General features: G+C 44.6%; 2 protein-coding genes across 4 annotated transcripts; one reads left to right on the forward strand and one right to left on the reverse strand.

The window, feature by feature from the left end:
- The first annotated feature begins 7,517 nt into the window (after positions 1-7,517).
- ezh2 (enhancer of zeste 2 polycomb repressive complex 2 subunit) lies at positions 7,518-21,571 on the forward strand. 3 transcript variants are annotated; one of them, XM_045702051.2, is made up of 20 exons: positions 7,518-7,539; positions 11,433-11,556; positions 11,646-11,774; positions 11,934-12,053; positions 15,646-15,766; positions 15,870-16,055; positions 16,277-16,382; positions 16,898-17,067; positions 17,194-17,291; positions 17,371-17,614; positions 17,701-17,867; positions 17,992-18,086; positions 18,212-18,252; positions 18,406-18,531; positions 18,671-18,849; positions 18,935-19,030; positions 19,152-19,233; positions 19,322-19,402; positions 19,648-19,732; positions 19,912-21,571. In XM_045702051.2, the coding sequence occupies exons 2-20, from the start codon at positions 11,440-11,442 to the stop codon at positions 19,970-19,972; spliced, it is 2,304 nt and encodes a 767-aa protein (XP_045558007.1). In that variant the 5' UTR covers positions 7,518-7,539; positions 11,433-11,439; the 3' UTR covers positions 19,973-21,571. The 3 variants fall into 3 exon arrangements, with proteins under 3 accessions (XP_045558007.1, XP_014012608.1, XP_014012609.1); XM_014157133.3 differs by lacking the exon at positions 7,518-7,539 and adding an exon at positions 8,232-8,601; XM_014157134.3 differs by lacking the exon at positions 7,518-7,539 and adding an exon at positions 8,232-8,601 and having other exon boundaries at positions 16,898-17,061.
- Positions 21,572-21,941: 370 nt separating this feature from the next.
- cul1b (cullin 1b) lies at positions 21,942-39,311 on the reverse strand. Its single transcript, XM_014157135.3, has 22 exons — positions 39,004-39,311; positions 34,648-34,975; positions 34,159-34,333; positions 33,783-33,950; positions 33,608-33,658; positions 33,312-33,402; positions 33,009-33,172; positions 32,740-32,902; positions 32,415-32,545; positions 30,019-30,126; positions 29,808-29,914; positions 29,679-29,727; positions 29,430-29,561; positions 27,568-27,685; positions 27,393-27,469; positions 24,983-25,101; positions 24,796-24,901; positions 24,620-24,667; positions 24,053-24,135; positions 23,840-23,945; positions 23,635-23,748; positions 21,942-23,485 (listed from the first exon to the last, which is right to left on the reverse strand). The coding sequence occupies exons 2-22, from the start codon at positions 34,785-34,787 to the stop codon at positions 23,405-23,407; spliced, it is 2,331 nt and encodes a 776-aa protein (XP_014012610.1). The 5' UTR covers positions 34,788-34,975; positions 39,004-39,311; the 3' UTR covers positions 21,942-23,404.
- Positions 39,312-72,089: the final 32,778 nt, after the last annotated feature.

Here is a 72,089-nt window from a genome sequence, read left to right on the forward strand (position 1 = left end):
GGAAGGCCGGTTAGGTTCATGGTTCGGGCTAGGCCCCTTAGTTCCAGTGAAGGGAAATCTTAATGCTACAGCATACAATGACATTCTAGACGATTCTGTGATTCCAACTTTGTGGCAACAGTTTGGGAAAAGCCCTTTCCTGTTTCAGCATGACAATGCCCCCATACAGAAATGGTTTGTCGAGATTCGTGTGGAAGAACTTGGCTGGCCTGCACATGACCTCCACCCCATCGAACACCTTTGGGATGAATTGGAACTCCAACTGTGAGCCAGGCCTAATCGCCCAACATCAGTGCCTGACCTCCCTAATGCTCTTGTGGCTGAATGGAAGCAAGTCCCCACAGCAATGTTTCAACATCTTGTGGAACACATTCCCAGAAGAGTGGAGGCTGTTATAGCAGCAAAGGGGGAACCGTCTTCATATTAATGCCCATGATTTTGGAATGAGTGTATGATCCCTTATTAATGTTAAATCCACTTCAATCAGTTTAGATGAAGGGGAGGAGACAGTTTAGACATGGATTGTGTATGTGTGCCATTCAGAGGGTGAATGGGCAAGACAAAATATTGAAGTGCCTTTGAATGGCGCATGGTAGTAGGTGCCATGTGTAGTTTTGAGTGTGCCAAGAACTGCAACGCTGCTGGGTTTTTCACGCTTAACAGTTTCCTGTGTGTATCAAGAATGGTCTACCAGCCAATGGATTTCCAGCCAATTTGACACAACTGTGGGAAGCATTCGGGTCAACATGGGCCAGCATCCCTGTGGAACACTTTCTGAGGGCAAATTGGGGGTGCAACTCAATATTAGGAAGGAGTTCCTAATATTTTGTGCACTTAGTGTATAACAATGCTTTAGTCCACAATTCTTTATGCTAGAAACAAGCTGTAAAATGCAGGGGAAAGACGTGACTCCGATGCATATAGAATATATTTGGTTTGTCTCTATGACATGCAGAGGCTGCGTTACAACCTATAGCTGAGGAGACAAACAATTTACTTTGCTTGGGATGTAAAGTGTGAAAATGTCACTATTAATTGACGCTCAACACTTCAGCAGGCTATTAAACAACATACTAACTCTAAATCAGTCAGGATAAAGCCATATAGCCTACCAAGGCACAAACATGTATTATTTAGGCTATATTTTAATTATTTCAAGGCTATAGACTACCATTTATTAAATAAATTGTGAAGCATTTGTTACACGCTAGAGACCTCAAACTCAACTCTGGACCTCGAAGCCAGTTCCACTGCATTTTTTAAATTGTTCCCCTCTAACCAGGGACTAATTTAGACACCAGGTGCTTGCAATTAAATATCAGGTAGAACAGAAAACCAGCAGGCTCCCGACTTCGTAAAGTAAGAGTTGAATAGCCCTGCGCTAGAGCCTGGCAGCAGCGCTCAGCATTGCAACAACGTGCCTATACATTTCGCATTTAGGATCATGAGATGAGCTATGCATTCTAATTTAGCCTAGAACATACTCTTATATTCCCATGCCCTAATCACAGTCAACACAAATCTATTTTGTAACAACAATATCATGGAATAAAATATAATACATTTGAAAATGATATATAATGCTTTTTCTTGAATTCATTGATGATCAGATACTTCAGTTGTAATTGGTTCTGTTGTGCTCAATTTTTACAGTTGATAGACAACTTTAGCACTGTCCCAAACTTAGACAATCCTATTTTTTTAACAATAGCTTGTATAGAAATCAAAACATATCTGGTGCTGCTCATTAGTTGTCATGCTCTGTTGTGGTATTATAACAGATTCTGCTAGTTATGTAAAAGGATGTAGAATTGCATGAAATGCGTTTATAAAAGGCAATTTTTTCTCAAACTGCAAATAAGATGAAAGGTTAATGCAGTGATTTTATTATAATAAAGATTTTTCACCCCTATCATTGTTTGCGTGGTCTGCGAAACCACAACCACAACCACAACCACAACCATGTAATGCTTACAAAACGAAGATCCATTTCTAAAACGGCATACAGCAGGCTCTGGTCTATCCTAGGAGTGAGGGTAAACAGTATGCATGTTCTCTGCTATCCACTTCATATATATATATATATTTTACTGAAGGGAGGGCCATCCATTTTCATTTCAGAGAGGTCCAATTTTCTCCGGGTATGCCTCATTATAAATAATGTACAGTCACTTAACTTGTCCAGTGATTTATTGTCGACATTTAAAAAGTTTGCATTGAAAATAGATGCGACAATTTCCTGCAAGGGTGCATTTCCATTTAACTATCATGTGTCGATAAAAACTGGTAGACATAATGAAGTCACACCAAAATGTTTCCATTACCATTTAGGCAAATGAATAAATTGGCGACAGCCTGTATGCCCTCCTAAATAACTGTTTCATGTCTCAGGTAGCCCGCGAAAGCCGGCATGGATAGAATGCAGTAATTGACTCATATACAGTGCATTCGGAAAGTATTCAGACCCCTTCCCCTTTTCCACATTTTGTTACGTTACAGCGTTATTCTAAAATGGATAAATAAAATGTTTTCCTCATCAATTTACACACAATACCCCATAATGACAAAGTGAAAACAGGTTTTTAGACATTTTTGCACATTAATAAAAAACAGAAATAACTTCTTTACATAAGTATTCAGACCCTTTGCTATGAGACTCGAACTTGAGCTCAGGTGCATCCTGTTTCCATTGATCATCCTTGAGATGTTTCTACAACTTGATTGGAGTCCACCTGTGTTAAAAGGCACACACCTGTCTATATAAGGTCCCACGGTTGACAGTGCATGTCAGAGCCATAACCAAGCCATTAGGTCGAAGGAATTGTCCATAGAGCTCCAAGACAGGATTGTGTAGAGGCACAGATCTGGGGAAGGGTACCAAAACAATTCTGCGGGATTGAAGGTCCCCAAGAATACAGTGGACTCCATTTTTCTTAAAAGGAAGAAGTTCGGAACTACCAAGACTCTTCCTACAGCTGGCTGCCTGGCCAAACTGAGCAATCGGGGGAGAAGGGCGTTTCTCAGGGAGGTGACCAAGAACCCGATGGTCACTCTGACAGAGCTCTAGAGTTCCTCTGTGGAGATGGGAGAACCTTCAAGAAGGACAACCATCTCTGCAGCACTCCACCAATCAGGCCTTTATGGTAGAGTGGCCAGATGCAAGCCACTTCTCAGTAAAAGGCACATGATGGCCCGCTTGGAGTTTGGCACCTAAAGAATTCTCAGCCCATGAGAAACAAGATTCTCTGGACTGATGAAACCAAGATTGAACTCTTGGCCTGAATGCCATGCGTCACATCTTGAGGAAACCTGGCATCATCCCTACGGTGAAGCATGGTGGTGGCAGCATCATGTTGTGGGGATGTTTTTTAGCAGCAGGGACTGGGAGATTAGTCAGGATCGAGGGAAAGATGAACGGAGCAAAGTACAGAGATTCTTGATGAAAACCTGCTCCAGAAAACTCGGGACCTCAGACTGGGGCGAAGGTTCATCTTCCAACAGGACAACGACCCTAAGTACACAGCCAAGACAACGCAGTGGCTTCAGGATAAGTCTCGAAATGTCCACGAGTGGCCCAGCCAGAGCCCGGACTTGAACCCAATCTAACATCTCTGGAGAGACCTGAAAATAGCTGTGCAGCGACGCTCCCCATCCAACCTGACATAGCTTGAGAGGATCTGCAGAGAAGATTGGGAGAAACTCCCCAAATACAGGTGTGCCAAGCTTGTAGTGTCATACCCAAGAAGACCCGAGGCAGTAATCGCTGCAAAAGGTGATTCAACAAAGTCCAGAGTAAAGGGTCTGAATAGTTATTTAAATGTCATATTTCCATTTTTAATACATTTGCAAAAATGCCTGTTTTTGCTTTGTCATTATGGGGTATTGTGTGTAGATTGATGAGAAAAAACAATTTAATACATTTTAGAATAAGGCTGTAACTTAAATTTCCACAGGCAGTGCCATGGTGAAACTTGCAATCCTGTAGATTTGAAATAGTTGGATGGTGAAACTTAATAGCCAATCAGAAAGGCAAGGCAAAGCAATTCGGGCATTCTTGAAAGTCAGGATAATCCTTGTCCTGCAAAGAAACATTATTTTTATAGTAATTCTTTTTAATTTTGCAAGCAGTAGGCATTTCGAATTAAATGTGGAGTGGAGCTTATAGCTACGTATTCGGCAATCATAATTTATCCGAAAAACACAGTCTGCAACATTTGTTGCAATAAAGAAATAAAAAAATCCACCTATCGAACTCATAAAAATGTTGTCTGTCTTTAGAAAATGTCTCCTATATCTGGCGTTTCCATTACACAAGTCGCAATGTTTTTTGTTGTTGCGAAATTGCTTTTGTAGAAGTGTGTGCCTGTGTCAATGGAAACCTGCCTAATGCCATGTTGATCTGAGCCTTGCTTTTGGAAAACCACTCCTTGACCATCGTCTACAGTCGGTTGCTTTAGCCTTACTACTCAAACGCTCCCAGTATCTGGGTGCTGCTTATGGTAACATCATCTAGCTGAGTCTACCTTTCAATTATAAAGTCAATCTTAAAAAACCTCTTAAGGATCGGACCCTTTTTTCAATTTACGCCTAAAATGACGTACCCAAATCTAACTGCCTGTAGCTCAGGCCCTGAAGCAAGGATATGCATATTCTTGATACCATTTGAAAGGAAACACTTGTGGAAATGTGAAAGGAATGTAGGAAAATATAACACATTAGATCTGGTCAAAGATAATACAAAGAAAAAACAACCTTTTTTGTGTGTACCATCATCTTTGAAATGTAAGAGAAAGACCATAATGTATTATTCCAACCCTGGTGCAATTTAGATTTTGGCCACTAGATGGCAGCAGGGTATGCACAACGTTTTAGACTGATCCAATGAACCATTGCATTTCTGTTCAAAATTTTGTATCACGACTGCCCAAATGTGCCTAATTTGTTTATTAAAAACTTTTCAAGTTCAAAACTGTGCACTCTCCTCAAACAATAGCATGGCATTCTTTCACTGTAATAGCTACTGTTAATTGGACAGTGCAGGTAGATTAACAAGAATTTAAGCTTTCTGCCAATATCAGATATGTCTATGTTCTGGGAAATGTTCTTGTTATTTACAACCTCATGCTAATCATTCGTCATTAGTTTTAGTTTCAGTTCTAGTTTACTTTACTTTAATAACCTTGAGGGGAACAATGAAAAAAAGCAGTGGAACTGGCTTTGAGGTTCAGAGTTGAATTTGAGGGCTATAGAACACATGAGATGTGGTTTGTAAAATGAAAATATTGAATGTTTTGTGCATACTGTAGACACTACTACCACAGATAGAACAATGAGACAGATATATCTGTCATTGAAAATATTTCACTGGATGTATAAATGTGAAGCATCCGCTTGGCGTTTCCAAAGCCAAGTGTCTGGCAGTGGGAAGAGGTGTCATACTTGAGTAAAAGTAAAGATACCTTAATATAAAATGACTCAAGTAAAAGTAACCCAGTAAAATACTACTTGAGTAAAAGTATAAAAGTATAAGATTTTAAATGTACTTAAGTACAGTGGTGGAAAAAGTACTCAATTGTCATACTTGTACAAAGTAAAAGTAAATGCTATCCATCAAATTCCTTATATTTAGCAAACCAGATGGCACAATTTCCTTTTTTATAACTTTTTTTGACAGCTAGTGGCAACTCCAACATTCAGACATAATTTACAAAGGAAGCATTTATGTTAAGTGAGTCTCTTGATAAGTGTGTGAATTTGATATTTTTCCTGCACTGCTTAGCATGTAAATTGTAACTAGTACTTTTTGGTGTCAGGGAAAATGTATGGAGTAAAAAGCCCATCATTTTCTTTAGGAATGTAGTGAAGTAATTGTAATTGCCAAAATTGTTGCAACCCCTATTACTAGCCTGTTCAACCTCTCTTTCGTATCGTCTGAGATTCCCAAAGATTGGAAAGCTGCAGCGGTCATCCCCCTCTTCAAAGGGGGTGACACTCTAGACCCAAACTGCTACAGACCTATATCTATCCTACCCTGTCTTTCTAAGGTCTTCGAAAGCCAAGTTAACAGAACACCGACCATTTCGAATCCCACTGTACCTTTTCCGCTATGCAATCTGGTTTCAGAGCTGGTCATGGGTGCACCTCAGCCACGCTCAAGGTCCTAAACGACATCATAACCACCATCGATAAGAGACATTACTGTGCAGCCGTATTCATCGACCTGGCCAAGGCTTTCGACTCTGTCAATCACCACATTCTTATTGGCAGACTCAACAGCCTTGGTTTCTAAAATGATTGCCTCGCCTGGTTTACAAACTACTTCTCTGATAGAGTTCAGTGTGTCAAATCGGAGGGCGTGTTGTCCGGACCTCTGGCAGTCTCTATGTGTGTGCCACAGGGATCAATTCTTGGGCCAACTCTCTTCTCTGTATACATCAATGATGTTGCTCTTGCTGCTGGTGATTCTCTGATCCACCTCTACGCAGACGACACCATTCTGTATACTTCTGGCCCCTCTTTGGACACTGTGTTAACTAACCTTAACTTACCTCATTTGCACTCACTGTATATAGACTTTTTGTTTTCTTTTGTTCTACTGTATTATTGACTGTATGTTTTGTTTATTCCATGTGTAACTCTGTGTTGTTGTATGTGTCGAATTGCTATGCTTTATCTTGGCCAGGTCGCAGTTGCAAATGAGAACTAGCCTACCTGGTTAAATAAAGGTGAAATAAATAAAATAAAATGTAAAAGCAGAGACAAATATAAATAGTAAAGTACAGACACCCCAAAAACTACTTAAGTGGTACTTTAAACAATTTTTTACTTAAGAACTTTACACGGCTGGCAGTGGGAGAAGATGGAATGAGATGGATTTTGGCAGATTTTCTACTTATTTTCTTATCGATGAAACAATTGATCTCAATAAAAATGCAATACAGTTCTGTTCCCAAAACTAAAATATGCTATGAACAGAGTGGACAAAATTGTGTAGACTTTACCCTTTGCTAAAGTTTTTTAAAAAGTGCATTGTTTAGGAGTGCAAAGGCGAATTTAGTTAATGCACAGGCGCACTTCACAGTTGAATAAAGGTTAAATAAATAAAAAATGCACACATGCACTTCACAAACTAGGCGTTCCCTAACGGAAATATGCAAATATGTGCTAGAACGCGCCAATAGAATCTCGCTAGCTCGTGCTTGGCTCTGCCCACCTCCTTGCTAGTTCTGCCCACTATGACTCATTCGTTCCCATTTCAAACGACGGGTTTTGGTCAATCTTGTTTTAGTTATAAAAATCTTTGCTATTACTGTATGAGCGAGGCCGATTCGTCTCCCGTGCCATCTACCAATGAGCGTATGAGAAGGGCGGGACTTAGTAAACTGGATAACCCTAGCCGAGAGTATGACTCCCTCTCAATAATCTAAAGTGGCTCCCTCTCCTTGTCGACCTCCGTACATGATTACAAGTCAGTAAACTCAGCCTAGCTGTAAAGTATGTACAAGAGGATGAACCAAGAATTAGATTTTACTGTCATGGGTAAGATGTCAATTGAATACTCAGCAAAGAGCTAGGGAGAATAATTGCTTACTCCTCGCGTCCTCTCTCCTTCCCAAAACCCATTAGATGAGAGCCACCATCTCCTTCAATGAGTTTTGAGAAAGAGGAGAGCTAACGCAATGAGTAAGCAATTATTCAGTGCATATAGAGAAAAGGTGATGAGAGGAAGCGACTTTAGACTGTTGAGACTATATCCGACCATAACAAGGTTTACATGCCATGACCAGAATACAAATAAAGCAGATATTTACATTATACACTGCTTTCTACAATATAAAACACATCCACCGTTTAGTACATTGCTTTATGATTTGTATATAACGGTTTTGTTACCAATATTTACTCATATCTACTGAAATTGTACATGACACATTTGCTCATGGATTATTTAATATGGTATTACCATGACGAGGAGTCGTAATTGTAAATAGTTGCACATACATGTGGCACCAGCTAATAGAGTAAACACCTCGCATCTACATCTTTGCTAGGCATTTGTGTCGTTGATAACCAAGAGAACAAAGGAAACTTCTCCACATGTCCCCCATTCCAGGGCCCCGTTGTAGCGCGGCCTATCATTGGCCAGCTCCCTGATACAATCCGACCCATCGCAATGCACAGTAGTGAGAATCTTGAATATCGGCCGCGGTGATTGGCCCATATGTTTGGCGCTCGTTGAAGCTGCAGTGGCCCGAGTGGGCGGCGAATGTGAGTGAAAGAGACGGAGAGAGACGTTTGAATAGTTGCTGAGGCGGAAATATAGAAATTTAGAAACTGTTCAGTAAAACAGTATATTTTACAAGACGTTATTTCCATTGGGAAATACATATCAGAAAGAAGCGTAGCGAGCCGGTGTTGTTCGCTAGCTAGCTAGAGGACGCGCGAGGTGAATTGACTCCCCCTTTCTCTCGCTGCTAACGAGCTAGCCAACAAAACATAGTAACGTTAGTAATCCAATCCCGATCAACGAAAGATTCTCGCTTGGCGTGTCGGATAGATCCCGAGTCACTTCATTGAATGAGGACTGACCCCCCTCTGCAGGTAGGAAATGCTGTCAAAATGTACAATTCTTTCCTCTGAAAAAATAAATAAATAGCTACATATGTAACGTTAGCTAGCCATCTCTGTCTTGGTCGCTGGTTAGCTTGCTAGCTAACAGGTTAGCTAGGTATGGAAGGTTAATGTTAGAGTTGACACATTTATTCACTTGTTTGATCTGGCAGTTATCTATGTAAATTATGCCAATAAGTTAGCCAGCCAATGAATGTGGCAAGATGACAGTTGTGTAGCGTTACTTCACTTTGCAAATTAACTGGAGTGTTTGTCTGCGGTGGAGGCGCGGAAGGGTTTTCCTTTCACTTCAAATCGTACCAAGTTTACACGTTGACTCCCAATATTGAACTTTATTGAACTGTGTAGCGGTGTCATTAATCCTTTTAGCATTAGTTAGCTAGCTAAATCGAATTATTTGGCAGGATGATTTGAAATTGACATTTTAGCTAGCTAACATCTGAATTGGGGAATGTGCATGATACTAGCTACCTCGAGAACCGCTAGCGAGTGTTCGCAACAATTATATCAAAAAAATTGTCACATTTGACATGACAACAATCGATTTGGCGACGGCAATGACATCAAAGTGGAGTGATCAGAATTAGGTTCCAATGTGTGTCACTCGAGGCAGTTGAGAGCGAAAGGTGAAAGCCTTCCCGACTCTGATATACTTGTTCTTCACATTTCCAATAGGGGCGCTATTCAGCCACTTGCCACTACATACCAGTAATATGGCACTAGTCTAGTACAGAATAGAACTCGCCAGCTTGTAGTCCTAAAAACCGGAAATGATTTACCTCTGGTTCGTTTAGACATTTCTATGGGGAATGAATAGGGTTTTTTGAATAAACGCCGATAATAAGGTCTGACGTTAACACAGGCTTATGAGATCTAATACGTTTTGTTATATAATGGTAATATCAATCAGTTACCTTTATGAAGTCTGTATTTGCGTTATATTTTTTAAGTATTACATAAATGCTTCAAAATTCGCAAAGTGATGTTAGCTGATGAAGATTGTCTCATAGAACAAAACGTATAAGATCTCCTAACCTGTGTTTACCACAGACACAGGCCTTATTTTGGGCGTTTATCCAAAAACCTTGTTTAAAAAAAAATAGCTGAAAGACTTTGGTCAACGAACCATGGAGGAGTTAGTGCCTACAAAAAGAGATGCCATTACTATTGCTCTCTATTACCGTTTAATTATAAGATTGTTAATTGTCCCCTCCATCTTTGAGTATTGAGCCCTTCAGTCTACCATATGAACATGTTTGTATTGAACTGTTGAACACAAAGATTTGACAAATAATTTTCAGTGATGTGTAATTCTACAGTAAGTCATCCTCCTTTCCTCTATGCGTGGTGAAGCCCTAAACATGAGCATCCAGTGTGGTGACTGGTGTGATAAGATAACATATATTTATGGCAGCACTGGATACTGTATTTCCTCAAGGAAGGGGTTCCATTGAGTTAGACCCACCCAAGCAGGACAGATTAAGAAAATAATACATTCTAGTTCCTCTAGCCAGAGCTATAGGCAGTGTTCTTTCTAGCAGTATGTGATCAGTAAGTTGTTTTGACCAATCACAGACAATGCAATGTATTTATTATGTTTAGTCTTCAGGGTTTTCCTGGGTGAAAAAGGGGCTTTGGGGGTGGGGCCATGGGCTTGGCCAATGATGCAGTCACTGACCTAAAATGTTAGAGGCCCTCCTGTTGGCTGCAGTGACAAAATGTAGCTCTTTTAAAGCTCATGTCCTGCAATTCTACACATTTTGCCATGAGGCTAAGAGAAAAATGTGCAGTTTAAAGCTAATTTTGTGCCATGGGGCTGAGATAACATGTTGCCGTTTTAAAGCTGATGTCCTTCATTTCACCATGGCTTATGCTATCTGAGTGACTCAATCATTGTAACAAATCAATGGGTGCCCCATGCCATGACAAATACTCCTGAATGCAGAATTTTTGGAATTTGACTGACTAGTGTTTATTTTGGTGATTTGTTAGTTCTCAAAGATTATCTTCTAAAAAATATATTAGCCCATTATCTTTTCTATGTACTTTATATCTGGTTTTAGTCATTTTAATTTTACACAGAATTTTTTTCCCATCCCCCAAATTATAAAATAGATAATTGTACTGTTTGGACATAAGAGGCTGGAAAAAACACTATGCAGAAAAAAACCAGAGTGTGTAATGTACAGTGTCTATTTTGTATACAGCAGTACTGTGTTGGTAAGACAATTTCCCCTTTGGGACATTAAAGTTCATCCTATTCTAGACAGCAGTCACGTAGCAGACGCACAACTCTAATTTGATTTCTGTTGCCAATGACTTCGAACTAGGGCCCTCTCCAGCATCCGTTTCTCCAGGCCTTATCGAGCAGAGAGACGCGGATGTTATTATGGAGGCTTCAATACTGTGTTTAGTTGGGACTGAGCATGTGTAATGGAAGCCAGCAAAGACTGATTTGTGATTTATGTTTTACCCCAAGTAAATGGACAATGAGTTTGAAACATGCAACCAGAAATGAGTTTGGGGGGGGTTTCCCCTTATTTGCATGACTATGAACTGGCCTGGCATGACTGTCTCAGTGCAGCTGTAGAAAGGGAGTAGAGGTGGGAATAGAAACTGAAACAGCCGTTGACTCTGAAAAGACTGTGGGCGCGCCCTTATCAACATGTTCAATGACCAGCTATGGGGTCCAAAGCTCAGTTGTGTGTTTTCATGTCAACTCTTAGCCGTTAGTCCAGAACCATAGCTCTTTGCCTTTTACTCTTGTACTGTGCTTGGTTCCAAAGCTGTGTGTGTTCCAGGTTGATCATGGTGCTGACAGGGAAGCGGTCTGAGAAGGGACCAGTATGTTGGAGGAGAAGGGTGAAGTCTGAGTACATGAGGCTACGCCAACTCAAACGCTTCAGACGGGCTGATGAGGTCAAGGTACATATACGCAAACAAACATTATATCTCACTCTCTCTCTCTGATACACACACACACACAGGTTTCTGACAGTGTCTCTCTCTCCCAGAGTATGTTTAACTCTAACCGTCAGAGGATCTTGGAGCGGACAGACATCCTGAACGCTGAGTGGAAGACAAGAAGGATCCAGCCCGTTCACATCATGACATCTGTTAGCTCCTTACGAGGGACCAGAGAGGTCAGCGCGTGTTTCACACACACAACACACACCTATCCAGAGATATTGAATATCTATGTTACCAGTTTACTGTTCTTCACCATTTAGGACTTTTTACACTTCTCTTTCCAGTGAAGGCTTGTCTGAGTCTTCTAGTGTGTGTGGTCTTGTCTCCTACAGTGTACGGTGGACAGTGGTTTCTCTGAGTTCTCCAAACAGGTGATACCTCTGAAGACGCTCAACGCTGTAGCCTCTGTCCCTGTCATGTACTCCTGGTCCCCGCTACAGCAGAACTTCATGGTAAACACACACACACACACACACCACACACACACACACACACACACACACACACACACACTGCTACAGCAGAACTTCATGGTACACACACACACTGCTACAGCTGAACTTCATGGTAAACGCGCACACACACTGCTACAGCTGAACTTCATGGTAAACACACACACACTGCTACAGCTGAACTTCATGGTAAACACACACACACTGCTACAGCTGAACTTCATGGTAAACACACACACACTGCTACAGCTGAACTTCATGGTAAACACACACACACACACTGCTACAGCTGAACTTCATGGTAAACACGCACACACACACTGCTACAGCTGAACTTCATGGTAAACACACACACACACTGCTACAGCTGAACTTCATGGTAAACACACACACACACACACACACTGCTACAGCTGAACTTCATGGTAAACACACACACACACTGCTACAGCTGAACTTCATGGTAAACACACACACACACACACACACTGCTACAGCTGAACTTCATGGTAAACGCGCACACACACACACACTGCTACAGCTGAACTTCATGGTAAACACACACACACTGCTACAGCTGAACTTCATGGTAAACACACACACACTGCTACAGCTGAACTTCATGGTAAACACACACACACTGCTACAGCTGAACTTCATGGTAAACACACACACACACTGCTACAGCTGAACTTCATGGTAAACACACACACTGCTACAGCTGAACTTCATGGTAAACACACACACACACACACTGCTACAGCTGAACTTCATGGTAAACACACACACACTGCTACAGCTGAACTTCATGGTACACACACACACACACACTGCTACAGCTGAACTTCATGGTACACACACACACACACACTGCTACAGCTGAACTTCATGGTAAACACACACACACACACTGCTACAGCTGAACTTCATGGTACACACACACACACACACTGCTACAGCTGAACTTCATGGTAAACACACACACACACACTGCTACAGCTGAACTTCATGGTACACACACACACACACACACACACACACACACACACACACACACACACACACACACACACACACACTGCTACAGCTGAACTTCATGGTAAACACACACACACACACACACTGCTACAGCTGAACTTCATGGTAAACACACACACACACACACACTGCTACAGCTGAACTTCATGGTACACACACACACACACACACACACTGCTACAGCTGAACTTCATGGTAAACACACACACACACACACACTGCTACAGCTGAACTTCATGGTAAACACACACACACACACACACACACACACACACACACACACACACACACACACACTGCTACAGCTGAACTTCATGGTAAACACACACACACACACTGCTACAGCTGAACTTCATGGTAAACACACACACACACACACACTGCTACAGCTGAACTTCATGGTAAACACACACACACACACTGCTACAGCTGAACTTCATGGTAAACACACACACACACTGCTACAGCTGAACTTCATGGTAAACACACACACACTGCTACAGCTGAACTTCATGGTAAACACACACACACTGCTACAGCTGAACTTCATGGTAAACACACACACACTGCTACAGCTGAACTTCATGGTAAACACACACACACTGCTACAGCTGAACTTCATGGTAAACACACACACTGCTACAGCTGAACTTCATGGTAAACACACACACACACACTGCTACAGCTGAACTTCATGGTAAACACACACACACTGCTACAGCTGAACTTCATGGTAAACACACACACACTGCTACAGCTGAACTTCATGGTAACACACACACACACTGCTACAGCTGAACTTCATGGTAAACACACACACACACACACACACTGCTACAGCTGAACTTCATGGTAAACACACACACACTGCTACAGCTGAACTTCATGGTAAACACACACACACACACTGCTACAGCTGAACTTCATGGTAAACACACACACACTGCTACAGCTGAACTTCATGGTAAACACACACACACTGCTACAGCTGAACTTCATGGTAAACACACACACACTGCTACAGCTGAACTTCATGGTAAACACACACACACACTGCTACAGCTGAACTTCATGGTAAACACACACACACACACACACACTGCTACAGCTGAACTTCATGGTAAACACACACACACTGCTACAGCTGAACTTCATGGTAAACACACACACACACACACACACTGCTACAGCTGAACTTCATGGTAAACACACACACACACACTGCTACAGCTGAACTTCATGGTAAACACACACACACACACTGCTACAGCTGAACTTCATGGTAAACACACACACTGCTACAGCTGAACTTCATGGTAAACGCGCACACACACACTGCTACAGCTGAACTTCATGGTAAACACACACACACACACTGCTACAGCTGAACTTCATGGTAAACACACACACACACTGCTACAGCTGAACTTCATGGTAAACACACACACACACTGCTACAGCTGAACTTCATGGTAAACACACACACACACACACACTGCTACAGCTGAACTTCATGGTAAACACACACACACACACTGCTACAGCTGAACTTCATGGTAAACACACACACACACACACACTGCTACAGCTGAACTTCATGGTAAACACACACACACACACTGCTACAGCTGAACTTCATGGTAAACACACACACACTGCTACAGCTGAACTTCATGGTAAACACACCACACTGCTACAGCTGAACTTCATGGTAAACACACACACACACACTGCTACAGCTGAACTTCATGGTAAACACACACACACACACTGCTACAGCTGAACTTCATGGTAAACACACACACACACACTGCTACAGCTGAACTTCATGGTAAACACACACACACACACACACACACTGCTACAGCTGAACTTCATGGTAAACACACACACACACACTGCTACAGCTGAACTTCATGGTAAACACACACACACACACTGCTACAGCTGAACTTCATGGTAAACACACACACTGCTACAGCTGAACTTCATGGTAAACGCGCACACACACACACACTGCTACAGCTGAACTTCATGGTAAACACACACACACACACTGCTACAGCTGAACTTCATGGTAAACACACACACACACTGCTACAGCTGAACTTCATGGTAAACACACACACACACTGCTACAGCTGAACTTCATGGTAAACACACACACACACACTGCTACAGCTGAACTTCATGGTAAACACACACACTGCTACAGCTGAACTTCATGGTAAACACACACACTGCTACAGCTGAACTTCATGGTAAACACACACACTGCTACAGCTGAACTTCATGGTAAACACACACACACTGCTACAGCTGAACTTCATGGTAAACACACACACACTGCTACAGCTGAACTTCATGGTAAACACACACACACACACTGCTACAGCTGAACTTCATGGTAAACACGCACAATACTAAGCTTGTTCTGACACGTGCACTAGAACCGCAGTTATCCAACCCGATCCCGTAGTCTAGTTCCGACTTGATGATAGTGACGTCACAGACTATAATGGAGTTGTCCTGACACACCTGGTCTGCCTTGTAGGTAGAAGACGAAACGGTTCTCCACAACATCCCCTACATGGGAGACGAGATTCTGGATCAAGACGGAACCTTCATAGAAGAACTCATCAAGAACTACGATGGCAAAGTTCACGGAGACAGGGGTAAGACATGCACGTGCGTGCGCACACAAATATTTGATATTATCAAATCTTGTGTTTTTGGATGTGTGGTGTGTATTCATGTTAAATGACTGTGTGTTTCCAGAGTGCGGCTTCATCAACGATGAGATCTTTGTGGAGCTGGTGGGTGCCCTGACCCAGTACAGTGACAACGATGATGAGGATGATGATGAAGAAGAGCAGGAGTTTAAGCTTGAGAAGATGGAGCTCTGTGAGGGGAAGGACCACCTGGCCGAGGACCCCCGAAAGGAACCCCTGATCAACACTGACAGTAAGACAGACGGCCACTGCTATCATCCAACCGAGAATAGAGATGGGCCCTATCCCAAAACCATTCCCTTAAACCTTTCTCTCTCAGATCTCTCCCCTAGTTCCCTTCCCTAGGTCCTAGACCTTTCAGATCTTTATCTCTCCTTACGCTCTTCTGTGTGGGCTGACGCAGTGACTGTTGGTAGAAATTGTGTGTGTAACCCCTTTGTCCTCTGCTCGCAGGCCAAGGCAGCAGTGACAGCTCTAAGAAGTTTCCGTCTGATAAGATCTTTGAAGCCATCTCCTCAATGTTCCCTGATAAGGGCTCAACAGAGGAACTTCGAGAAAAGTAACTACCCCCCTGTGTGTGTGTTTCATATAAAGTGTGTGGGTATTAGGGCTGTGACGATGGAGTTTGGAGTATATTAATTGTCATGCAAATGGCCACAGTTATTTTAATGATTGTGATTTTTATTTCTGAGCTTGTACTGTACATAATGCATATTTGCAAATGAGGTTTATCATACCTAATGAATACAACACAGCTTTGTTGGCACCCTGTCTCTCAAACTAATGTTTGGAGGTTTTGGAAATGAACCTTCTCTCAACTGTGCCGTTCTGGTCGTTAAACCATTACCAACTTTACCCTCTTGATGTAAAAAAAGAAATACTGCTATTGGGTAAACTATATCTACTTGAAAATATAGTTGAATTCCCCCCATAAAATGAATCTGAAAATTATGACAATCTTTCTTTTAGCTCAGTTATTGTCCATAATTGTTGGTTACACGATAATACGGTTATTGTGTCAGTAGTGCATATTCCCGTCCTGCCTCAGATCTAATGGTGTGTGTGAGTGATCAGGTACAAGGAGCTGACAGAGCCCCAGTTGCCCGGTGCGTTGCCTCCAGAGTGTACTCCTAACATGGACGGCCCCAACGCTCGCTCCGTTCAGAGGGAACAGAGTCTACACTCCTTCCACACACTCTTCTGCCGACGCTGCTTCAAATACGACTGCTTCCTGCACCGTGAGTGTACGGACACACACACACACACACACACACACACACACACACTCTCACCACATTTGGACTGTTCTGCACCAACACTCTGACTTCACTATGACCACTCATCTCTCTCGTCTCTCTCTTTCTCTCCAGCCTTCCATGCGACTCCTAACACCTATAAGCGTAAGAACATGGAGAATCTGGTGGACAGTAAACCCTGTGGTGACGAGTGCTACATGTACCTGGTGCAGGCAAGTACACTCAGACGTACACTCAGACACACACTCAGACACCTTCAGTTCTGACTGTTGTTCTTTGGTGGTTGTCTAGGATGGTTTGGTGAGGGAGTATCCTGACGGCATGGCACCCGAGAGGTCCAAGACCCCTTCCAAACGCCCAGTGAGTCGTCGCCGGGGACGACCCAGCGGCAACAGCCGGCCCAGTACACCAACAGTCTCCACGGATACCAAAGACACGGACAGCGAGCAGGAGGGGAAAGACGACGATAACGACAAAGAAGAGGATGATGATGATGATGATGACGACAAGAAGGACGAGACCACCAGCAGTTCAGGTACATACACACGTGCGCCAGCCAAACACCATACCCAGTCCTATGCACGCACCCACAGACTAACCATTGCCTTTTGTGTAATCCAGAGGGTAACTCACGGTGCCAGACTCCAGTGAAGTTGAAGCTGACGTGTGATCCTCAGGTTGTTGATTGGAGCGGAGCCGAAGCGTCACTCTTTAGGGTTCTCATCGGAACCTACTACGACAACTACTGCGCTATAGCACGGCTCATAGGAACCAAGACCTGCAGACAGGTCTGTTTCTATCACCACAGCACCTATGCATTTCTCTAGCTTTCTCTCCCATGACTAACTCTTTCCTTGGCAGGTTTTATGGAAAGACATTTTGTATATTGTCTGGTAATGGGTGTGTCTCTAGGTATATGAGTTCAGAGTGAAGGAGTCTAGTATCATCGCTCGCGCTCCGGCTGAGGACGAAGACACGCCCCCTCGCAAGAAGAAGAGGAAACACAGGTACGCCATGCCCAAATATGGACAGACTACTTTAGGGTGCAGTAATGGGCTTGACTGCAGGACATAATCAGAAGCTCTGGTTGTCAGCTTCCATGGAAAAGACTACTCACAATCTCCTTTTTTAGGTTGTGGGCCACTCACTGCAGGAAGATCCAACTGAAGAAAGGTGACGATTGTCTCTAGAACTCTCCTGACATTACAGCCTCACTCAATCTTAGAATGTGATTGAATGTGTTCTTTTGATCATTGTGATTAATTTATCCGTTTTTATCTTTGTTGTGTGACAGCGCTGACCTGTGCTTGACCCCTCCCCCTGTAGATGGTTCGTCCAACCACGTGTATAACTACCAGCCATGTGACCACCCCCGCCAGCCCTGTGACTCCTCCTGTCCCTGTGTCACTGCTCAGAACTTCTGTGAGAAGTTCTGCCAGTGCAGCTCAGAGTGTGAGGAAATGTTTTAATACTTTATTTGGATCCATAATTACAGTGCAAACCAGTCCACACTCTCGAACCGTCTCTCTCGGGGGGGGGGGGGGGGGTCTCTCTCTGTGTGTGTGGGGGTGTGGTGTGTGTGTGTGTGTAGGTCAGAACCGTTTCCCAGGCTGCAGGTGTAAGGCCCAGTGTAACACTAAACAGTGTCCGTGTTACCTGGCCGTCAGAGAGTGTGACCCTGACCTGTGTCTGACCTGCGGAGCCGCTGAACACTGGGACAGCAAGAACGTGTCCTGTAAAAACTGCTCCATACAGAGGGGGGCCAAGAAGGTAACACACACACACGCGCACACACACACACACTTGATATCAGTAGCTCACTCTTGTGGTTTCCCCCCCCCCCCCCCCCTCTCAGCACCTGCTCCTAGCTCCGTCTGACGTAGCAGGCTGGGGCATCTTCATCAAAGAGCCAGTTCAGAAGAATGAGTTCATCTCTGAGTACTGTGGGGAGGTGAGACTCGGCCCTGTCTTTCAGGGTGATGCTTGTGTTTGACTTGTGTGTAATGTACAAGCCTGTGGAAAATAATTGTTTTGTTCTCTGTGTTGATTGTTTTTCTCTCCCCTCCTTGTAGATAATCTCCCAAGATGAGGCGGATCGCAGAGGAAAGGTCTACGACAAGTACATGTGTAGCTTCCTCTTCAACCTCAACAACGGTAACACACACGCATACAAAAGTATTGAAATACTGTTTTTGATAAGCTAAGTGGGAGGGAAAGCTAATTCTTTCTCTCTCCACCCCAGACTTTGTAGTGGATGCTACTAGGAAAGGAAACAAGATTCGTTTCGCCAACCATTCCGTCCACCCCAACTGCTATGCAAAAGGTCAGACAATGCCATAATCCCTTTCATTAGTTGATTTTGGGTGACTGTTTCCAGAGAGGATCAGACCTAGGTGTGCTACGGTACTGTTTAAACCACCAGATGTATAGTATGTCAGCTGATCCAGTCTGTTGTGTATAACCTAATACACCAGCAGATGGGACCAACAGACGTTACACTCTGATGTAGAGTTTCACTGATAAGACCTCTGTGTTGTGCTAACAGTCTTTCTCCTCCTATCTCTGCAGTGATGATGGTGAATGGGGACCACAGGATAGGGATCTTCGCTAAGAGAACCATCCAGACTGGAGAAGAGCTCTTCTTTGACTACCGGTCAGTATATAAGGGTTGCTAACCAGCCTGTCTGCAGACATTTCAATCTGAATAACCCGTGAGGAGGGTGTCTAAAACTTGCTCCCTGTTTGGTCTCATTGACACACTTATACATACGCATACTCACACACTTTGTGGTTGATTTGACATCTGTAGCTAACTTGTCTTATCTCTCTCAGGTACAGTCAAGCTGATGCTCTGAAGTACGTCGGCATCGAGCGGGAATCAGAGATGCCATGATCCCCTTTTCTACCTCTAGATCAAAGGCCTTACACACGCACGCACTCTTCTCTTCAGGAAACACAAACGGCTCATTGTCGGAATCCTGGGATGCTTCAAGAATTCTGGGAAGTTTTGACCTTTTTTTCCCCCCCACTTTCAATAGTTTTTCTACCAACAAATCTTCCTGTTCTGAGTTATGTAGGACTCATTGCTATGGTCACTAGAATGGTCTTTCCTCCAATTTCAGCTAACAAACACAAACAGGTTTAATAAATCCACTGCGGGGATCTCTTTAGCTCTGTTACGCTTTTTATACTTGATCCAAATCCATGGACACATTGACTCAACCATAACAAGTGGTTGTTGAACATTTTACTTAGCCCCTGACCACCAGCTAGACTAAATGCAGGTTAAAAACATCTGTGACTGACTTTTCCCCCTCCCCTAGCCAGTGTCCAAACCTTAGTCTCAGACCCCACAGACGCACTCTTGAATGCCAGAATGTTGTTTTGAGACTATATAGCCTGATATGAGGTGACTGTACGATGCATGTTGACCAGCAGCACAACCTGTTTTGGGTTTTTTCCTCTGACTTCTGGTTTATTCCTAAAACTATATTCTGTCTTTCATTTCTTCAAGTTTTGAACATTTGATGACCTTTGACCACCTGAGGCATGCTTTGATACAATCTCTATTCTAGATGGTGCTAACTAAGACGGTGTGATGTTTTCTCACATTTTAAACCTTGATGTTTTGTAAACGCCCCCAGGTATCCACTTCTGCTGTGCCTTGAATCTCGTCGTTAGAACACTGAATAGTCACTTGATTAGAGCCCTTAAGTGTTGATTTATTGATAAAGATGTATCCTCAATCTGGTTAATGCATGATGACGAACGCTTCCATGTTTGTAGTCCCGGGAAGACCTCACTGCTACTATAATCTAGTGATGCCTGGTGCTTGTGAATACTGCAGACTTGAACCAATACAACCAGCCTTGAATAATGTTAAGTAATGTTCACGTCTTCACCTGCAGTGGGACGAACTGCTCCGATTTTCTCCTGTTTTTACAACTGTAACTTTGTCAACTTTTACCAGCAACTGAGAGGGCTCTGTAAAGACCTACAGACAGATCTAGATGACTGACGGTTGTGTTTAGATGGAAGTCAGGAGCCTCTCCTTTGTTTTAAGTAGTTTGTTGCTCATGTTAGTACAGGGGTGGGGAACTCTGGTTCTTGGGAGATCCATTGATTCAATGTCACAGCTCACACCAGGTCTAAAATCGGTCTGACTGGAAAACCAGCAGATACAGCAGCTCCTGAGGACTAGTATCTCACCCATCTGTTAGGATGTATACTTCCTGAGTTGTAGAGCCAGCTGGCGTCCAGTGGGATTGAACATTACAGAATGTTCATAGAAATATAGGCCTACTACATAGAACAATGGTGCTTCTGTCATATGGAAACTGCTCTATACAAATGATATATTGAATGTTGTGTAACGTTTCCTCCAGTTGTCTAGCCGGGACCACTACTGTCTGATTTCCAAGGTGCTGATTTTTACTGTCTTTACAGGGAGTATTGTTCAAAGTGATCCAGAATAAAAGAGAAAATGAAGGTGTTGAATTGTTTTTTTGAACCACTGACAACCAAAGCCTTCTCATCTGCATTTTAAAACCACTTCAGTAATGAGTAATTTTGCACAAACAATTATTTTCAAAGAGTCCTTAAACGAGCGGTATAGACTATACAGTGCTATAATTAAGCAATAAGCCACGAGGGGGTGTGGTACATAGGCCATATACCACGACGTGCCTCATTGCTATTATAAACTGGTTACCAATGTAATTAGAGCAGTAAAAATAATTTTGTCATACCCGTGGTATACGACTGCCAGCCAATCAGCATTGAGAGCTCGTACCACCCAGTTTATAATGAAAATTCACACCACATCTTGGTGTAAGTAACAACCCAGCCAGTGACAAGACCACTAGAGAAACCTTGACTTTATTTAGCACACATTTGTAAAATTAACCATACTATACAAATGGTTTCCTCATTGCAGTAACGATACAGGGGTTACAGGTCCAATCCCCTATGAAACCTTAACCTCTTACCAGGGATTTTACAAGACCCAGTGGGGGAAGAGGCTAGGGGTGGGGCACCAGTTCAGTGGATCCAACACTTTAGCAGTGTTGATTCAGTGCTCTACGCGATAGAAATTAACAGGTCGTTTGAGGCAATATGTAGCGTTTACCGTGAATGCAGTCTCCGCTGAACTTCAGCGATACAGATTGAATAGAGCCCTCCGACTCGGATTCTAAATTGCAGGGGCGTCTCCATTTTATCCAGACAACTGATTTCCTTCATCCGAACCGGTGGTAAAACCAGTAATCTCTGGCTATATGGAGGTAGCGTACTGGTCCAGTTCTGTGTGCTTCAGCCAACTCCTAGTGCATGTGTTGTCATGTTTGTCTGGGATGATAACGATTGTTAGCTGCTACAACACCTGAGTATCCTACGAAGAACGCTAGATCTACTCTGGGTTTTCTAAAACAAACCAGCTCAGGCTTTATCCGTACACTACAACGGTCAAAATGTCTTGTCTGCCTGTGGCTAACTCTAGCAGGCTTGTAACTGCGCGTGCATGTCGCACGGCGAACTCATGAGACAAATCAATCCATGGGCGACTCAGTTTAACATTTTAATTTGTGCCGAAATCAAAATGCATCTTGCAAATTCAGCAGACTGCGGTGTGAAATTCTTTTAGAAGGGCTGTCTTTATTTGTAATTAATGCCTGCTTTGGTGTGCTTATCAATGCACAAGCTCCCCCCTCTCTTATATACACACACACTTTTTTATATTAAGTCATACAAAAGTTACATTGCGTTAAGTTTAAAATGCATTCTGACATTACTAAAATATGTAATGTGATTAACATAACATTTGATTCGTCAAATATCAGTCAGCTTTCTGAAATGAAGGGGTTGATGAGGGAATCTGATTTCATCTCAAGGCCCAGTCATTTCACTCAAGGTAAGTTGAGTTACCCTGCCTCAGCAGGGTAGTTCTGAAGGATTCATTGCCATATAAATGTACCTGGCTAAAAGGTGAGCCACTTTCGTATGACCGCTTATCCTGAGTTGAACTCAGTTGACCAAAGTTACCTCGCTAATTTCTCAAACCTGCTTCGTAGGATATCAATCAGACCAGGCTAGCAGGGAGGCAGTTGCATGCAGTAACTATGGACACAGCTCTCTGGTTGGACTTTGCACTATGCCATGGCCTGAGGGTTTTGGGGGGGTGATCATATTTGCATATCAAAACAAGATCGTGTGTCCATGTGTATATGTCCCACTGAGCACACACACGTCTGCCAGTCAGAAGAACCACACTTTATTACTCTGACATAAAAAAAAAAAATAAGACAAAAATAAGAGGGAAGGGGGCGGGTTAAGCCAGGTAGCTGTACGTGTCTTTCTCTCCATCCACTCTCTCCAGATACTCCTTCTCTATCAGGATGTCTATACACTTCTACAGAGGAGAGACAAGGGTAGCAGAGAAAAAGGGGGCAGAGAGGGAAGGGGGTGAAAAAGATGTACTTAAAGACAAAAATATTACAGTTGTTGCAATGTGTGTGCGAGTCCTTTGAGAATGTATTGCAACAGGTAAGCGTGTGTTACCTTAATGACAGGGACTCTGGGTTTGAAGCGGGACGAGAGCTGGTTTAGGACTTCAGCCAGGAGCTGCTGGTGTTTCAGAACCTTCCTCATCTTCATTATCCTCACTATGGCAGCCTACACAGTTCATAATACTTAGTGATACACGCTGAAAGAGAAATTCAGTACATGAGTATCAACAAATATGTATTTGCGGTCGGGAACACACCTGTATGAGGAGCTTGCGGTCCTCCTCTATGTTCTTGTGTGTGGTCTCCTGCTCCTGTTTCTGTTCAGTCTTCATTGGAACGTTAATGTTCACACGCAGCTTCTTACTGGTGACATGAACAACCATTTCTTTTTTTAAGGATTAAATCTATGCTTAGACAGAAAACACACAAGAACCAGACAACACAAAAGGAGAAACAGAGAGCGGACTTACTTCTTGTATCCCAGGAAGAGTTTGATCAGGGTTTCTGGTTTGAACTCCACCTCGTCTATGTTAGCATTCTCATCCTCCAGGACCTGACACACAGACCGCATTACAGTGCATCAAAGCTGGGACCGAGACTGAAAAACTGCTTCTATCACTAACAGAGAGGCTGCTGCCAACAGACACAAATCACTGGCCACTTTAATAATGGTATCACTAGTGACTTTAATAATGTTGACATATCCTACATTACTCATCTCGTATGCATATACTGTATTTTATACAAATCTTGCCTATGCCGCACAGCCGTATGTACATTTTGTTATTCCATCCCCTTACATTTGTGTATAAGGTAGTCGTTCTAAATTTGTTAGATATTACTGCACTGTCGGAACGAGAAGCACAAGCATTTCGGTACACTCGCATTAACATCTGCTAACCATGTGTATGTGACCAATAAAATTTGATTTGAGTCACTACTTTCCATCAGCGTGTAGGCTTTTATACTGCAGAGTCCAGAGCCCTCTAGTGAACGGACTAGCATTATACAACACATTCTACTTGACTTGCACTTACCAGCAATTTGGATTTCAACAAGATCTGCAACACTTGAACCAGAATGTCCTAAAAACAACAAAATGGTAAAAACAATATTCACAGCCAGTGAAATACAAATGTGCTAATCTCATCAGGGGTAATTTAAAAGCATTTATTTACATGTAATACATCTCTATTTAGAGCACATAACTCACGGTTTTGATCTGTGTGCTGTCAGTGAGTTGTTGTACGGAGTACAGGTCCTCTGTGTTGTACTGCAGCAGGATAGCCATCTGGAAGGTAGAGGCCTGCAGAGTGTACCTGGAACATACATTGAATTAAATCTGTGATGACGTACATCTCCAGATTCTAGTGAGAAGTGACCTTGTACCAACTTTGTACCTGTTTTTAAAGCAGTTGGTGACCAGCTCTCCTTTAGACAGGTGGTAGAGCCAGGTGAGTTTCCGACCGCTGTGTCTGCTGCCGTAGAATGCGGTGAACCGCTGGTAGCTACGCTCCAGCTGGAGGACGAGAGGTTGATGCATTAGGTCTCCTCTCCCCTACGTATTTGGTCAGTAAAGCTACAACTTTTAATTGGTTTCTATATACTCTATCATTTGGATATGAGATCAAGTGTTTCATATGAGATGACGGTACAGAATGTCACATTTTATTTATGGACATTTCTTTCTTTTTTTATACATACGTTTTACCGTTTTGAAATGAAAGCACTTTGCATCTAGTTCATCCATTTGAAGGGGTCATAAGCATTTGGAGTGAGAAAGCTAGAGGCATAAATATCATACCCCCCAAAAACATTTACTTCCCTTTTATTGGTTATGGTGAGAGGTTAGCATGTTGACGACATGACCTTTGTGCATTTGTAACTTTCTCACTCATCATTATTCACGATTCATTCATGATTATCCATAATCATTTAGAAGTGTTCAGAAACATTCTATTCTTATTTACAATAAAAGTGATTGTGTGCTAGGAATATGGGAGCAAATACCAAACTTTAAACTAAATGTAATACAAGTGAATTTGTCCAAATAAACTCAGCAAAAAAAGAAAAAGGTCCCTTTTTCAGGACCCTGTCTTTCAAAGATAATTCGTAAAAATCCAAATAACTTCACAGATCTTCATTGTAAAGGGTTTAAACACTGTTTCCCATGCTTGTTCAATGAACCATAAACAATTAATTAACATGCACCTCGAACAGTCGTTAAGAAACTAACAGCTTACAGACGGTAGACAATTAAGGTCACAGTTATGAAAACTTAGGACACTAAAGAGGCCTTTCTACTGACTCTGAAAAACACAAAGAAAGATGCCCAGGGTCCCGGCTCATCTGCGTGAACGTGCCTTAGGCATGCTGCAAGGAGGCATGAGGACTGCAGATGTGGCCAGGGCAATAAATTGCAATGTCCGTACTGTGAGATGCCTAAGACAGCGCTACAGGGAGACAGGACGGACAGCTGATCATCCTCGCAGTGGCAGACCACGTAACAACACCTGCACAGGATCGGTACATCCGAACATCACACCTGCGGGACAGGTACAGGATGGCAACAACTGCCCGAGTTACACCAGGAACGCACAATCCCTCCAACAGTGCTCAGACTGTCCGCAATAGGTTGAGAGAGGCTGGATTGAGGGCTTGTAAGCCTGTTGTAAGGCAGGTCCTTACCAGACATCACCGGCAACAACGTTGCCCATGGGCACAAACCCACCGTCGCTGGACCAGACAGGACTGGCAAAAAGTGCTCTTCACTGACGAGTCGCAGTTTTGTTTCACCAGGGGTGATGGTTGGATTCGCGTTTATCGTCGAAGGAATGAGTGTTACACCGAGGCCTGTACTCTGGAGCAGGATCGATATGAAGGTGGAGGGTCCGTCACGGTCTGGGGCGGTGTGTCACAGCATCATTGGACTGAGCTTGTTGTCATTGCAGGCAATCTCAACGCTGTGCGTTACAGGGAAGACATCCTCCTCCCTCATGTGGTACCCTTCCTGCAGGCTCATCCTGACATGACCCTCCAGCATGACAATGTCACCAGCCATACTGCTCGTTCTGTGAGTGATTTCCTGCAAGACATGAATGTCAGTGTTCTGCCATGGCCAGCGAAGAGCCCGGATCTCAACCCCATTGAGCACGTCTGAGACCTGTTGGATCGGAGGGTGAGGACTAGGGCCATTCCCCACAGAAATGTCCGGGAACTTGCAGGTGCCTTGGTGGAAGAGTGGGGTAACATCTCACAGCAAGAACTGGCAAATCTGGTGCAGTTCATAAGGAGGAGATGCACTGCAGTACTTAATGCAGCTGGTGGCCACACCAGATACGGACTGTTACTTACTGACACATTTCATTTCTGTTAGTCACATCTGTGTAACTTGTTCAGTTCATGTCTCAGTTGTTGAATCTTGTTATGTTCATAGAAATATTTACACATGTTAAGTTTGCTGAAAATAAAAACAGTTGACAGTGAGAGGACGTTTCTTTTTTTTGCTGAGTTTACTTATGTCACCTTCAAATGGTGGGACTAGATACATGACGTCCTTTTATTTCTAAAACATATGTATGGAAATACCCTCAGAATAAAAGGCGACATTCTGTACTATCGCCTCATAAAACATTTGATCTCAAATCCAAAATGCTGGAGTATAGAGCCAAATTAAAAGTTAACGTCACTGTCCAAATAAATGTGTTGGGGAGTGTATTTTCTGTTGTATTAAGTTGTGTTGGAGTTACAGGAGTGATGTGTGTATCGTTACAAGGTTGAATTGGTATTGAGTTGAGAGTTGAGCCTCACCTCGGAGGGCAGAGCGAAGGTGCATGATTGCTGGAACGGCCAGGACCCGGAACTCAACACCTGGATACTGAAGTCCACTGTAACACACCTCATTATTTAGCATTGGAAACACATTTACAACAAATACCAGTAAACAGAAGTATTAGGTTTATTAGACAAACCAACAGGTGCTTACAGTCGAGAGGTTCAGAGTTGGTCAGGTGTTTCTTGAACTGTTCGTTGAGGTCTTTGCTGACTCCGATGTCCTGGAACATCCTCTGTAGTTTAGATGTGTACTCAAAGCCACACGCTTGCTAAGGGAGAGGGAGTCACAATACTTTCAAAATTACATATTTTCTTTTACATTCCTTGGGGTGATCGGTCTGTGTGAGATTGGATAAATGCTATATATATATATATATATAGCACAAAAGTGAGTACACCCCTCACATTGTTGTAAATATTTGAGTATATTTTTTCATGTGACAACACTGAAGAAATGACACATTGCTACAATGTAAAGTAGTGAGTGTACAGCTTGTGTAACAGTGTAAATTTGCTGCCCCCTCAAAATAACACAACACAGCAATTAATGTCTAAACCGCTGGCAACAAAAGTGAGTACACCCCTAAGTGAAAATGTCCAAATTGGGCCCAAAGTGTCAATATTTTGTGTGACCACCATCATTTTCCAGCACTGCCTTAACCCTCTTGGGCATGTAGTTCACCAGAGCTTCACAGGTTGCCACTGGAGTCCTCTTCCACTCCTCCATGACAACATCACGGAGCTGGTGGATGTTAGAGACCTTGCACTCCTCCACCTTCCGTTAGAGGATTCTCCACAGATGCTCAATAGGGTTTAGGTCTGGAGACATGCTTGGCCAGTCCATCACCTTTACCCTCAGCTTCTTTAGCAAGGCAGTGGTCATCTTGGAGGTGTGTTTGGGGTCGTTATCATGTTGGAATACTGCCCCGTGGCCCAGTCTCCGAAGGGAGGGGGATCATGCTCTGCTTCAGTATGTCACAGTACATGTTGGCATTCATGGTTCCCTCAATGAACTGTAGCTCCCCAGTGCTGGCAGCACTCATGCAGCCCCAGACCATGACACTCCCACCACCATGCTGGACTGTAGGCAAGACACACTTGTCTTTGTACTCCTCACCTGGTTGCCGCCACACACGCTTGACACCATCTGAACCAAATAAGTTTATCTTGGTCTCATCAGACCACAGGACATGGTTCCAGTAATCCATGTCCTTAGTCTGCTGGTCTTCAGCAAACTGTTTGTGGGCTTTCTTGTGCATCATCTTTAGAAGAGGCTTCCTTCTGGGACGACAGCCATGCAGACCAATTTGATGCAGTGTGTGGCGTGTGGTCTGAGCACTGACAGGCTGACCCCCCACCCCTTCAACCTCTGCAGCAATCATACGTCTATTTCCCAAAGACAACCTCTGGATATGACGCTGAGCACGTGCACTCAACTTCTTTGGTCGACCATGGCGAGGCCTGTTCTGAGTGGAACCTGTCCTGTTAAACCGCTGTATGGTCTTGGCCACCCTGCTGCAGCTCAGTTTCTTGGCCATCTTCTTATAGCCCAGGCCATCTTTATGTAGAGCAACAATTCTTTTTTTCAGATCCTCAGAGAGTTCTTTGCCATGAGGTGCCATGTTGAACTTCCAGTGACCAGTCAGTATGAGGGAGTGTGAGAGCCATGACACCAAATTTAACACACCTGCTCCCCATTCACACCTGAGACCTTGTAACGCTAACGAGTCACATGACACCGGGGAGGGAAAATGGCTAATTGGGCCCAATTTTGACATTTTCACTTAGGGGTGTACTCACTATTGTTGCCAGCAGTTTAGACATGAATGGCTTGTGTTGTGTTATTTTGAGGGGACAGCAAATGTACACTGTTATACAAGCTGTACACTCACTACTTTACATTGTAGCAATGTGTCATTTCTTCAGTGTTGTCACATGAAAAGATATACTCAAATATTTACAAAAATGTGAGGGGTGTACTCACTTTTGTGAGATAGTGTATATGGTACAGACCTTGAGTTTGGAGATCATGCTAGCCTCTGCGTCATCGCTAGCACTGTTCTGGTGGACGAGGCGTTTAGCCAGCATCTTAGCATAGAACTTCTGGAACACATCCTTGTCCTCTATGTACTTAAACACCACCATCTGAGGGATGATCAACATATGAAAGGTTTATTGAGATATGAGGTTGAGACAGTTGGTAACTCAAATTAGTTCTGAAGAGAAAGTCAAAAGGTTTATGAACGAAGAGTAGGTCCTCACCACTTGGTTGAGTGTGTCCTCCAACTCTGCCTCTTCTGGGTTCTTAGAACTGGAGAACAACAGAACACAGTGAATGTTTAGTTATGTCAGAGAGACAATAGCCCCAGCGCCATACAGTAGATTACCCACCTCTTCTTGAGCAGAGAGTCACAGTATCTAGCCAGTAGTTCAGGTGATTTACTGGAGGACTGGGCCATCTTAGTGACTGTGTTGTTGTTGATGAAACGACCACACGCCTGGAGAGAGAACGCGCTACAACATAAGTTCTGGGTATTTATATAGGAATCCGTACTGTTTTTTTCAAGGAGAAAAAAGTTGTTTATTAAAAGCTAGAGTGCACCTTGTCTAGAGCAGCTACGAAGCCAGCGTCGTTGTTGAAGGCAGACATGACCAGAGCGTTGTACTTCTTATGGACGTTCAGTGTGGTCTGGACATACACCTTAGGGTCCTAGGAGGGACAAACACATACATATATATTAGAGGTCGACCGATTATGATTTTACTACGCCGATACCAATTATTGGAGGACCAGAAAAGGCCGATACTGATTATTGGAGGACCAAAAGGCCGATACTGATTATTGGAGGACCAAAAGGCCGATACTGATTATTGGAGGACCAAAAGGCCGATACTGATTATTGGAGGACCAAAAGGCCGATACTGATTAAAATCGGCAGATTTTTTTATTTATTTGTAATAATGACAATTACAACAATACTGAATGAACACTTATTTTAACTTAATATAATACATCAATAAAATCTATTTAGCCTCAAATAAATAATGAAACATGTTCAATTTGGTTTAAATAATGCAAAAACAAAAGTGTTGGAGAAGAAAGTAAAAGTGCAATATGTGCCATGTAAAAAAGCTAACCTTTAAGTTCCTTGCTCAGAACATATGAAAGCTGGTGGTTCCTTTTAACATGAGTCTTCAATATTCCCAGGTAAGAAGTTTTAGGTTGTAGTTATTATAGGACTATTTCTCTCTATACGATTTGTATTTCATATACCTTTGACTATTGGATGTTCTTATAGGCACTTTAGTATTGCCAGTGTAACAGTATAGCTTCCGTCCCTCTCCTCGCTCCTACCTGGGCTCGAACCAGGAACACATCGACAACAGCCACCCTCGAAGCAGCGTTACCCATGCAGAGCAAGGGGAACAACCACTCCCAAGTCTCAGAGTGAGTGACGTTTGAAACACTATTAGCACGCACCCGCTAACTAGCTAGCCATTTCACATCGGTTACACCAGCCTAATTTTGGGAGTTGACAGGCTTGAAGTCATAAACAGCGCAATGCATTGTGAAGGGCTGCTGGCAAACGCACAAAAGTGCTGTTTGAATGAACACTTACGAGCCTGCTGCTGCCTACCATCGCTCAGTCAGACTGCTCTATCAAATCATAGACTTAATTATAACATAATAGAACACAGAAATACGAGCCTTAGGTCATTAATATGGTCGAATCCGGAAACTAACATCTCGAAAACAAAACGTTTCTCCTGTCAGTGAAATACGGAACCGATCCGTATTTTATCGAACGGGTGGCATCCCTAAGTCTAAATATTCCTGTTACATTGCACAACCTTCAATGTTATGTCATAATTACGTAAAATTCTGGCAAATTAGTTCGCAACGAGCCAGGCGGCCCAAACTGTTGCATATACCCTGACTCTGCGTGCAATGAACGCAAAATGACCAAATTTCCCCTGGTTAATATTGCCTGCTAACCTGGATTTCTTTTAGCTAAATATGCAGGTTTAAAAATACATACTTCTGTGTATTGATTTTAAGAAAAGCATTGATGTTTATGGTTAGGTACAGTCGTGCAACGATTGTGCTTTTTTGGCAAATGCGCTTTTGTTAAATCATCCCCCGTTTGGCGAAGTCGGCTGTCTTTGTTAGGAAGAAATAGTCTTCACAGTTCGCAACGAGCCAGGCGGCCCAAACTGCTGCATATACCCTGACTCTGTTTGGAAGAGAAGTGACACATTTTCCCTAGTTAAAAGAAATTCATGTTAGCAGGCAATATTAACTAAATATGCAGGTTTAAAAATACATACTTGTGTATTGATTTTAAGAAAGGCATTGATGTTTATGGTTGGAGCAACGTGTACCTAAGCGATCATATGCAAAGCAGGACAGGCTAGATAAACTAGTAATATCATCAACCATGTGTAGTTAACTAGTGATTATGATTGATTGATTGTTTTCTATAAGATAAGTTTAATGCTAGCTAGCAACTTACCTTGGCTTCTTACTGCATTCGTGTAACAGGCAGGCTCCTCGTGGAGTGCAATGTAAAGCAGGTGGTTAGAGCGTTGGACTAGTTAACCGTAAGGTTGCAAGATTGAATCCCGGAGCTGACAAGGTAAAAATCTGTCGTTCTGCCCCTGAACAAGGCAGTTAACCCACCGTTCCTAGGACGTCATTGAAAATAAGTACATGTTCTTATTAACTGACTTGCCTAGTTAAATAAAGGTAAAAAATAAAAATATTATACTGCATTCACGCAACAGGCAGGCTCCTCGTGGAGTGCAATGTAAAAAAAAATTAAAGATTTTTTTTATTATTTTTTTAAATTAGGCCAAATCGGCGTCTAAAAATACAGATTTCCGATTGTTATGAAAACTTGAATCGGCCCTAATTAAAATCGGCCATTCCGATTAATCGGTCGACCTCTAATATATATATATATACACGTGTGTGTGTGTGTGTGTGTGTACACATACGTTGAGAGCGGCCTCTCCACATTTCTCTATAGCTGCCAGGCCCTGGTTGTGGATGTGTGTTTCTAGGAGTTTCTTTAGCTCTCCCAGGCCATCCGTTATACGAGACACCAAGTTATACATCCGACCTAGATCTGAGAGAGGGAGGAAAAGAGAAATTAAGAGAATGAGAGAGAGGAGAGAGAATGAGACTGAGTACACACAACTTTTGTCTAAAAACACAGGCACTCATAACAGCAAGGCATATATAACTCCTTATGCTTATTCTCTATTGTATTTTCCATTTCCTGGGTTGAGCAGCTGAAAACCCCCCTACACCATTCCCTACCTTGGTTCTTGTCAGCATCCAGTAGATTCTGGAACTCTGTGTGGAAGATCTCCAGGTGTTTCTCTATGAGCACCTGTTCACACCGCCTGGCCAGCTCATCCTGAGTGGACTCATGGAGGTACACCTGCACACGTCTCTGTTCCTCTAGCAGACGGGCCTCGGCCTACACACACAGAGACACAAGGTTAACTTCCTGGTGCTTTCATGGAGCTACACCTACACCCGTCAGTGCTGCTACCCCACCCTCTTTTTCCCCCCTCCATCCTCACCTTCTTCATGTACTCAGTAACAGGGTTCTGTTGGAGGAACTCGGTGCTCTCTCGTGTGTAGAAGCGTTCGGTGTCCGTGAGGAACTGGCACTCAAAGTATTCTTTATACACCGACAGCGTAGGACCCTTAGCAAACGCATCCTCCTCATTCAGCCCCAGCTCCACTATACGAGACAACACACACACGTCTGAGACTTCTGAATTCTTCTATAGAGAGAATTCTGCGATGTGCTGGAATGTGATATTTTATAAACGCGTGTCTAAGTGAAAACTTGAAGTGGATTGGTTTGAGGGGTGTTGTACCGTAGGACTGCACCACACCACTGATAAGTCTGGTGTTGATGGTCTCTCCATTCCTCTCCTTCTCGATGAGCTTCAGGACCGCATTCGTTACCTGAGAGCGAGCGAGAGCGGTGTAAAGTCAATGAATGTATGAATTACATTGTTCACCGTCTTAGAATAAGATGGCAGCTCTTTCCATCGCTACACCAGTTACACATAGAACGACACAGTGAAACACACTGAACTGACGTGGTTGGTGATTCTATTTACCGTGCGTGTGTTGTGTCAGTCAGATGTGACATCATCATCATACCCACCTGTTTGTTTAGGGGTCTGAATAGACACTCCCTCCACGTTACCAAAGCCAACTACAGAAGAGGGGGCAGGAGGGATAAATGGAGGAGAGAGGTTAAACTAATGTCATAATTCACTCATCTTTTACAGTTGAAAATTGACACACACAAAGACACCCCCTCCCTCCCTCCCTCTCACCGAGTAGATCTCATAGATGCCCTTGCGTCCCTCGTCACATTCACGTCTGACCCAGTGCCTGTTGAGGTAAGCACAGATCCCATTCAGCACCTTACTAGAGAACCGGTAGTCCTCCCACTGCTGTGTGTAGAACTTCAACACACACTCATCCATCAGGTCCTCACCATCCTGGGAGAGAGAGAGTAGAGGAGGGAGATGGAAGATGCATTGGTCACCAAACAAAATAAGGTACAGTTCAAGAGAAAGAGTAAACAATGATAAGTGGAATTGGCACCATATTTTCCTTGTATCCAACCACACATTAAAGCTGTGAAAGGTCATCAAAGTGCCAGCGGGTCAGGAGAGGATGGAATCCCCATGTCACTGTACCACTCACCATGAGCAGACTGGTGAGGTAGTTCTTGAGGAACTCCTTGAGTCTCTTGTAGAGTTCCAGGCCTACGAACTGGGCCCCCCCAGGAGTACTGCTCTTCTTGGAGGGCTTGTTGGGGACGGCAGATCCCCGGCCTTGACTGGACTGGTGCACGCTGGTACAGTAGTTATACACATGGCTGACAGGCAGGGGAGTTAAGACAGAAACACTGTGGTGGTATCAGGTCTATTGCAGCAGGACTCTGACCTCTCTACATGTGATGTGACCTAGCCAATCAGTAAGCATTGCACCGCTAGGACACACCCATGAACACAACACCATAATGACACTGCACTATACACTGCATACTGCTGTGAGCTTCCACTTTGGGAAGTAGGCCATATAAACCTTAAACACCCTTCAAAAGGGAAATCACAGCAGCCTTACCAACTTAATAACCCTTTAAATTCCACCACCTCCCCTGGCCTTCACCCCCCTTATCGTGTGGGATACGTGTAGAGCTCCATGTAGCGCGACTTCGCCATGCTCTGCCGTGTGTACACCTGGTGGATGCCAGCCCTCAGGTCGTCCCAGATCTGGTCCAGCCCGATCTGCTTCAGCCCATGTGGGTTCTGGCCCCTGTTGGACGACATCGTCACGTCCCTCCTGCTCTCCTCAGCTCCTTCTCTCCTCTGCTCCCACTCCTGTTGTTTCTCTCCTCTCAAGTGTTGTCTCAGAGTGTGCCGTCCATGGGAGGCTGGTGAGTACGTGTCAGTAAGTTTGGCTCTGTCGTCAGTTGCTCCTCCTCACAGCCTTATGCAGCAACACCTCACCACAAGACCTGGAGGAATGAGAGAAAACAGTGGTTACTAACAGTGGTTGCTGTTCTTTCTAGCAGCTGAACTATGAACTACGTGATTACAGCTAGCTAATGACAGATTAGTCCACTTTAGGGCCAGGCTACTTCCTTCCCAGTCCTCTGGCAGGCAGACTGGCCTCGAATACTGTGTCAGAAACAGCAGTACATTCAACATGAGAGGAGCTCTCCACAGTCCAAAGACATTGATTACAGTCAGATACGTCGCTATGTAATATAAACCCTGATTGGCCAGGAGACCAGGAAATGGCAACATCAACAATGTCCCTCTCCAATTTACAAAGATATGAAGAGAGAGAAGGGAAGTGAGGCTCATTGTTGTTGACAGCCAGGCAGAGGGTCTATATATAGCAGAGGACAGCCAGCCTTGTCTCCATCTCTGGTCATTTACCGTCATTTAGGCCCAAGGCTGAGGATGTTTGTTTGTGTTGCAACCTTAACACCATTTACTTCCTGACACTGTTGACAAGCAGTTTGTGTGCGTTTGTGCTCATGACCAGCACTAGATTGGTGGATAGGCCTAGTTCTCCCATGTTATATTTAGACACACCAGTAGCAGTGGTCACTTGTTTACAGTGTGTGTGTAAGTATCTGTGTGTGTACACATGATGGCAGGAGTCCTTTAATAAAGTCAGAAGGGGGGTGAGTGAGTAACTTACAGGATGTCCATGCTGTGAACATGGAGGCCATGACAGTGATTTCCTCACAGTTAGTTGTGAAACCTGAAACTCTGGCACATCAACGTCATCATGTTCCTCTACTGCAAATTTCATGACCCCATCATGTGTTGTTTCTAGGAAAGACCCCAGAGGGGTATACTACAAAGGAGGTTCAATAAGTTAGCCAGCTAACTTTGATAAACAACCAAAATACCTATTGCTTTTTTGTTTCATTAAGAAAGCTAAACTCAGATATCTGTTTTTGGTTGTTGTGTCAGAGACCATGCCCATTTCAAGTGTATCTATAAAAAATTAAATACTAAGTTGTTTCAGAACATTTAGACAAGTTAGCTGGCTAACTCATTGAACCGTTATTGTAGTATACACCTCAGGGCTGATTGCTAATAGAAACTAACATCTGTGCTAGACTAGCGTGTCAACACATGACGAGAACAGTAATGTAACCTTTCTAATGGCGTCAGCTAATGGTGATCCAAATAAGGTTCACCAACCCTACAACTGCTTACACTAACAGTAAGGCTAATGTTTTTATATCTAGCTAATCCAATTGGGCCTTTCTGCAGGAAATTATACATTAACAACACAAACGTGAGAAACCATAATGGCACAATGAGTCAGGGAAGAGAGCGAGCCGTGGTCGTGGGAAAGCAGTCCAGTAAATCTCATTAGGCTACCTCAGTCATTGTGTCCTGGCCAGAGTCACTGAACCTTACTAGGGCCCGGGACGATACCAGTATCGCAATACTCGTTAGTACCATGGCAAGGAAACAAAACAAAGCAGATTTAACTTCTATAGGAAACAGCCCTAATGTTGGTAACAAACATCATTATGTATTATAGCACACAATATTTTACATACAGCAGGTTTTTAAAGGACCAAAGAGGTTGTGCTGCTTCATGTTTTCATTTTTGCCATGGAAAAAAAGATTGTGATACCGATATCGTCCTGGCCCTACCTAATAGCCTACATATACATTAACACACACCAACAATGTAATAAACAGAAACACAGAGCTAAACCACCTCGCTAGCCTTCGACCCAATCAGGTCTTCTCAACGAGAGAAGATTAACCTACTTCCTTATTGACTACAGGTTTAACAAACCCAATGCCTCGAGGTCCCGTGTGGCTGAGTTGGTAGACCATGGCGCTTGTAACGCCAGGGTTGTGGGTTTGACTCCCGCAGGGGGACCAGTATGAAAATGTATGCACTCACTACTGTAAATCGCTCTTGATAAGAGCGTCTGCTAAATGATACATTTTTTCAAATTAAAATGTAAAAGGTAAACCTCAGGTGTAGTCTGCCACAAGCAAAACAAATGTATGAATAAATGTTTCATTGCCACATACACCAGATAGGTGCAGTCAAATTAGTTGTTTTATAGGTTCAGCCATAATAGTTCAGCACCCCTGGAGCAAATTAGGGTCAAGTGCCTTGCTCATGGGCACATTTTCACCTTGTCGGCTCAGGTATTCGAAGCAGCAACCTTTTGGTTACTGGCCCAATGCTCTAACCGTGAAAGAGGGATTCATTCACAGAACAGAGATACTGTGTATCAGATAACGCAAAAGCTATGCCTCGGGAACATGCAATCCTGTAGTCAAATCACAGCGTATTGGGAACCATTTAATTGCTTTCTAGCTTGGAGTGCAGGGTGTGTTTTGGGGCAATAAGGCAGGCTATTTCATTAGTGTATGGAGCTTTTGATTCTCACTCAGCTCAGCATTTGAAAGGCTAGTGCGCACACACACACCAAGATTGATTTTATAGTCACAGCTCTCAGCAGTCAGCACGCCTCTCACATGTTAAACAGACACAGGTCATCTAAGGTAAAGGCAGGGAGGGGGTGTTCAGCCTTGCACACACACACGTCTAGCGTCCAGGTTTCCTCAGGCTGTATCAAACAGGTCGCTTTGCTGACTGACTCAGAGGAACAGAACGGGCGGCAGGTAGCTTAGTGGTTAGAGCGTTGGGCCAGTAACCGAAAGGTTGCTGGATCGAATCCCAGAGCTGACAAGGTAAACATCTGTCGTTCTGCCCCTGAACAAGGCAGTTAACCCACTGTTCCCCGGTAGGCCGTCATTGTAAATAAGAATGTGTACTTAACTGACTTGCCTAGTTAAATAAATAAAAGGTAAAAAAAAGTGAGATGTCAAGCTGCTCTATTTCCTACAAGAGTAGCGCAGTCCTGCGTCAGGGAAGCACAGAGCCTGTAGGAAGAGGTTGTCTCCTACTAACCATAGTTAGTGAATGGTGGGGAAGCCATTACTGGGGTGGTGATTGTGAGGCAGACAGGGTCAGATTTCTGTCCCACTGAAACCAAACACTAACTAGGCCTACATGACCTGAAAGACGACTGTTCCATTGACACACTGTCTTTCCCTCACTTACATTACACCCAGTTTACCACTCTGCCTTGACAGAGCAGAAATAATTGTTTGTTGTGGTACTCAAACCAAATGAGTGTAGTTTAGTGACAGAGTCCGAAGAGGGTAACGACTTCAGTACTCTGGTTGGACAGAGTATTTATGGCTAAATAAATAACGTTAGTTTTAATTTGCTCAATGTACATTAGCGGGCAATCTCTTCAATGTTACAGAGGCCAAAAAGCAGCTTGCCTTCGACCTCATCTGTATTGTCATAACTAAATATAGACCAATACCATCCAAATGACAGACTGGTTTGCCAACAGCATTTAGCCAGACTAGTGAGTGTCATGAACTGTTCTTGTTGGCCAGCCAACTAATTTAACGTTAGCGATATGTTATCTAATAGCAAAACATTTGAGCACATACCGTAACACGGCGACTTTTTCAAGCTTGCTAGTTATTATTGGTATAAGTTACTTGTTCGCTAAATCAACATAGAAGCCAAGCTAGTTAAAGCAACATCACCATTACTAGGTCAGGATAACAAGGCAGCTAACGTATCTAACGTTAGCTGACGCAGCTAAGTTAGCCGAAAGAACGACAGCCGTTAGCTAGCTAGGTTAGTTTTCTAAACAGCGTAGCTGCCATTGTTGAACCCGATAGCTAGCCGTCACCGGGCGTCGGTCTAATTCATGTTTGAGTATTTTGATAAGGTTATGACGAGCCAGACAATGTTCTTAACTAAATATGAGGTTAAAACCATCATTTCCGATAAATTAAAATGGCACCCTATTCAATGAGTCAGGATTATTCGCCAAAACATCTCCTGCTTGCGCGGCTACCCACAACGAGCTGCTGCCTCGCTAGCTAGAGGATAGCTAACTAACTAGCTCAAATAAAAGCTTCATGGCACTTAGACAATAGAATAATAAGCTATTCTTACCATTTCTGAACAGTTTATTTGCCCCAGCAATAGAGAAATACAGGTTCAGGAATCTAGCTATCGGCGCCTCCTTTACTCGGTTCTTGACTGAGATGGATTTCCTTCGTTTCGCAGTTGTCTCAAGATGATGTAGCAGCGCTAAGATCTCCTAGTGAAATGGAATGATGATGATGATGACACGGTGAGTGGGTTACCACAGCGTCAACGTCAAAATTGTCTATATCGTAAAAATGTATAAAAACAAAAATACGATTTTTGGTCTTAATTTAATGTTCGGGTTAGTAATGTGGTTAGGTTTAAATTGGTAGAAATAGGCGGGGTTTATTACATTGTGACTGTGGTAACTGGTGACAACTAAAATGGCAAAATCCAAACACATGCGCATCAGACAAATATAAAATAAATTAAATTGTGGATATTTGTTTGAAGAAGAAACACAACCAACCAATGATTCACTTGACATTACTTTTATTTAATTGACACAACCGGATTTATTACAATTACGCTAGTTTATAAACTAAGCCAAGAAATCAAATGGTAAACAAATAGGCTTTATATACCATAACTCAATTATGGTAAATACTGTAGAGCCACTCAACACCACAAACATACAGTTTTGTACACTTTTGTACACCATTTTAAACACTCCACTTAACCAGCTGTGTTTTTTCACTGTTACAGAGGCTCCAACTGTGCTGTTCCACTACAGAGGTCTTCATTGGTAAGATTGTCATTAGGGTATTTATTCTTCCATTGTTTAGATGTGTAAAGACTTTCAATGAAAGTCTGTTTGAAGATGTGTTGTTGTTAACAGGCCATGGTCAGGCTGTAGGAGGACGGGCTCATTGTAATGACTTAAATGGAACAGTATCCAACACAACAAACTAATGGAAGCCATATGTTTGACCCCCTTCCATTAATTTCATTCCAGCCATTACAATGTCCCTGTCTCGTGTAGCTCAGTTGGTAGAGCATGGCGCTTTCAGTGCCAGGGTTGTGGGTAGGATTCCCACCGAGGACCAGTACGAAAACAGTATGAAAATGTATGCTCTGGGGAAGAGTGTCTGCTAAATGACTAAAATGTAAATGTAAGCTCCTCTTCTGACAATAAAATATATCTACTCAATTATTTCCTTCCTCTGATGTTTCTAGAGACAATATATCTCTCATCGTCACTCAATGCATAGGTTTACCTCCACTGTATTCCTATCCTACCATACCACACATCCTACCAGCCTTGGTCTGTACATTATGCCTTGAATCTATTCTACCGTGCCCAGAAACGTGCACCTTTTACTCTCTGTTCCGAACGTACCCGACGACCAGTTCTTATAGCCTTTAGCTGTACCCTTACCCTACTCCTCCTTTGTTCCTCTGGTGATGTAAAGGTTAATCCAGGCCCTGCAGTGCCTAGCTCCACTCCCATTCCCCAGGCGCTCTCATTTGTTGACTTCTGTAACCGTAAAAGCCTTGGTTTCATGCATGTTAACATTAGAAGCCTCCTCCCTAAGTTTGTTTTATTCACTTCTTTAGCACACTCTGCCAACCCGGATGTCCTAGCCGTGTCTGAATCCTGGCTTAGGAAGACCACCAAAAACCCTGAAATTTCCATCCCTAACTATAACATTTTCTGACAAGATAGAACTGCCAACGGGGGCGGAGTTAGCCTGCAGAGTTCTGTCTTACTGTCCAGGTCTGTGCCCAAACAATTTGAGCTTCTCTTTTAAAAATCCACCTTTCCAGAAACAAGTCTCTCACCATTGCCGCTTGCTATAGACCACCTTCTGCCCCCAGCTGTGCCCTGGACACCAAATGTGAATTGATTGCCCCCCATCTATCTTCAGAGCTCGTGCTGTTAGGTGACCTAAAGTGGAACATGCTTTACACCCCGGCCATCCTACAATCTAAACTTGATGCCCTCAATCTCTCACAAATTATCAATGAATCTACCAGGAACAACTCCAGATCCGTAAACAGGGGCACCCTCATAGATATAATCCTAACCAACCCGCCCTCCAAATACACTTCTGCTGTCTTCAACCAGGATCTCAGCGATCACTGCCTCATTCCCTGCGTCCGTAATGGGTCTGCGGTCAAACGACCACCCCTCATCACTGTCAAACGCTCCCTAAAACACTTCAGCGAGCAGGCCTTTCTAATCGATCTGGCCCGGGTATCCTGGAAGGATATTGACCTCATTCCGTCAGTAGAGGATGCCTGGTTATTCTTAAAAAATGCTTTCCTCACCATCTTAAATAAGCATGCCCCATTCAAAAAATGTAGAACCAGGAACAGATATAGCCCTTGGTTCACTCCAGACCTGACTGCTCATGACCAGCACAAAAACATCCTGTGGAGTACTGCATTAGCATCGAATAGCCCCCGCGATATGCAACTTTTCAGGGAAGTTAGGAACCAATATACACAGGCAGTTAGGAAAGCAAAGGCTAGCTTTTTCAAGCAGAAATTTGCATCCTGTAGCACAAACTCCCAAAAATTCTGGGACACTAAAGTCCATGGAGAATAAGAGCACCTCCTCCCAGCTGCCCACTGCACTGAGGCTAGGAAACACTGTCACTACCGATAAATCCGCGACAATTGAACATTTCAATAAGCATTTTTCTACAGCTGGCCATGCTTTCCACCAGGCTACCCCTACCCTGGTCAACAGCCCTGCACCCCCCACAGCAACTTGCCCAAGCCTCCCCCATTTCTCCTTCACCCAAATCCAGATAGCTGATGTTCTGAAAGAGCTGCAAAATCTGGACCCCTACAAATCAGCCAGGCTAGACAATCTGGACCCTCTCTTTCTAAAATGATCAGCCGAAATTGTTGCAACCCCTATTACTAGCCTGTTCAACCTCTCTTTCGTATTGTCTGAGATCCCCAAAGATTGGCAAGCTTCTGCAGTCATCCCCCTCTTCAAAGGGGGAGACACTCTAGACCCAAACTGCTACAGACCTATATCTATCCTACCCTGCCTTTCTAAGGTCTTCGAAAGCCAAGTTAACAAACAGAACACCGTACATTTCGAATCCCACCATACCTTCTCCGCTATGCAATCTGATTTCCGAGCTGGTCATGGGTGCACCTCAGCCACGCTCAAGGTCCTAAACAATATCATATCCGCCATCGATAAGAGACAATACTGTGCAGCTGTATTCATCGACCTGGCCAAGGCTTTCGACTCTGTCAATCACCACATTCTTATCAGCAGCCTCAACAGCCTTGGTTTCTCAAATGACTGCCTCACCTGGTTCACCAACTACTTCTCAGACAGAGTTCAGTGTGTTAAATCGGAGGGCCTGTTGTCAGGACCTCTGGCAGTCTCTATGGGGGTGCCACAGCGTTTAATCCTCGGGCTGACTCTTTTCTCTGTATACATCAATGATGTTGCTCTTGCTGCTGGTGATTCTCTGATCCACCTCTACGCAGACGACACCATTCTGTATAATTCTGGCCCTTCTTTGGACACTGTGTTAACAAACCTCCAGACGAGCTTCAATGCCATACAACACTCCTTCCGTGGCCTTCAACTGCTCTTACATGTAAGTAAAACTAAATGCATGCTCTTCAACCGATCGCTGCCCACACCTGCCCGCCCGTCCAGCATCACTACTCTGGACGGTTCGGACTTAGAATATGTGGACAACTACAAATACCTAGGTGTCTGGTTAGACTGTAAACTCTCCTTCCAGACTCACACTAAGCATCTCCAATCCAAAATTATATCTAGAATTGTCTTCCTATTTCGCAACAAAGCATCCTTCACTCATGCTGCCAAACATACCCTCGTAAAACTGACTATCCTACCGATCCTTGACTTCGGCGATGTCATTTACAAAATAGCCTCCAACACTCTACTCAGCAAATTGGATGCAGTCTATCACAGTGCCATCCGTTTTGTCACCAAAGCCCCATAGACTACCCACCACTACGACCTGTATGCTCTCGTTGGCTGGCCCTTGCTTCATATTTGTCACCAAACCCACTGGCTCCAGGTCATCTATAAGTCTTTGGTAGGTAAAGCCCCGCCTTATCTCAGCTCAATGGTCACCATAGCAGCACCCACCCGTAGCACACACTCCAGCAGGTATATTTCACTGGTCACCCCCAAAGCCAATTCCTCCTTCGGCCGCCTTTCCTTCCAGTTCTCTGCTGCCAATGAATGGAACGAACTGCAAAAATCACTGAAGCTGGAGACTTCCCCTCACTAACTTTAAGCACAGCTGTCAGAGCAGCTCAGAGATCACTGCACCTGTACATAGCCCATCTGTAAATATCCCATCCAACTACCTCATCCCCATACTGTTATTTATTTTGCTCCTTTGCACCCCAGTATCTCTACTTGCACACTCATCTTCTGCACATCTATCACTCCAGTGTTTATTTGCTATATTGTAATTATTTCGCCACTATGGCCTATTTATTGCCTTACCTCCCTTATCCTACCTCATTTGCACACACTGTATATATACTTTTTCTATTGTATTATTGACTGTATGTTTGTTTATTCCATGTGTAACTCTGTGTTGTTGTTTGTCGCACTGCTTTGCTTTATCTTGGCCGGTCGCAGTTGTAAATGAGAACTTGTTCTCAACTAGCCTACCTGGATAAATAAAGGTGAAATAAAACAAATAAAAAAGACTCTGTAATCACTCCCATGTCCCATTCTGGAAATATTGCACAGAAAAAGTACTTTGTTGACACAGCTTTTAAATGGAGTATCATTCATTAACTGCAAAACCACTCATGTCACCTACAGATTGAAATTTCCACAGTGCAAGGTTTCTACATTGGACAGATAAAGAGACGCCTTCAAGGCCACTTAGCGGACACAAGTACACCATTCGGGTAGGCTATGAAGTCTACCCCATGGCAAGGCACTACAAGTCCTTACACCATGGCCTCTCTACAAGTTATCGGTGTTGATCATGTTTCGGCCTCAATTAGAAAAGGGGACCATCTTAAACAGCTAAACCAAAGGGAAAGTTTTTCGATTTACAAACTACAGGTCACTAAGTACCCTGGTTTAAATGAAGATATGGATTTCTCACCTTTCCTGTAGGGTCGTGATAGGTTCATTTGCTGTCATCTAGTGGACATTTTGCTCTAATGCCCTCAGCTATGTTTAGACTGCTGTGGTCCATGTTTGCTGTGTTCTCGTGTACTATAAAATAGATGGCTCTCCTATTCTTAACACTTTGCCCAGTCATATTCAAGGTTAGAACTACCTTTCTATGGGTTCTGATGCTTCTAGCCTTAAGTTGCATTTTTGATAACATATCTACAGTATTTCACTTTTGAATGTGTATAGTATTGCTTACTAGGTGTTGTCCAATGAATTCTGTAACCACTCTCTCTTCAAATCAGGGTTGATTGGAAAAAGATGTTCAAAAGAGGACTATTATCATATCTTTGTACTCCCTGACGGCCATGCAGCCGAAACACGTTGGAGTTTTTAAACTTTGTTTCCATTGAGCATGCCATACAAATGAAGGCATTTTAATTCATTATATGAAGAGAGCCTTGGTCCTCCTTTCCCATTCTGTATTGTTAAAACTTGTGTTTCACTGCTGTTTAGCCATAGCCTTTTATTTAACCTTAATTTTGATCATGCTGAGAACAAGGTTTTTCATAAGAGCCCTGTAATTACAAAAATATACACAAAAATATACACATCAATACACTATGAAAACCAGAGAGATACATGACACAATCATAAAAAACAAACAGTCTTCAGTAAAAGGCCAACAATCAGCCATCTGAATTTCCCTGGCCCAGAGGCACCAAAACATCACATTTTAGAAAGTTTCTGAGATTATTCCTCAAGTAATGGGCAACAAAACTAAAATCAGTATTATCTGTATGCCTATACAAAACAATTATCTGTAGGCTTATACAAAACAATTATCTGTAGGCTTATACAAAACAATTATCTGTAGGCTTATACAAAACAATTATCTGTAGGCTTATACAAAACAATTATCTGTAGGCTTATACAAAACAATTATCTGTAGGCTTATACAAAACAATTATCTGTATGCTTATACATAACAATTATCTGTATGCTTATACATAACAATTATCTGTATGCTTATACAAAACAATTATCTGTAGGCTTATACAAAACAGTTATCTGTAGGCTTATACAAAACAATTATCTGTAGGCTTATACAAAACAATTATTTGTAGTACAAAACAATCTGTTGGTCTATACAAAACAATAATCTCTACAACAATCATATAAAACAATCATTTCATTGGTTATATTCTCTTCAGAATTGATTATGGAAACAGTGATTGTAGGCCTACTTGTACTTGCAATCAACAGATTACAGCTCATCCAAAACAGTTCCACAATGATTTTAACAAAAACTAAAAAAGTCATCCCACATCATCCCCATCCTGGCTGATCTCCACTGGTCACCCACCACTCAAAGAACAGGCCTAATAATACATGGCTGTGCAAGGAGCAGTTTTTTTTAAATTATTGAACATTGCTGACTAATTCTAAATAAAAATACCTAAGCATTGTGGAGTGTTTAACCTCAGCTGTATTTGGCTGTGAGTAAATATAATTGCAGGGCTATTCCACTGTTAAAAAGGCCTCCTCTGCCAAGATGCTTAGACACTGGTGTTTGCTGTAATCCCCAATTAATGGAAAGATTCGATCAGTGAAAGTGTGTGTGAATGTGTGTATGTGTGTGTTGTTAACAGGGTCAGAGAAGGACAGCATTCCTTTGTCCCAGTCCAGCTGCACTCTGATCCTCTGGGGTTTCTGTGCTACGGTCAGGTCAATGGATGGTCCTGGTGGCAACTGTGCTGTGTATTTTGCATCAAACTGCTTCAATGACCAATACCCACTCTTAACTACTCCCTTCGTTCGGACACCCTCCTGTATCACACCCAGCGACCATAACTGTCCCCAACCTCAATGTGCCAGCTGTGTGTGCCTGAGTGAAAGCCCTCAGAGCCCAGGAGCCATTTGTAGCTATCAAACCTCTCTGGTTTGTCAGGAAGCTGCTGTGTCTCACTGACTTTGACACTGGTCAGATCCTCAGACAGGATGAGATCTGGGTGGGCAGTGTCTAGAATCACAGGAGCTTAACAGAGAGAACAGAGCACTGTATTCAAATTATAAGTGATCGGCGTGGCTAAACTCAAACATGTATGACATCAGACAGGGAAACTCGGTAAACGTCTGTAAAGTGACTATAGAAAACATACACCCCCTTGCACAATTTAAACATTTTGTTGCCCTACAGACTGACAACCATCAGGAAAAAACTGTTTAAAGCGTCTAACCATGTTTTGCTTGTTTTATGAATAGTAAATACAAATAATCTTTATTGAATATAAATCGATGTTTTGGAGTCTGTTGAAGCTCTCTCCTGTAAGAAGGCCTCACATATGTCCTTTAGAGCCAGGTTAAGGAAAAGCTCTGTTGAAGAGTTTCTCTTGCATTCGGGACATTCCTTTTCTTCCTTCTCTCCCCAGTGTTTCTACAGACAGGATTTACAGAAGCTGTGACTACACAATAAAGTAGGACTGGATCCTTGAAGATGTCATGCCACAATGGACAGGAGATATGTGCAACCATTTGGAAGCCATTTTCTCTCATAGTCACATTCCTTTCTCTGGAATGGCTTCTGGAGGCAACAGTTCACTTCCAATACTCACCCTTGTTTGGTTAGCAGGGCCTGAAAGTTACAGTTTAGGTGGAATATTCAATGGTTCAATTTGAACTTACTTTTTGTAGAAGTCCTGTTTTATGTCCTAAGAGAGCTGAGAGGGTTGTACATTACCGTGAGCAGGTGAGTATCATGGACTTGGTGTGTGAGGGGTGGATCTTTTAAGTTTTATGGGATTGTACAGTATATTACCATGAGCAGGTGAATGTCAGGTGAGGGGCTGATGGATGCGGCTATGGAACCCTGACCTGTTCACCAGACGTGCTACCTTGTCCTTGTCACGTCCTGACCATAGTAAGATGTTATTTTCTATGGTAGAGTAGGTCAGGGTGTGACAGGGGGTGTTTTTCTATGTTTTGTGTTTCTGTGTTCATGTTCTAATTTTGTATTTCTATGTTGATTTTGTTTGGGATGATCGTCAATTAGAGGCAGCTGGTCCTCGTTGTCCCTAATTGGAGATCATACTTAAGTAGTTTTTTTTTTCTTCCACCTGGTGTTGTGGGATCTTGTTTTTGTATTGCTCAGTGAAGCCTGTAGAATGTGACATTTGTGTTTCTTTGTTTATTGTTTTCTATAGTGTTCTGAGTTAAAATAAATATTTATCATGAGCACTCAACACGCTGCACCTTGGTCTACTCCTTACGACGATCGTCACAGTCCCGGACCTGCTGTTTTCGACTCTCTCTCTACCGCACCTGCTGTCTCTAACTCTGAATGCTCGGCAATGAAAAGCCAACTGACATTTACTCATGAAGTGCTGACCTGTTGCACCCTCTACAACCACTGTGATTATTATTATTTGACCCTGCTGGTCATCTACTAACGTTTGAACATCTTGGCCATGTACCGTTATAATCTCAGCCCGGCATAGCCAGAAGAGGACTGGCCACCACTCAAAGCCTGGTTCCTCTCCAGGATTATTCCTAGGTTCCTGCCTTTCTAGGGAATTTTTCCTAGCCACCGTACTTCTACATCTGCATTGCTTGCTGTTTGGGGTTTTAGGCTGGGTTTCACTGTAGCACTTTGTGACATCAGCTGATGTAAAAAGGGCTTTATAAATACATTTGATTGATAGATTGATGAGGGGTGGTGTCACGTCCTGACCAATATAAGTTGTTATTTTCTATGGTAGAGTGGTCAGGGCGTGACAGGGGGTGTTTTTGGGCTGATCTATGTTTTCTAGTTCTATGTTGTAATTCTAGTTTGTCTATTTCTAGGTTGGGGTTTATTGGGTTGACCTTCAATTGGAGGCAGCTGGTCCTCGTTGCCTCTGATTGGAGGTCATATTTAGTAGGGGTGTTTCTGCATGTTGTTTGTGGGTTATTGTCTTTTCAGTAGTGTGTTGTACTCTCTGCGTCACGGGTTGTTGTTTTGTATTTTCTAGTATTTTCAGTGTATTGCATTCAGTTTCACTTTTAATAAATATGTGGAACTACGAAAACGCTGCATCTTGGTTCGCTCCTTTGAACAGCCTTGACAGAATAACCCACCAACAAAGGACCAAGCAGCGTAGGAAGGAGCAGCAGGAGGAATGGACATGGGAGCAGATTTTGGACGGGGAAGGACCCTGGAGTCAGGCTGGGGAGTATCGCTGACCGAAGGAGGAACTTGAGGCAGCGAAGGCAGAGCGACGATACTATTAGGCGTTATATGCAACGAAAGGCAAGTGCGAGAGGCAGCCCCAAAAAATGTTTTGGGGGGGGCACACGGGGAGTTTTGCTAAGTCAGGATGGAGACCTGAGCCAACTCCCTGTGCTTACCGTGGGGAGCGGGTGACGAGGCAAGCACCGAGCTATGCGGTAATGCGCACTGTATCGCCCATTCGCATTCACAGCCTGGTGCGCTTGGTGAAAGCTCCTCATCGTTGTCGGGCTAAGATTGGCATTCAGCCAGGACGGGTTGTGCCAGCCATAAGCTTCAGACCTCCAGTACGCCTTCACAGCCCAGTACGTCCTCTTCCTGCTCCCCGCACTCGCCCTGAGGTGCGTGTTACTAGTCTGGCGCCTCCAAAGCCAGCCCCACGCATCAGGCCTCCAGTGCTCCTGCCCAGTCCAGTACGTCCTGTTCTTGCTCCCCGCACTCGCCCTGAGGTGCGTGTTACTAGTCTGGCGCCTCCAAAGCCAGTCCCACGCATCAGGCCTCCAGTGCGCCTGCCCAGTCCAGTACGTCCTGTTCCTGCTCCCTGCACTCGCCCTGAGGTGCGTGTTACTAGTCTGGCGCCTCCTATGCCAGCCCCACGCATCAGGCCTCCAGTGCGCATCCATAACCCGGTACAGCCAGTGCCTGCTGTGAGCACTCGGCCATTAGTTTGTCTTCCCAGTCCGGTGAGACTGATTCCTGCTCCACGCACTCTCCCTCCAGTGCGCATCCATAACCCGGTACAGCCAGTGCCTGCTGTGAGCACTCAGCCCTTAGTGCGTCTCCCTAGTCCGGTGAGACCGATTCCTGCTCCTTGCACTCTCCCTCCAGTGCGCGTCCATAACCCGGTACAGCCAGTGCCTGCTGTGAGCCCTGAGCATCCGGCGACGCTCCTCAGCCCTGAGCCTCCGGCGACGCTCCTCAGCCCTGAGCCTCCGGCGACGCTCCTTTAGCCCAGAGTCTTCGGCGATGATCCATGGTCTGGTTCCTCCGGACATACAGAAGCGGGGGGATCAGCGGGCGGTGGGGGTACTATGCCCAGAACCAGAGCCGCCGCCATAGACATTAGTCACCCACCCTACCCTCTCTTTGTGTTTTTTTTTTTTTTTTTTGTCTGTGTGCATTCGGAGTCTGCACCTTTGGGGGGGGTACTGTCATGTCCTGATCAATATACGTTGTTATTTTCTATGGTAGAGTGGTCAGGGCATGACAGGGGGTGTTTTTTGGGCTGATCTATGTTTTCTAGTTCTATGTTGTAATTCTAGTTTGTCTATTTCTAGGTTGGGGTTTATTGGGTTGACCTTCAATTGGAGGCAGCTGGTCCTCATTGCCTCTGATTGGAGATCATATTTAATAGGGGTGTTTCTGCATGTTGTTTGTGGGTTATTGTCTTTTGAGTAGTGTGTTGTACTCTCTGCGTCACGGTTTGTTGTTTTGTATTTTCAGTGTATTGCATTCAGTTTCACTTTTAATAAATATGTGTAACTATGAAAACGCTGCATCTTGGTCCACTCCTTCGAACAGCCGTGACAGGTGGATATTTGAGTCAACTGGAACTCTGCACATACTGTTACTGCTCTCCTCAGTGTTCTAAACCTAGCCTGCACCCAGATCTGTGCTCATGCTCTTGCCAACCCCATTGCTCATTTTCAAGCCATTGGCATGGCAATGAGTGACAGGACTTGGCATGATAGCGCAAACAGACTGGCACTCAGGCTATTCTAAACACTCATTCTAAGACACCATGTTTTTGTCAGACTTTATTATATAGAACTACTTGTAATAAAAAATACATACAACAGGTATTTAAACAATTTTACAATTCATTTACAATACTGAGGACAGATAGAAAATACCTCTTAAGTATAACAACTCCCTCTCAGCTTGCTCTGCTGAGGTTCAAACACTACAAGGGGATTGTTCTTCCCTAGTCTCCGAACAGGTCAGACCACCAGGAGCCGTGGCAGCCAAAGGGGTTCCAGGACACTTGATACATGGCCAATCCTTACTGACCAGGCATTGGGTTATCTCACTCGCCCATCAACGCTCTGGGTTGAAGTTTGCCCTAGGTATAGATCTAGGATCAACTTCCCCTTCCCCAATCCTAACCTTAACCATTAAGTTGGAAAATGCTAAACTGACTCAAAATCAGCATCTCTAGGGGCAACTTCACCCTACTCCCTCATCAACACTCTGTAACCCATCCCACCGACCAATAGATCGGCAGAACCTAGGACCTGGGTCAGTTGTTGTAAATCAAACACCTCTCACCTCTGAATGGCGTTATTCTATTCTTCATGGTTCTTTGTCTCGGATTACCCTGTACTAATGACGTGTTCAAAACAACTAGGAATTCGGAAATCTCAGACTTCAGTGCATTCAAGACAACTGGGAACTCGGGGAGGAAAAAAACTAGCTCCAACTGGGAAAAATAGTTTTGAATGGTCATCCAACTCGGAATTACTCTGGTATCTTTCTAGAGCTCTGACTTTCTGACCCGTAGATCACTAATTTCAATATTTGACCTTGTTTTTTGCAGAGTTCCCAGTTGTCTTGAAAGCACCAATAATTTAACATAGCCTGAGTGGCGTTTCTTTCTTTTTGACCCTGATGTCAAAAAAATCTACCTGTCAGAGGAGGTTCTCTTCTGCAGTGTTGAACCAATTCAGTAAATGTGGAGGAGTTGTCTCAATGTCCAAAATTGGAAGTTGCGTCACAGGCTCCCTTTCCATTTCCCCTGAACACTGGTTGCATCTGGTGCCGCTGAAGGTGCCCTGGACCAAACGTGACCCCAGTCTGCCTAATTAGAAGACTCCAATGACTCAGCTTCCCAAATAATTGTACAATTAATTTACAGAAACATGTTGGGGTAGGGAAATGGTAGTGCACTGTGACAAGGTTGATCAAGAAAAAGAGTTTCACACTCATACAGCTCAATTACCTTAAACATGCAATACAAAATATTTCACTGTAGAAGACAACCATTTATATACATTATAGTACTAAGTATAATTGAGTTGATTTTGAGGATGTATTTTTTACATTTTATTAAGACAATTGGTTTTCCCCTATAATCCACTAACACACTCAACAGTACCATCTTGTTCCCGGGATAAAGCCTTGACATACTGTACCATAATCACATCACCACCAGGACTGTCCCACTACAGCCAGACTAACTATGTTGTCCCTTTACAGAGACCATGTTCAGATCCCTGTTAGTGAGCATTTCTCCTTTGCCAAGATAATCCATTCACCTGACAGCATATCAACAAGCTGATTAAACAACATGATCATTACACAGGTGCACCTTGAGCTGGGGACAATAAAAGGCCACTCTAAAATGTGCAGTTCTTTCACACAACACGATGCCACAGATGTCTCAAGTTTTGACAGAGCGTGTAATTGGCATGCTGACTGCTGGAATTTCCACCAGGGCTGTTGCCAGATAATTACATTTACATTTAATTTGTACATTTCTTTTTCATAAGCCACATCCATTTTAGAGAATTTGACAGTATGTCCAACCAGCCTCACTGAAGACCACGGGTAACCACACCAGCCCAGGACCTCCACATCTGGCTTCTTCACCTGCGGGATAATCGGAGACCAGCCACCAGCACAACTGATGAAACTATGGGTTTGCACAACAAAATAATTTCTGCACAAGCTGTCAGAAACCGTCTTAGGGAAGCTCATCTGCGTGCATACGTCCTTACCATGGTCTTGACCTGACTGCAGTTCGGCGTCGTAACCAACTTCTGTGGGCAAATGTTCACCTTCGATGGCCACTGGCACACTGGAGAAGTGTACTCTTCAAAGACGAATCCCGGTTTCAACTGTACCGGGCAGATAGATGGCAGACAGAGTGTGTGGCGTCGTGTGGGCGAGCGGTTTGCTGATGTCAACATTGTGAACAAAATGCCCCATGGTGGCGGTGGGGTTATGGTATGGGCAGGCATAAGCTACGGACAAAAAACATAATTGCATTTTATTGATGGCAATTTGAATGCATAGGGATACTGTGATAAGATCCTGAGGCCCATTGTCATAGCATTCATCCGCTGCCATCACCTCATGTCTTAGCATGATAATGCACTGCCCCATGTCTTAAGGATCTATACACAATTCCTGGAAGCTGAAAATGTCCCAGTTCTTCCATGGCCTGCATACTCACCAGACATGTCACCCATTGAGCATGTGTGGGATGCTCTGGATCAAAGTGTATGACAGCGTGTTCCATTTCCCGCCAATATCCAGCAACTTCGAACACAGAAATTGAAGAGGAGTGTGACAACATTCCACAGGCCACAATCAACAGCCTGATCAACTCTATGTGAAGGAAATGTGTCGCGCTGCATGAGGCAAATTGTCACAACAGATACTGACTGGTTTTCTGATCCACACCACTCCCTTTTTTTAAAGGTACAGTATCTGTGACCAGAAAATGCTTATCTGTATCTTAATTGATGGATTTCCTTATTTGAACTGTAACTCAGTAAAATCTTTGAAATTGTTGCACGTTCCATTTATATTTTTGTTCAGTGTACATTAGAACTGTGGATGATTTCTAGTTGGTGATGTTTTTTGGAAGCCAAGAAGAACATGTCAAGTTAATAATAGTTGTGTACAACTGTCATTGATACTGCTTAATTGTACTGCAGTTGATGGTCAAATCAAATCAAATTTTATTTGTCACATGCGCTGAATACAACAGGTGTAGACCTTCCAGTGAAATGCTTACTTAGCCCTTAACCAACAATGCAGTTAAGAAAAAAACTGGCTGAGCTTCTGAAAAGCTTTTTTAATCATTATTTTTGTGTGCTGGGTCTGGTTCTGGAGACAGTGAGAAACTAAGTTATGTTAATTGAAGTGTCACAGTTTACCCACAAAATACTGTGAGCCGAATACATACAATTCTCTGTTCTCTTATTACTAGTCATCCTCACAGTAATGTGCTTGACTGTTTGGTCACAGGTTTGTTTAACTTAATTAAAGACCTCCAGTTTTTCCTGTAAGGGCTTCAAGAAAGTCTGTAGTTCCTCCTGGAATGAGAGGATGTTTCATTGAAGAGAAAAGTTCCTTCCTTTCTTCATCAGACATTTACATTTACATTTAAGTCATTTAGCAGACGCTCTTATCCAGAGCGACTTACAAATTGGTGCATTCACCTTATGATATCCAGTGGAACAAACACTTTACAATAGTGCATCTAAATCTTTTAGGGGGGGGGTTAGGAGGATTACTTTGTCCTATCCTAGGTATTCCTTAAAGAGGTGGGGTTTCAGGTGTCTCCGGAAGGTGGTGATTGACTCCGCTGTCCTGGCGTCGTGAGGGAGCTTGTTCCACCATAGGGGTGCCAGAGCAGTGAACAGTTTTGACTGGGCTGAGCGGGAACTGTGCTTCCTCAGAGGTAGGGAGGCGAGCAGGCCAGAGGTGGATGAACGCAGTGCCCTTGTTTGGGTGTAGGGCCTGATCAGAGCCTGAAGGTACGGAGGTGCCGTTCCCCTCACAGCTCCGTAGGCAAGCACCATGGTCTTGTAGCGGATGCGAGCTTCAACTGGAAGCCAGTGGAGAGAGCGGAGGAGCAGGGTGACGTGAGAGAACTTGGGAAGGTTGAACACCAGACGGGCTGCGGCGTTCTGGATGAGTTGTAGGGGTTTAATGGCACAGGCAGGGAGCCCAGCCAACAGCGAGTTGCAGTAATCCAGACGGGAGATGACAAGTGCCTGGATTAGGACCTGCGCCGCTTCCTGTGTGAGGCAGGGTCGTACTCTGCGAACGTTGTAGAGCATGTACCTACAGGATCGGGTCACCGCCTTGATGTTAGCGGAGAACGACAGGGTGTTGTCCAAGGTCACACCAAAGTTCTTAGCACTCTGGGAGGAGGACACAATGGAGTTGTCAACCGTGATGGCGAGATCATGGAACGGCCAGTACTTCCCCCGGGAGGAAGAGCAGCTCCGTCTTGCCGAGGTTCAGCTTGAGGTGGTGATCCGTCATCCACACTGATATGTCTGCCAGACATGCAGAGATGCGATTCGCAACCTGGTTATCAGAAGGGGGAAAGGAGAAGATTAATTGTGTGTCGTCTGCATAGCAATGATAGGAGAGACCATGTGAGGATATGACAGAGCCAAGTGACTTGGTGTATAGCGAGAATAGGAGAGGGCCTAGAACAGAGCCCTGGGGGACACCAGTGGTGAGAGCACGTGGTGCGGAGACAGATTCTCGCCACGCCACCTGGTAGGAGCGACCTGTCAGGTAGGACGCAATCCAAGCGTGGGCCGCGCCGGAGATGCCCAACTCGGAGAGGGTGGAGAGGAGGATCTGATGGTTCACAGTATAAAAGGCAGCAGATAGGTCTAGAAGGATGAGAGCAGAGGAGAGAGAGTTAGCATTAGCAGTGCGGAGAGCCTCCGTGACACAGAGAAGAGCAGTCTCAGTTGAATGACCAGTCTTGAAACCTGACTGATTTGGATCAAGAAGGTCATTCTGAGAGAGATAGCAGGAGAGCTGGCCAAGGACGGCACGTTCAAGAGTCTTGGAGAGAAAAGAAAGAAGGGATACTGGTCTGTAGTTGTTGACATCGGAGGGATCGAGTGTAGGTTTTTTCAGAAGGGGTGCAACTCTCGCTCTCTTGAAGACGGAAGGGACGTAGCCAGCGGTCAAGGATGAGTTGATGAGCGAGGTGAGGTAAGGGAGAAGGTCTCCGGAAATGGTCTGGAGAAGAGAGGAGGGGATAGGGTCAAGCGGCCAGGTTGTTGGGCGGCCAGCCATCACAAGACGCGAGATTTCATCTGGAGAGAGAGGGGAGAAAGAGGTCAAAGCACAGGGTAGGGCAGTGTGTCATTTGACTTAGCAAACGAGGATCGGATGTCATCGACCTTCTTTTCAAAATGGATGACGAAGTCATCCGCAGAGAGGGAGGAGGGGGGGGAGGGGGAGGAGGATTCAGGAGGGAGGAGAAGGTGGCAAAGAGCTTCCTAGGGTTAGAGGCAGATGCTTGGAATTTAGAGTGGTAGAAAGTGGCTTTAGCAGCAGAGACAGAAGAGGAAAATGTAGAGAGGAGGGAGTGAAAGGATGCCAGGTCCGCAGGGAGGCGAGTTTTCCTCCATTTCCGCTCGGCTGCCCGGAGCCCTGTTCTGTGAGCTCGCAATGAGTCGTCGAGCCACGGAGCAGGAGGGGAGGACCGACCCGGCCTGGAGGATAGGGGGCATAGAGAGTCAAAGGATGCAGAAAGGGAGGAGAGGAGGGTTGAGGAGGCAAAATCAGGAGATAGGTTGGAGAAGATTTGAGCAGAGGGAAGAGATGATAGGATGGAAGAGGAGAGAGCAGCGGGAGAGAGAGAGCGAAGGTTGCGACGGCGCAAAAACCATCCGAGTAGGGGCAGAGTGAGAAGTGTTGAATGAGAGCGAGAGGGAAAAGGATACAAGGTAGTGGTCGGAGACTTGGAGGGGAGTTGCAATGAGATTAGTGGAAGAACAGCATCTAGTAAAGATGAGGTCAAGCGTATTGCCTGCCTTGTGAGTGGGGGGGAAGGTGAGAGGGTGAGGTCAAAAGAGGAGAGGAGTGGAAAGAAGGTAGACGTGGGGAGGTTAAAGTGACCCAGAACTGTGAGAGGTGAGCCATCCTCAGAAAAGGAGCTTATCAAGGCGTCAAGCTCATTGATGAACTCTCCAAGGGAACCTGGAGGGCGATAAATGATATGGATGTTAAGCTTGAAAGGGCTGGTAACTGTGACAGCATGGAATTCAAAGGAGGCGATAGACAGATGGGTCAGGGGAGAAAGAGAGAATGGCCATTTGGGAGAGATGAGGATTCCAGTGCCACCACCCCGCTGGCCAGATGCTCTCGGGGTATGCGAGAACACGTGGGCAGACGAGGAGAGAGCAGTAGCAGTGTTATCTGTGGTAATCCATGTTTCTGTCAGCGCCAAGAAGTCGAGGGACTGGAGGGTAGCATAGGCTGAGATGAACTCTGCCTTGTTGGCCGCAGACCGGCAGTTCCAGAGGCTGCCTGAGACCTGGAACTCCATGTGGGTCGTGCGCGCTGGGACCACCAGGTTAGAGTGGCAGCGGCCACGCGATGTGAAGCGTTTGTATGGCCTGTGCAGAGGGGAGAGAACAGGGATAGACAGACACATAGTTGACAGGCTATAGAAGAGGCTACGCTAATGCAAAGGAGATTGGAATGACAAGTGGACTACACGTCTCGAATGTTCAGAAAGTTAAGCTTACGTTGCAAAAATCTTATTGACTAAAATGATTAAAATGATACAGTACTGCTGGCTAGTGAAGTAGGCTAGCTAGCAGTGGCTGCGTTGTTGACTGTTTGAAAGTGTAGCTGGCTAGGTAACCTCGATAGTTTCAGTACTACACCTTTATCATGGTACAAAGGCAACTATGTAGCTAGCTAACATAACACTAATCAAGACGTTCCTTTGTAATGTATTTAGTTTCTACAATGCTGCTCGTCGGTAATAGTTGGCTAGGTTTGGAAATGGCGTCGCGGGGGACAAAAATAGCTTGCTAGCTAACCTCGATAATTACTCTAAACTACACAATTATCAAACTATGACAAAGACAACTTATTGACTAAAATGACTAAAATGATACAGTACTGCTGGCTGGTGAAGTAGGCTAGCTAGCAGTGGCTGCGTTGTTGACTTTGTTTGAAAGTGTAGCTGGCTAGGTAACCTCGATAGTTTCAGTGCTACACCTTATCATGATACAAAGGCAACTATGTAGCTAGCTAACACTAGCCAACCTGGCTAGCTAACCTCGATAATTACTCTAAACTACACAATTATCTTAGATACAAAGACAGCAAAGACAACTATGTAGCTAGCTAACACTACACTAATCAAATCATTCCGTTGTAATGTATTAGTTTCTACAGTGCTGCTGGTCGGTAGAAGTTGGCTAGGTAGCAGTGTTGACTAAGTAGGAGAACGGTGGCGCGGTGCGGCGGACGAAAATAGCTGGCTAGCTAACCTCGATAATTACTCTAAACTACACAATTATCTTTGATACAAAGACAGCTAAGTAGCTAGCTAAAAAATTGCTCAGATCAAACAAATCAAACCGTTGTAATGTAATGAGATGTAATATTACCTGCGGAGCGAAGTGCAGCACGACTACTCGCTCCTACTCGCTTTATCTACATGGAAGAAAGGTGAATAGACTGCTCTCCTCTGTGTTTAAGTCAGGTTATGTGAGTGTACAGTAAGTGTGTCACGTGTGTGTGGTTAGAACCGGATAGATCTGTTTTACAGGAATGAGGAAATTATTCTCCACTGAGAAAAGTAGTTGAAAAATATCAGCGGTACACTGCTCTTAAGGATAAACGCAAGTAAACAAAGTTTACACTTTTTTTGCCCAACAGTTTAACCACCCTTTGCAGAAAAATGCATTGAAAGTATAAGGTGCGTTACTTCATTCATAGACGCTAACTACTTTAGCACCTATTGATGAAGGTGTCTTCTGCCCGGGGGGTTTGTTGAGAGCCCCTTGTAACGATGACGCTGTGAGTCGAGAAGCAGGTGCAGGAGAAACGTTTAATAAAACAACAAACATGAAACGAGACAACACAACAGTGGTGTTTACACATGTACAATACTGACTGAGGAAGTACCCAAGGGAGTGACAGATATAGGGGAGGTATTCAGGAAGGTAATGGAGTCCAGGTGGGTATAATGATGATCTGCAGGTGCGCGTAATGATGGATCCCAGGATCGGTGGTTAGTATACCAGCGACGTCGAACGCCGGAGGGGAGGAGTGAGAGTAGACGTGACAGTTCCCCCCCTGACGCGTGGCTCCCGCCGCAGAACAACACTGGCCAGAGGGACGACCCCGAGGAGCGGGCCGGTCCGGGCGGAGCAGGTGGAAATCACGGATGATGTTGGGATCCAGAATGTCCTCCACCAACACTGCTCCTCTGGGCCATACCCCTCCCAGTCCACCAGGTACTGGAGCCGACCACCACGACGTCGGGAGTCCAGTAGGGATCTGACAGCATATGCCGGACTCCCCTTGATGTCCAAGGGGGGGATGGAGGAGTGTCGTGGGGGACAGCATCAGCTAGGGGACCAGGAACCACCGGCCTGAGAAGGGAGACATGAAAAGAAGGTGAGATATGGTAGTGACTGGGAAACTGTAACCTATACGTCAACTCGTTGACCCTCCGGAGAACCTTGAAAGGCCCCACAAACCTGGGGCTCAGTTTCTTGCAGGGCAGGTGGAGTGAGAGGTTCCTGGTAGAAAGCCAGACACGATCCCCAGTGTGGAACACAGGGGTCACCCTGCGGTGACGGTCTGCCGGCTCCTTCTGACGGTGGACGGCACATTGGAGTCTCATGTGAGCATCGCTCCACACTTCTGTGCGCCGGAACCACTCATCAACCGCAGGAGCTTCGGTCTGGCCCGCAGGAGCTTCGGTCTGTCCATGGAACCATGGCCGGCTGAAAACCCAGAACACACTGGAAGGGAGTCAGCCCAGTGGAGGAGTGACGTAGCGAGTTTTGGGCGTACTCTGCCCATGAAAGGAAATGAGCCCACTCTCCCTGCCGGTCCTGACTTCTCAGGAACCTCCCCAGCTCCTGGTTCATCCTCTCCACCTGCCTGTTGGACTGAGGCCGGTACCCGGGAAGTGAGGCTGACCGTGACCCCGAGCTTCTCCATAAAGGCTTTCCATACCCGTGATGTGAATTGGGGGCCATGGTCGGAGACGATGTCCTCCAGAAAGCCATAATGCCTAACCTAATGAAGACCTGCTGGAAGAGTGCCTCAGCGACCTGGAGAGCAGTAGGGAGACCAGAAAGAGGGATTAAATGACAGGAAGCTTCCCTGCTGGAGCATTCTGGGGGGATTTGGTTTGGGCATATACGGAACAGGAGTTGACATAGTGAGTGACATCCTGCGCCAAGGTGGGCCACCAGTATTTATCAGATATGGATTGAGTAGTGCGAGAAATACCTGGATGTCCAGCAACGATAGCTTTGTGTGACCAGGTAAACAGCCGGGCCTTTTCCTTTTAGGAATGTAGATGCGCTCGGGAGGACAGTTAGTGAGTGTGGGCTCCCTCTCCAGAGCTTGGCAGATGTCCACATCTACATCCCAGACCACAGGAGCTACGACTCGGGAGGATGGGATTATAGGCGCATTATAGGCGGATTCAGCCTCCTCGCTGTCCGTATGTACTCCAGGTTCCGATGGTTGGTGAGAATGACGAATGGTTCCTTGGTGCCCTCCAGCCAGTGTCTCCACTCCTCTAATGCCAACTTCACCGTCAGGAGCTCACGATCACCGGCGTCATAATTCCTCTCTGCAGGGGACAGTTTCTCATAGTAAAACACACATGGGTACAACTTTGGTGGATTACCCTGTCGTTGAGACAGAATTGCCCCCACGCCTACCTCTGAAGCGTCCACCTCCACCACAAAGGATATTGTGGGATCTGGGTGTTTGAGCAATGGGGCGGAGGTGAAATGTCCCTTGAGTAGACAGAAGGCATCGTCGGCTGTTGGGCTCCAAAAAACCTACGGGGCCCTCCCTTAAGGAGAGAGGTGAGAGGAGCGGAAGTTCCTGATGAAACGGACGTAGAAACTGGCAAAACCCAAATCCTGTTGTAACCACTTTATGGTGGTAGGGACTGGCCATGACCTGACCGCATCTACCTTCTTGTCGTCCATTTTCACTCAATGTGGGCTGATTTAGTAGCCTAAGAAGGAGACTACCCTCTGATGAAATTGGCACTTCTCAGCTTCGATGAACAGGTGGTTAGCCAGGAGGTGTTCCAGGACTGCTCGAACGTGAGTGATGTGATCCTCCAGGGTAGCCGAGTAGATCAAGATCTCATCGATATACACGGCCACGTGGCATCCGAGCAACGAATGCCTGGAACACTGGAACACTGACAAAGCATTGGCTAAGCCAAATGGCATCACCAAGTACTCGAAGTGACCAGACATCGTGCTAAACTCAGTCTTCCACTCATCCCCCTCCTGGATGCAGATGAGATTGTAAGCACTCCGCAGGTCCAGTTTGGTAAAGAACTGGGCCCCGCGGAGCTGTTCGATGGCTGCCGGCACAAAATGGGAGAGGGTACTGATGGTACTTCGAGGTAATCTCATTGAGTCCTCTGTAGTCAATGCATGGACGTAACCCTCCATCCTTCTTGGCCAAGAAGAAGAAACCAGCCGATGCAGGAGAAGTGGACGTGCGGATGAACCCTTGTTGGAGCGCCTCTTGGATGTAATCCTCCACGGCCTGGGTCTCAGCCACCAACAGAGGGTAGATGCGCTTGCGCGAAGGTGCTGAACCTGCAAGCAGGTCGATGACACAGTCCCAGGGGCGGTGAGGAGGAAGACAGGTGGCGTGGGTCTTGGAGAATACCTCCCGCAGGTCCTGTTATACCTCCAGGATGTTGTGCTGAAGGGCAACCACAGGACTCTCAACCAATGTGGAACCACAGGGGACGGGGAAGCAGGTCTTCCGGCATTCGGGTGACCAGTCTGTGATTCTCATCCTCAACCATGAGATGGTAGGGTTATGGCATTGAAGCCACGGGAGACTGAGGATGATCTTGTGAACTGGTGCATTGGTAATGAAGAAGCGGAAGTTCTCCTGATGAATGGACTCCACTGTGATGGTGAGTGGTTGGGTGGTTCCGGATCCTAATGGCCAACTATCAAGGGCTTGTGTCACACCCTGATCTGTTTCACCTGTCTTGTGATTGTCTCCACCCCCTCCAGGTGTCGCTTATTATCCCTGGTGTATATATCCCTGTGTTTCCTGTCTCTCTGTGCCAGTTCGCCTTTATGCTTTTCAAGTCAACCAGTGTTTCCCCCGTACTCCTGCATCTATTCTCTTTTGCAAGTCCTCCCGGTTTTTGACCCTTGCCTGTTTTCTGGACTCCGTACCCGCCTGCCTGACCATTCTGCCTGCCCTGACCTCGAGCCTGCTTCCACTCTGTACCTCCTGGACTCTGACCTGGTTTTGACCTTTTGCCTGTCCACGACCATTCTCTTGCCTACCCCTTTTGGATTGTTTAATAAATATCAAGACTCAAATCATCTGCCTCCTGTGTCTGCATCTGGGTCTCGCCTTGTGCCTTTATAGCTTGATCCGGGAAAGGAGAGGATTATGGTTAGAGGGGAGGAGCGGGAGACGTGACACCCCTAAACATCAGCACGCATCGCTTGCTGTATTGCATTGGAAACATAAGGAACGTGTCTTTCATATCAGTGAAAAATAATAATAAAAAAGGGTAAATTACTACACACCTTTATAGGGTTACGGTTAGTGTACATATACTGGTCCCATATGTCCTTTCCTTATATAGCCATTCTGTCTTAGCTTTCCAACTGGGCAGCCTAGATGCTGTCCTGCTAATATTGGAGTCCTGCACTAGATGACATCATTTCTGCATGCCAATGTAATTATTGGCTTGATGTTTTCTCAGCATAGCAACTGCACCTAGTTACATTGAATAATCTCCCACACTATTCAACTTTGTATGCGCTGTTTGTTGGCAACCTTGTTATTTACTACGTTTTTGGAACAGATTCCTGTTGGAACATTCCACAAATTATACCCACCCCTGCTACAGCAAGTGTATATTTTTATTTGAAAGATTATTTCTTGCTGACATGAAAGATAAGGGGCATATCAGCATACGTTTCGAAAACTGCTTTGAAAGTGATGATTATTGACATTTCTAAACGTTGAGTTAAAACACAGCTTTGGAATTGTAGTTTGCATGGAACCAAATGTGGTTGAATTTAATGGCTGAAAACCCTTATTTTCTGTATGTAAGGTTTTCGAGGGCTCAGGGAGCGCTAGTTTACCTACCTAGTATTTACCACTACATCTCTGAAAAATACACTGGTTTCACACACACAAATACAACAACAAATTGATACTATACTGTATCTGACATGTTTTCGTATATTAAATGCAGATCTTTATGCAACTGTACCTTTTGATACTGTGCAGTTTCATCCATGTGGCAGCAGTTGTTTTTGTGTTTTCTGGAGGCCTGGCACACCACACAGATGGGCTGTTTATCCTCTAGACAGAAGAGCTTGAGTTTCTCCCTGTGTAGACTGCAGAGCTCCTCAAACTCCCCTGAATCTCTGACTCCTCTCCAGTAAGAAAGACTCACACATGTTCTTTAAGACCCAGTTACAGGGAGGATTGCCTTTCGAATTGCTTCTCTTCCTGCACACTTGACATTCCCGATGTCGCCTCTGTTTCCAGTATTACTGCAGACAAGTTTTACAGACACTGTGCCTACACAACAGGACAACAGAATCTTTGAAGATATCATGGCAAATAGGACAGGAGAGATCCTCCTCTGGGAGATCTGGGATCTTTTATTCTTTCAATTATATACAAGGATTCAGCACCCGATCTAAATTTATATAAGATGGAGTCGAGCAAGTTGTTAATCTTTTCAACAGCTGATCTGGTAGCCATGCTATGTCCTAGTCACATCAGTGTCTAGTCAACACAAAAAAAAAGTACTTCCGGGGGCGGAGCTAGCACGTTGGAGTGAAAGGTTGTGTTTGAGAGAGGCTACCGCAACTTTTTACAAAACAAACTTAACCTACTTTACCGCACTTTTTGCACCATAAGTCTCTATTTAATACAATAGCGTACATTTTTATGTCAACACATCGAGTAATAGGTGACTAAAGGACAAGAAATCGTCATCGGAGGCCTCCTCCCCACCAAACAACGAGACAGCCATGGCGGAAGGCACATGTAATAACGTGACACTTTCAGAACTTACCCTGGCTCTGGGAGAACTACGTGTTGCTATAGCTGAGGATTTCAAGGCTGCTATTGCTGAACTGGACACCAAAATTGAGAGCACAAATCAAATGGTTGCTTCGCAGGGCCAGAGTATTGTGGACTTTGAGAAGGCTTCTAAATTCAACGCTGGTAGGATCGACGAGTTAGAGAAGCTATGTACATCCTTGCAGGAGAGTGTGCAGAGGCTTTCCGTGAAAGTGGTTGACTTAAAGGGCCGGTCCAGATGTTATAACCTTCACATTGCAGGTCTGGCAGAGGGGGTGGAGGCTGGCTCTCGCCCCACCAACTTCTTCACCATGCTACTGAGAGATACAACGGGATCGAAAGTTTTGGCTTCAGAGCTGCAGCTGGACCGGGCACATCGCACACTCATCACCGTGCCTGGACCGGGCCAACGTCCTCACCCAGTAATCATCTGTTGTTACAGTTTCAAGACCAAGGATCTTATCCTGCGTGACACTCGAATGAGGGGTAACCTGTTGTCTTGTTTCGCACAATTTGTACAAAATAATAAAATGCAGTACTACAGGATATTTCTTAACTTAGCTCTTTAGCTAGCTATAACTGGCATGTTCACGTGTCTCATACCATGATCAACTGACCATGACCTCATCACCTGGGTGGTCATAACCAATCATAGCGCAGAATGATACGGCGGTAAAATGCATCCAATTACAATTCAGTATGTTTACACATATTAATATTACATCCCCCTTCTTTTAAAACAAAAATGTTTTACATATTCTAAGTGTTTCCTTTGAATACATGTTCTGTAGTTTGAACTCAAGGTAAGTAACCATTTATACTGCATACTGCACCCACTGAATCAACATAAGACTCTGAATCAATGATTCAGCATACTGTTACTTTTAGAACAAAAGATTCTCAGCAACTCAGCTTTCACTGTAGCAATGACATCTTCACGTTTCAAACAAATAGAATACCAAAGCATTTCAAGTCAACTTTTCAATAACAAGTTTACAGTCTGGAACTCTTTTAGTGCAGCAATCCGCCTACACCCTTTAACATTTCACAGGTATAGGACAGCTCTGGGCTTGACCTCTCTTCCTGACCTTGTGTGATATGATGCTGAGCATACTTCTGTGTCAGTCATCAGTTCTTGTGGAGTTGCAGGTAAGTATGGTGTATGTTGTGCTGTGTGTGTGTTTAGTCCATCACGTTCTCTTTCAGGGGAACAGCTCTTCTCGTCAGTGTATTGTTCTTTTGTGTTCAGTAGGTGACGACGATTGCGGCGGTACACCGCTCCTTCTGCGGTGCGGACGTGATATGAACGTTCAGTGTCAGCTGGCTGGGTGACGACTGCTGGCTTCCAGAGGCCATGCTCCTGGATTCTAACTGACTCTCCGTCGATCAGTGGCGGCAGTGGTCTAGCTGACCCGTCGTAGTATCGCTTTCGTTGTTGTCTCTGTTCATGTTTTTCATGCATTTCCTTGTAGCTGACGACCTCAGGTCGCAGCTGCTGGTTGGTGCTGGGAAGGATTGAGCGAAGTTTGCGGCTCATCAACAGTTGGGCTGGTGATATTTGACTTTTCTGTGTCACTGAATCAATAAACAGTTCATCAGCATTTGACTCTTTGATTGACATTTCATCTTCACTCACTGCGTGTCCTGTTTTTCCACGGTAAGCTCTGCACACTTTTGCAAAGTGATTCCATTTTCCACATTTAGTACACTGTTTGCCTTTAGCTGGGCAATTTCCCTGTTCGCCATGCACTTTGTATCCACAATATCCACATGTTTTGGAGCGTTTTGAGTCTGTGTCGCTCTGTTTTGGAGTTATGTCTCTCTCAGTTCTGAAGCGCGCTCTCTGGGCACCGGAGGTGTGCTTTGATGTCTGCCTGATTGTGTGCACTGCTTGTTCAGTGATGTTCTCATGCTGCTGCCCGAAACGGTTTTTCTCTGAACCTGTGCTAGCTCGTGACATCTGGCTATGTCGATAGCTTAGTCCAGTGCTAGCTCAGACCCAACATTCAAAAGTTTCTCTCTCACTCACCGTGAGTGTATTCCAAATACAATACGGTCCCTGACGATCTCATCCTTGTTTGCATAATCATTGTTTCACAAGCAGACGCAGCTCAGTCACAAACTGTTCAAATGATTCGCTAGCTCCCTGTACTTTCTCATGGAATTTGTACCTGGCGAAAATCGTATTGGTCTTCGGCACAACATTTGATTCAAAACGATCGTAGTATGTTTTCAGTACCTTTGATTCAGCCTTCGTAAGTGTCCATGTGTTGTAAACATCTCTCCCTTTTTCACCGATCCAGAGGAGCAGGTAGCTACACTTTTCCTCTTCTCTTTCCTTCAGAGGACCCGTGAACATTAGCTCCAAATGCTTTTTGAACTTATGCCATGCATCGGGTAAGTTTGTAGACTTCCAGTCCATTTGAGGTGACGGAACTCCAGCAAAATCAATCTTTTAGTCTTTTCACTCTGACACCATGTCTTGTTTTGCACGCTTTGTACAAAATAATAAAATGCAGTACGACAGGATATTTCTTAACGCAGCTCTTTATTAGCTAGCTATAACTGGCATGTCCACGTGTCTCATACCATGATCAACTGACCATGACCTCACCACCTGGGTGGTCATAACCAATCATAGCGCAGAATGATACGGCGGTAAAATGCATCCAATTACAATTCAGTATGTGTACACATATGAATATTACACCTGTTACATAAAAGATATCCATTCCATGTCTATGATGATTACGTGCCCGATGTGGCAAAGTGTGCCCGCTACAGGGATGTCATGACCAAACTCTACAAACTCCATCTTCACCCAGCTTTTCTCTTCCTTGCCAGACTCAGAATTTCCCCTCCTTCTGGTGAGAAGATTTGGCTCTCCACAGTTTTGAACGCAGATAAGTTTATCTGGGAATACACACCAGTCCCCAGTACAGGGTTAGAGCACTTTTTCCTTGTGTGTTAAGGTCTGCTCATGGACTCGAATCCATACTGTGCTATAGCGGGGGAAATCTTAAACTGTTTCCGCAAGGGCTGCCGATTGAAGTTTCATTGTTGTTCCCATACATGTACAACGCACTGAAGGGCGAACGGATCTTCATTTCACTCTCATGACTGACCTGTCGTTGGATTTTTGTGTTTAGAGCGATGCCTGTTTTATTGGCTTGCCAGGTTTGATCATTAACACTTTCGGATGAATGTCCTTATAGTCCCCAATTTTTGTTTTGTTTCGTTATTCATTTGGGGGGGGGGGGGGTCGTGCCAGACCTCAAGATCTTGGTTGGAGGTCCGGGTATGTATGTGTTTATGTAAAGTTGCTGTCGGAAGTTTACATACACCGTAGCCAAATACATTTAAACTCAGTTTTTCACAATTCCTGACATTTAATCCTAGTAAATTCCCTGTTTTAGGACTTTTAATGACTCCAACCTACAGTTGAAGTGGGAAGTTTACATACACTTAGGTTGGAGTCATTAAAACTCATTTTTCAACGACTCCACAAATTTCTTGTTAACAAACTATAGATTTGGCAAGTCGGTTAGGACATCTACTTTGTGCGTGACAAGTAATTTTTCCAACAATTGGTTACAACCAGATTATTTCACTTATAAATCACTGTATCACAATTCCAGTTGGTCAGACGTTTACATACACTAAGTTAACTTTTCCTTTAAACAGCTTGGAAAATTCCAGAAAACGATATCATGGCTTTAGAAGCTTCTGTTAGGCTAATTGACATCATTTGAGTCAATTAGAGGTGTACCTGAGGATGTATTTCAAGGCCTACCTTCAAACTCAGTGCCTCTTTGCTTGACATCATGGGAAAATCATCCTTGGGAGCAATTTCCAAACGCCTGAAGGTACCACATTCATCTGTACAAACAATAGTACCCAAATATAAACACCATGGGACCACGCAGCCGTCACACCGCTCAGGAAGGAGACGTATTCTGTCTCCTAGAGATGAACGTACTTTGGTACAAATCAATCCCAGAACAACAGCAAAGGACCTTGTGAAGATGCTGGAGGAAACAGGTACAAAGTATCTGTATCCACAGTAAAACAAGTCCTATATCGACACAACCTGAAAGGCCGCTCAGCAAGGAAGAAGCCACTGCTCCAAAACCGCCATAAAAAAGCTGGACTACGGTTTGTAACTGCACATGGGGAAAAATATCGTACTTTTTGGAGAAATAATGACCATCGTTATGTTTGGAGGAAAAAGGGGAGGCTTGCAAGCCGAAGAACATCATCCCAACCGTGAAGCACGGGGGTGACAGCATCATGTTGTGAGCGTGCTTTGCTGCAGGAGGGACTGGTGCACTTCACAAAATAGATGGCATCATGAGGCAGGAAAATGATGTGGATATATTGAAGCAACATCTCAAGACATCAGTCAGGAAGTTAAAGCTTGGTCACAAATGGGTCTTCCAAATGGACAATGACCACAAGCATACTTCCAAAGTTGTAGCAAAATGGCTTAAGGACAACAAAGTCAACTTATTGGAGTGGCCATCACAAAGCCCTGATCTCAATCCTATAGAAAAGTTGTGGGCAAAACTGAAAAAGTGTGTGCGAGCAAGGAGGCCTACAAACCTGATTCAGTTGCACCAGCTCTGTTAAGAGGGATGGGCCAAAATTCACCCAACTTATTGTGGGAAGCTTGTGGAAGGCTACCCAAAACTTTTTACCCAATTTAAACAATTTAAAGGCAATGCTACCAAATGCTAATTGAGTGTATGTAAACTTCTGACCCACTGGGAATGTGATGAATGAAATAAAAGCTGAAATAAGTAATTCTCTCTACTATTATTCTGACATTTCACATTCTTAAAATAAAGTGGTGATCCTAACTGACCTAAGACAGGGAATTTTTTCTTCCTAAAATGGCGGCGGAAGAAATGGCAGCAGTTTTACGGGCGCCCAACCAATTGTGCTATTATGTGGTTTTTTTCGCGTTATTTGTAACTTATTTAGTACATAATGTTTCTGCAACCGTATCTTACGGCAGAAAAGAGCTTCTGGATATCAGGACAGCGATCACTCACCTCGGATTAGACAAAGATTTTTTTCAACAACAAGCAAGACTCACATGATATTCTCCAAACACCCGGCAGGGCCGACATCCCAGTTATTCGCAAGAGGAAGCGACGCAGGTACAGAGGACGAAGAGCCGGATGCCTTGTCAGGACCCGCAGAAGGCGAGTAGGAAAGCTGCCGCTACCGTCAATATTACTCGCCCCTGTGCAATCATTGGACAATAAATTAGACGAGGTACGATCACGAATATCCTACCAACGGGACATCAAAAACTGTAATATCCTATTGTTATAGTGTGGACACTATATAAATAATGACATGGTTATTATTGGTATTGACCGTGACCTTTCACTTTTGATGATGTCATCACTAAGAGTGAGTTCTGTGCAATGTGACTCTACCACCGGTTGAGTGGGCTATATAGTTCTGCTATATTTGTACCGTTTGTACCTGGCAATACACCTTTAGGTTTGGGTTGAAAGTAAAGGAAAGTAATATCGAAATGCGTGTGGGCATTCCTTGTCAAGTTACTACACCTTTTTGGCGACAACGATAAAACTTGATCAACTTGTACAGGGCGAGGTGCTAGCTAGCTAAGAAACAATGGAGGTAGTCAGTTAGCTAGCTAGCTTAATGAGCGATGGAGAGCAGGTGCCGCTGGACGGAAACGCCGACGGGGACAATCAGCAGCAAGTGAAAATCGCTAACGAGGATCAAGGACAAGTTGCCGTTATAATGGCAATGTTTGGGACTTTCACTGAGTTTGTGGAGAGAACGAGAACTGGACAGAATATGTGGAAAGGTTGGGACACTTTTTCTTGGCAAATGGAATCATAGATGAGGCTAAACAGCGCTCTATTCTCTTGAGTGTGTGTGGGGCTAAAACCTACAAGCTAATGAGGAATTTGGCTACACCACGGAGACCGGGAGAAATTCCTTTTGGGGATCTAGTTGCTCTCGTTCAGACCCACCACAATCCAAAGCCGTCAGTGATTGTCCAGAGGTTCAAGTTTAACTGCCATTTTCGGGAAACAGGTCAGTCTGTTGCTAACTTTGTTGCTGAATTACGTGAACTCTCTGAACATTGTGAGTTTGGGGCTATGTTAGAGGACATGCTCCGTGACAGATTAGTCTGTGGCATTAATGAGGACAGCATACAGCGCCGGTTGCTGGGGGAAGCCACACTGACTTTCAAGAGAGTATTGGAACTACCTCAAGGGATGGAGATGGCCACTAGTAATGTGAAAAATATTCAAAAGGCCAACAATGAAAGTTGTGCAGTGCATCAGGTGACAAAAGAGGTGGCAGGAAAAAGGGGAAAAGCAGTGAAATGTTTCAGATGTGGAGGGACACATTATGGTAACAACTGTAAGTTCATGGAGACTGTCTGTCACAATTGCAACAAAAAGGGACATTTAGCAAAAAAATGCAGGGGTCCTAGGAGCAAGCCAGAGGGTGGGCGGACTGGGCTGGGCAAGTTCACAGCACCAAAGCCTCAGTCGGCAGCGCACCACCTAGAGAGCACAGAGGAGGAGGAAGAGCATTGTTCCTACAACATGTTTAATGTGAGGGAGCCGCGCGCACAGCCTATCTATGCTACAGTGGAGATAGATGGAAAGCAGATGAGGATGGAGGTTGACACGGGGGCCTCTGCTTCTGTCATAAGTGAGGAGACCTACAAACAAAAATGGGGCTCAAGACAGGTTTCTGCCCTCACACCGGCAGGGATCAGACTGCGTACGTACACCGGGGAGACCATACCATTGCTGGGGGCTCTAGAGGTGGACATTGCATACAACAGCCAGGAAGCGAGAGCACGGCTCCTGGTGGTGAAAGGGAATGGGCCTAGTTTACTAGGGCGTGACTGGCTAAACAAAATACAACTGAGCTGGGGTGAGATAAAACACACCCGTGTGACTGAGGATGTCATTCAAAAGTACCCAGAGATTTTCAAAGATGAACTGGGCACACTGCAGCGCACTGCAGTTAAGCTGTTCGTGGATCCTCAGGCCGAGCCTCGCTTTTTCAAGCCCAGGACAGTGCCTTCCGCCATGAAAAAGAAAGTGGAAGATGAGTTGGAGCGGCTGCAGGAAGCAAACATCATTACTCCCGTTCAGTTCTCCCGCTGGGCAGCTCCTATCGTTCCCGTTCTGAAAAGTGACGGCATGGTGCGTATATGTGGGGACTACAAACTCACCATCAACAGGGCCTCTAAGCTAGACGCTTACCCGCTGCCACGGGTGGAGGACTTGTTCGCGACACTGGCAGGAGGCAATACGTTCTCAAAGCTTGACATGAGTCACGCCTACCAACAGCTCCTCCTGGACGAGGACTCAAAAGAGTATGTCACAGTGAACACGCACAAAGGCTTGTTCAGGTACAACCGCTTGGTTTTCGGAGTGGCGTCCAGCCCAGCCATTTTCCAGAGGACAATGGACAATCTGCTGCAGGGGATCCCTCATGTAGCAGTGTACCTGGATGACATCCTGGTTACAGGGGAGACGGAGGAGGAGCACCTCCACCATCTGGACCAGGTGTTAAAGAGATTCTCTGAGGCAGGGCTGCGCCTGAAGCGTAGCAAGTGCACATTCCAAGCACAGAGTGTGACATACCTAGGTCATAAGATCACAGCGCAGGGTCTGTGTCCTGTGGAGGACAAAGTCAGGGCAATCAAGGATGCTCCAAACCCCAAGAATGGGTCAGAGCTCAGGTCGTTCCTGGGCATGGTGAACTACTATGGTAAGTTCCTCCCGGAGCTGTCAACAGTGTTGGCTCAACTTTATCAGTTGCTCCACAAAGACTGTAAATGGAAGTGGGGGCCAGCACAAGAGAAAGCTTTCAAGGAAGTGAAAGCACTACTACAATCAGCACAACTTCTGGTTCATTTTGACCAAGAAAAAGAGATCATCCTGTCATGTGACGCCTCACCCTATGGCATCGGGGCAGTACTCTCTCATCAGATGGAGGACGGGTCAGAGAGACCCATTGGATTCGCATCACGTACGCTGACGAGTGCTGAGAAGGGTTATTCACAGTTAGACAAGGAAGGTCTGGCCATAGTCTTTGCTGTGAAATGCTTTCATCAGTACCTCTACGGTCGTCATTTCACCATATGCACTGACCACAAACCACTGATGAGCCTTTTTAGTGAATCAAGATGCATTCCGCCCATGGCTTCAGCAAGATTACAGCGCTGGGCCCTGACACTGTCAGCTTACCAGTACACGATAGTGTATGGAGCGGGGAAGGACAATGCAAATGCAGACCCGCTCAGCCGTCTCCCGCTACCAGAGATGCCTGCCACAACTGTGGTGCCTCCCAAGACAATTTTCCTAATGGAGAGATTGTCAAACTCACCTGTGAATGCCAAACAGATCAAACAGTGGACAGACAGGGATCCTATCCTGTCCCAAGTGAAAAGATTCCTGATGCAGGGTTGGCCTCCTGTCATAGAGGATGATGGACTAAGACCTTATGCAAAGCGCAAAACTGAGCTGAGTGTGCAGGATGGCTGCATACTCTGGGGGTCTAGAGTGGTTGTTCCACCCCCTGGCCGTGCACAAGTCATGGATGAGGTCCATGAGGCTCACCCGGGTGCCTCCCGGATGAAAAGTTTAGCCAGATCTTACATCTGGTGGCCTAACATGGATCAGGAGGTAGAAGACAAAGTTAAATCATGTTCTGAGTGCCAGATCCACCAGAAGATGGCGCCGCCCGCGCCACTACATCTGTGGGAGTGGCCTGACCGCCCATGGTCCAGGCTGCATATAGATTTTGCAGGCCCTTTCATGGGTCACATGTTCCTTGTCATGGTGGACGCACACTCCAAGTGGCTGGAGGCGCACATCATGAGCAACATCACAGCGACCACAACCATCGAAAAGCTTCGGCAGGTGTTTTCAA

Source organism: Salmo salar, chromosome 19, assembly GCF_965601325.2.
Source record: "Salmo salar chromosome 19, fSalSal1, whole genome shotgun sequence".
Lineage (NCBI taxonomy): Eukaryota > Metazoa > Chordata > Actinopteri > Salmoniformes > Salmonidae > Salmo > Salmo salar.

Excerpts from the sequence above, each read along its gene's own strand:
- ezh2 (XM_045702051.2), top strand. The coding sequence starts at position 11,440 with ATGGTGCTGACAGGGAAGCGGTCTGAGAAGGGACCAGTATGTTGGAGG. Across the intron at positions 11,557-11,645 it reads GACGGGCTGATGAGGTCAAG|AGTATGTTTAACTCTAACCG; the intron begins GTACATATACGC and ends TCTCTCTCCCAG. Across the intron at positions 11,775-11,933 it reads CCTTACGAGGGACCAGAGAG|TGTACGGTGGACAGTGGTTT; the intron begins GTCAGCGCGTGT and ends TGTCTCCTACAG.
- cul1b (XM_014157135.3), bottom strand. The coding sequence starts at position 34,787 with ATGTCGTCCAACAGGGGCCAGAACCCACATGGGCTGAAGCAGATCGGG. Across the intron at positions 33,951-34,158 it reads ACCTCACCAGTCTGCTCATG|GATGGTGAGGACCTGATGGA; the intron begins GTGAGTGGTACA and ends TCTCTCTCCCAG. Across the intron at positions 29,562-29,678 it reads AGGACACACTCAACCAAGTG|ATGGTGGTGTTTAAGTACAT; the intron begins GTGAGGACCTAC and ends ATCATCCCTCAG.